The sequence below is a fragment of the Chenopodium quinoa genome, unplaced genomic scaffold (assembly GCF_001683475.1).
Source record: "Chenopodium quinoa cultivar QQ74 unplaced genomic scaffold, ASM168347v1, whole genome shotgun sequence".
NCBI lineage: Eukaryota > Viridiplantae > Streptophyta > Magnoliopsida > Caryophyllales > Amaranthaceae > Chenopodium > Chenopodium quinoa.
In genome coordinates, this window is record NW_018743623.1 from 210,561 (window position 1) to 281,338 (window position 70,778).

Genomic DNA, 70,778 nt, shown 5'->3' on the forward strand with positions numbered 1-70,778 from the left:
TTTTATCCACCAATCACCGTCTGACAAGTGGACCAACCAGGTTCCGCCACGTGTCCTTCACGAAGGCCAATAGGAGCCTACCACGTGTCAACCACAGATACGTCCTCTACGGACCAATCGAGGCACGCCACGTGTCCACCCATGCCAAATGGGAAAACCGGCCATCAAGGCCCAATCCTGTCTAGAGGCCCGGTCAGCTCTAGGTTTACCCTAAACCTAGAGAGTGGCACGCTTCTCAAGGCTATAAATACTTAATTAATCCTCATTAATTAAGCAATCAAGAAATCAAGAGAAGAACAGAAACATTACGGAACTCTAATAACCGGCTAATCTCGCTAACGACGCAGATTACCAACATTAAACACTCTCACCTAGAGAGATCTTATTACTTTACTTTCCGTATTAATTACTCCTTAATCAGGTACTAACTTGACCGTTGGAGGCGGAGCTCTCAGGAGTCTCCGTTATTTTGCAGGTACAGGCGTCCGGTTCCAGTCTCGGAATTGTAACTCTCCCGCAGGACATCAGAAAACCCCGAAACAAATTTGATTAATTAATTTCTCAAAAAAAAATCGTTTTGATTAAAGAAAAAAAAGAAAAAAAAATAAAATTGGACATCCACCTAAAAATTCTGGATCCTCCATGGTGGATCCGCCTAGAATTTCTGGATCCACCATGGAAGATCCGGGAATTCTAGGCGAATGTGTGGCATTTGCTTTCCGGATCTTCCATGGTGGATCTGGAAAATTTAGGCGGATGTACGCTTTTCAAAAAATAAAAAAAACTTCGAGGACTTACAGAATCCTCCAACGATGCCTCCGGTGTACGATCGTTGTCGTCATCCATCGTCCTAAACCCGTCGCTAAAGCTTAATAAATTTTTTTTTAAAAAAAAATGGGATTTTTGGTGGTGGGCTCGGGAATTTTTTTAACCAAGTGGTGGATCGAATGTGCTCGGGAATAATATTAAAATGCTCAGGAATCTTTTTAACCAAGTGGTGGAGCCTTATATAGTCCAAGTTATGGAAAGAGCAATATAGTCCTTTCATGTCAAAATGGGAGCGACGCCTGGTAAATTGGGAGCGACGTTTAGCAGTTCACAACTGTAGTCCGTTACTGTAATTATTTGTCAGTAGACAATAGTGTGAATGTGTGATTCACAGCCAACGGGAGGAAAAATCATTGGTTTCACACTGCTTTTATATAAAAACTGATAATAATGTAAAGTCCTTGTAATTCATCCTTCATCATTATTTACAAGAATTGTCTACCAGAATTGCAAGGCATAGAGAAAAGGGAGTGAACCACCAACAAGATTTTTTTTTTTAAAAAAAAAATAAGAAAATGGCAGAGGGAGTTCTTTTTGAGTTGGCTGGAACATTGTTGGAAGGCTTCGGCAAAGCAGCCATAAAAGAGGCTGCATCCTGGTGGGGTGCACGAGACAATTTGAAGAAGCTTGAGAAAACCATCAGGATGATCCAAGCTCGAGTTCGCGATGCTGAGAGGCACCAGGAAGAGGATGGCAGTGATGCCGTCAAAGAGTGGCTTCGCAGGCTGAGGATGGTTCTTTACCAAGTTGACGACCTGTTTGATCTTGTCCTTACTGTTGACCGCCAGAAACAGCAGATTGAAGTTAACAAGCAGGTTTGTGTTTCTTTCTCGAGGTCTGGCACTCTTTGTTTTAACTGGAAAATATCTCGAGAAATCAAGTCTATTCGACAACAACTTTATGAAATCAATTCAGATATTGCTGGCTTGAACTTGCCTGCCTATGGTCATAGAAATGAACCACAACCACCAAGGGCTCGTTTCATGAGGAATAGGGAAACATGCTCTTTTGTGAAAGCAGTTGATATCATTGGTAGAGAAAATGATAAAAACATGATAATTGAGAGGTTGTTAGATCCCAAATATGATGATGAAAAGGTTACTGTAATCCCAATTGTTGGGTTTGGGGGTATCGGAAAAACCACTCTTGCTCAATTGGTGTTCAATGATGCGAGAGTTCAGAAACAGTTTGATCTTGTTACATGGGTTTGTGTACCTGAGGTAGACAATCAAAAGGCGGTTATGGGGAAACTTTATAGGTGCTTCACTGATGAGGATTCTGTGACCGTTCACTGAATCAAATTAAATTGCAGATTCATGATTTTATAAAATGCAAGAAGTATCTTCTTGTCTTAGATGACATGTGGGATGATAGCCGAGATAGGTGGTTGGAGCTCATGAGCTTGTTGGAATGTGGTCGCATTGGGAGTAAGGTAATAGTAACTACGCGCTCTGATAATGTTGCAAAGGTTGTAGGCACAGTTACTAAATCTTATAAATTAGGATTTCTAACAGATGATGAGTCTTGGGAGCTTTTCAGAAGATTAGAATTCAAACAAAACCAAGAGGAGAGTAATCCTAATTTAACTCAGATCGGTAAAGAGATTGTTGGTAGTTGTGGAAACGTTCCCCTCGCTATCAGAGTTGTTGGAAGCCTCCTCTACTCTAAAGATAGTGAGAAAGAGTGGCAACTCTTTAAAGATGATCAACTATCAAAGGCAAAGCTGATGGAGGACGGCAACTTAATGCCTGTGTTAAAGTTAAGTTATGATTACTTAACTCCGGCATTAAAACAGTGCTTTGCCTACTGCTCATTGTTCCCAAAAGACTACGAGTTTAGCAAGGCTGGTTTGGTCCATTTATGGATGGCACAAGGATATTTTGAGCCATCAAACAGAGACATCGGAGATCAGTATTTTATGGAATTGTTACGGATGAATTTTTTTCAAGATCCGAAAGAAGATGGTAAAGGGAATGTAAAAACGTGCAAAATTCATGACTTAGTGCATGATTTAGCACAACACATAGCTGGTGCTGAGAACATGCTGTTGGGTGAGTCTTCAATGCAGGTCACTGACGAGCTTATACATGTATCTCTTAATGGATGGGAAGCTCCATCAGCATTGTTAGCTGCCAAGAACATACGATCATTGCTAGGATTATCTATTGAAAGGCCTGCTAGTCTTGAAGGGTTGATTTCAAGATTCCAGTCCTTACGCGTCTTGAGCTTGAACAATATTGATACGGTCCCAAGTTCTATAGGGAGATTGCGCCATTTAAGATACCTTAATCTTGCACGAAATTGTATTGAATGTCTTCCTAATGCCATAACGAGGTTAGAGAATCTCCAAACATTAAACCTTGATAGTTGTCCTTTCCTTAAGGAGCTACCAAGAGATTTTGCCAAATTGTCTAATCTCAGGCATTTGGTGATCAATTGGGATAATTTGACAGATTTGCCGTCAGGTTTTGGGAAAATGACAACTCTTCATGAGTTACATGGATTTATAGTTGGAAAAGGGAAAAATACTGGCATAGACTCACTGCCAGCCTTAAATCTTAGGGGAGAACTGAGAATTCAATTTTTCAAGTTGCGCAAAAATGCAGTGATTGAAGCTCAAAGGGCAACTTTGAAGGAAAATCAACAGCTGACTTCTCTTATATTGAGCTTTCGGGGAGAAGAAACTGCGCTTGATTCTGATGAATTAAAGAGGATGATATCTTGCTTGCAACTTCCTCAAAAGCTTAAATATCTGAAGGTTCTTGGATACAAAGGAGATGAGATGCCCATTTGGTGGTTTGATGGGTTGCGTAAGCTTGTTTCCATTAGCCTTGTGTCTTGCAATAATTGTAGAGTTCTCCCTTACTTGAGACAACTGCCTCATCTTAAATCTCTTTATCTTCAATCGTTAAATGCCTTGGAGTATGTAGAAGATGAGGGCACTAATTGGGTTGGTGGAAACTCTGATTCCACAGCTCACAATGACTACTTCCCTTTCTTAGAGGTCTTGGAGTTGGAGGATTTGCCGCGATTAAAGGGGTGGACTAGATCATCAAATGGTGAGGGTGAGCAAAGGAAGGAGTTGTTTCCTCGTCTTTTGCAATTGAAAATAAATGGTTGCAATAAGTTGATGTCAATGCCTTTTGCACCAAAGTTGGAGTCGTTAGAGGTACATAACATCAATGGGAGGTTGTTTAGATCCAATCTGATGTCACAACAGAATGATCAGGAAGCACCATCTTCATCTTCAAATTCATCTTCATCAATTCTTTTCACATCATTAAAGCGGTTGAAAATATGTGAAACTAATGATGGGCTAGTCTTTTTGTCTATTAGTAGTAGGTTGTGCAACCTAGAGACATTAGAAATAAGGCATTGCCACAAACTCTGGAGTTTGATATTTGATTCTCCAAATTCCATTCGACATCTTCTTATTTATAACTGCAGAAGCTTGAGAAATATATCAAAGGGAATACATCTACCCGTCCTTGAGACACTGACTATCCGAAACTACCAAGAGTTGGAAGAGGAGGAAGAAGATGAAGATGAAGATGAAGATGAAGATGAAGATGAGATGACCACCAGACCGGATTGGCAAGGCTTGAGGAGCCTCCACTCTTTGGAATTATCCTGCATCCCGAAATTGGAGAAAATCCCTCGAGGCATTACTTGCCTAACCATGCTTCAGCATCTGACAATAACGTTTCTCCTGAATCTGACAGCTCTCCCTGATGAGATCAGCAACCTCTCCTTGCTATGTGAGCTTCGGATCATAAAGTGTCCAAAATTGGCTTCACTTCCATCATCGTTACAAGGCCTTACATCTTTACAGAAGCTTTACATTAGAGGATGTCCGGATTTGGGAATAAGATACAAGAAGCCGAATGGCAAAGATTGCCACATTATTCAATATATTCCCCATACTGATATGTAAGTTTCTGAAAAAACCCTTAGCCCTTGTATGTCTACATCATATCAGTTAATCAGTAGAATGGTGAGTAGAAATTTTGAAAGCACTCCTAACTGTTTTTTTTTTTTTTCCTTTTCATCAGATCTACAGGATGCGAATTAAGTTTCCACGACGACTTAGACTTTATTGAATTGGGGAGGACTGATCGGGGAGTGCAAAGAATGCTAAGTCTGGTCTAGCGATTAAAATGCACGTGTGTTTAGGCTTCTCTTGGTGAGAGTAATTAATTCTGAATGTGTTAAATGGAGGCTTAATTACTGTATTTATAGCCTCGAAGTGTGTGCCCAATACTAGGTTTTAGGTAAACCTAGGACTGATTGGGCCTTGCCTCGGAAATCGGGCTTTGGTGGCCGTTTTCCAGGTTGGCATGTCATGGGCCACGTGGCGTGGCATGATTGTTCCATGCTGGACTGATTACTGCCTGACACGTGGCAGGCCCTGACTGGTCCATGTGGCGGAGACATGGCAGGACCTGATTGGTCCACGTGGCAGACTGTGATTGGGCGGGGAAAATCCCCTAATCAGGTTTTGTACATTGTGAGACAGTATTTTATTTTTACTGTCAAATTTTTTGTAACAAAGAGATTGTTTATTTTCGTCTAGTCGTAAGTCTTAGCAGATTAATTGGATTGGACTGAGCATATGATTGGTGGAGCTTTTCAACCCTTGCTAGAAGGTGGGGAAAGCTTACATAGTGATGCTAATCACAGGCTAGTGTTGGAATTGTCGTGGTGTGTTGGTCGTACATCTGGTCTGCTTATTGGGGCCACATGGAGCTTCGATTCAGATGGTGTGATCGTTGATGTGCTCCAGCTTGTCAGGAAACACAGATGGAGAGGAGGATCTTTGTTTTCTGGTGAAATCTGTCACCTTTGTCCTCTTATTGTTGATCTCTTATGTATGTAGTTGCTAGTAATCTATTATGTTAACCTTTGTGAAACTTGTTAGAATATTGCTACCCTTAGTTATAATAATAAGAGAAGATTGACTGGACTCCTTCAAGTCCCGTGGTTTTACTCTGCACACCAAAGAGGTTTTAAGTCTCTCATGTTATATGTTTGATTCTGTTTCTCAATTAATTTCCTGTCGATTGTGAATATTCTAGTGGTGATAGGAGTTCGGTGTAATTAGTTGAAACTTTCAACTTGAAAGTATAGATTTTTTTATCAAGTACAGTTGGTTCTTATCAAATTAAATTGCTGCTGTCAATTCAAATTATTTCAGATGCTGTGAAAACAGCAGCAGTTTAAGAGACAAGGTCATGGTGAACACAAATGAAGAAATTTATAGCAGATTGCAATGATTGATAAGAAATAAGATACCATTTTAAGATACCATGTTCTATATTGAAATCAGTTTTGTCTTAACCTAGAGCTCAATGGAACAAAAATACATTAGTGAAAATAATGTGGTATGATGTGCTCTTACTGCAATTTAGAACTAGAGTTTTAACTAGTCACAAGTTCAAAACCATCATATTTGCATGATTGTAGTCAACTTATGTAGGCCTTACTTTGTACTGTATTAAACAATCATTAAGGATATTCTTTGACTAAGTTTGAGCATATATATGAATTATGAAAAGCCTTGTAACACTTGTAATTATTTTGCATTAATTTATAATTAAGCATATGTTTTGGCTTTACAAAGAAACTAGGAACTAAGTGCTTGCAGGAGCATAGGTTAACTACTAGTCCTAAAGCATGTACCCTGCTTCTCAGCTCCTATAACCGGTGCTTCTGTACTTTCTAATTACCCTTGCCTGCTTCGTCTTTATTATCTTAATTTCTGAATGCCATCTTAATTTCTGAATGCTTGCAAGGATATACGACGATGCTTCATACCGTAGGCTATTGAACAGAAAGGATATAATCAGGCAGACTGAACTAATGTAACTGTAATAAAACCTGCAAAATTCCTTCAAAGTGCATACACCAAAATGGAGAATGATGACTATTATGCACATCAAAGATGCAATCGGATATGCATCCAAGCACAAAAAAAAAAAAAAAAGCAAAAAGAAATCGCAAAGTGGTATTTAACCGGTTAGTGTAGTTGTTTGACAAACAAATTACAAATGGGATTGGAAGGATTTGAGCATGTGACCTATCGTACACAAACCCTCAATCTTAACCATAAGGCTAAAACCTCATCGGTGCTAGCTGCTCTCATGTGCTTGGACATATTGTTAATACAGTTTAATTATAATTTGCATTACTTTTTAGCTGTACACACTCAATCCACATGGTCCTCTTGATTTAATTAGCATACATATGGGTAATTAATTAATTATTGCCACTCACAAATTTATATGCAAGCTACTAGCTAGGATAGACCATGTGGGGCAGGAAAAGATGCAAGTTTAATGGTCATTTTCTTTAGATGAATATAAACTTACAAAGAGCAGCATCTATGTAAACCAAATTTGTTAAGCTGTCCTAATCATTGGACCAACTATCATTAATATCGCACCTCTGCCCACAAACATAAAATAAATATATTAGAATATTACTACAAGAATTTTAGCAATGTAATTATTGTCAATCAGTTGGTTGTAAATTTGTATTCGTTACATCCCATGTAATTTTTGTCATGGCCAACATTGACAGATCTTCTAGAGTCTATTACCACTATTTCCTTATGGTCAATATGAAGCTCTATGTGTATCTAGATAAAATTATAAGTGATGTTACATTTTAAAATGATGTTAGATTAGATCGTCGTTTTATAAGACACATCTTAGATCACATATTTTACATCCAAATCTAAGATATATGAATGTAAGTGATGTTATGTTATATGGCAATCATCTGATTAAGTACGACAACACTATATAAAAACTAAAAAGACTTTACACAATTAGACGGCACTATTTCTTTGATGGTTTCAATTAATTTTTTTTTTTATGGTTTCGTATGGACTCAATTGAGAAAATTGAGAAAATCATAGGAAGTACGGAGTATTCTGTAATATATAAAGGTGTATACCGTATATATTTTGCATAAAGAAAGATAAAATTGGAAAAAGACACAAATAAAATAAAGAAAAATAATAATACAAGAAGACCATAACATGTAGTGGTATTGTCTGTATGCCACAAATGATGGATCCCATTTGGTGATCTTGTTCAAGTCAGTATGAGATAATTCTAATTGCCAGACAACTTTGTTTAGTTGAAGTCGGCCAGCATGTTTCACAGTTTCACACTACTGCCAGTTGACACTTCCTACAACTACAGTCCAACTTCAAACTCTTTAACTTTTATTTTTATTTTTATTTTTTTATTTTTTTTTATTTTATCTAATAATCATTTCTATTTTTTTTAGTTTGACGGGTTTATGTTTATTTACTCAATTAATAAACTCTAATTTTATCAATTAAAAAAATCTACATGTTACATGAAGATTATGGAAATAATTCTATCTCGTCAATATATAGTCTATAAATTCATACTTCATTGAATATAACACAAATTTGTTAATCAAAATATAAATTGAGAGAATTGAAACATAATATAATTTTACACGAAGAATTTAGTATTTTGTCCTACCAAATATCGTCACCAGCCATATAGGATATTGAAGGGTATACAATACAAAATCGGCACATAAATAATGTCTAGATTAAGTTGCAAAGTAAATCAATTTAGAAATGGATAACAATTATAACATGTGGCATAACATGACTTGGCATAAGAGTAATGTTGTGCTCAAAACTACCAAATCAGTGATACATCAAGACTCTAGGTCTCCCTATCGTGTCTAGTTTACTCACTAACTTAAAAGTACACCTTAAAAGCACAATTTAACATTTGCTTACATCGAAACACTTTTTATTCTCGACTTAAATTGAAACCTTCCACAATCATAAAACACAATCACTATATTAATAAGTGTCTTTTATCCATTCAGAAGTATATCTATGCTTTAAATCATGGAATATTGGAGTTCAATAAACATGAAACATCCATTCAATTTATTTGCTTCTAATCCATAATATTAACATTACTCCATACAAACATATTTTATTTACTCATTTACAAACACATCTTATTCATTTTTTTTCCTCATAAATACATAATACTCCATACTTTTTAAGAGATCTAATAGTATAATTTATAATAAACAATCAAAAATTCAAAACTTACCTTTTAAATACAAACATTTTATGTTTGATTTTTATAAAATTAGACAACAAATTACTTCATTTCAAATTTAAAAATCAAATTTTCTCTCTTAAACTCTTAATTTTTTCTAAATTAAGAAAGACAAAAATTAAGAAAGATAAAAAGTAAAAAAAAAAAAGAAATCTTGCATTCAATATTCCCCAAATTTTCCTCACTTTTTCACTCCCTCCCCTTCTTCTTCCTCTTCTTCTTCCTTCCTCCAACTTTCTCTCTCCTCACTCAGGTAATTCTCTCTCTCTCAACAATGTCGCTCCTCTTCCGAGACAGGAGCTCACTCGGCGATTCCAAACGCGAAACCACTCCACCACCACCACAACAACCACCGTCTCAACCACCGTCATCTTCTCTCTCCTCTCCCTTCGCCGCCGACCTCACTTCCTCCCTCTCTCTCCTCGACCTCCGCTCCACCGCCTACGAAATCTTCGTCGCCGCTTGCCGCACTTCCTCCGGCAAAACCCTCGCTTCTTCCTCCTCCTCCTCCCCTACCTCCGCCGCACCTGCCTCCAATGGAGGCGGAGGCTCCGGCGGAGGTGGAAACTCCGGCGGATTGCAGCGGTCGTTGACGTCGACGGCGGCGAGTAGAATGAAGAAGGCGTTAGGGTTGAGATCTTCCGGGTCGTCGAGTTTAGGGTTGAGGAGGAGTAGTAATGGCGGTAGTCCGGTTGGTGAGAGTAGCCCTAAGAGTAAGCCTTTGACTGTTGGTGAGCTTATGAGAGTTCAGATGAGAGTTTCTGAGACTGTTGATTCTAGAATTCGGAGAGCTTTTCTTAGGATCGCTGCTTCTCAGGTCAGATCTCGCTATTTTTCGCGGCATTTGGTTGAATTTTTTGTTTTATTTCGAGTTTTCGGAGTTTTTATATCGTAATGTAGGTGAATTATGGTTATATTTTTGTGAATTTTCGCCATTGTTGAAGAATTTGAGCTCAATTTGTTAGATAGTTGTACTACAGTTTTACTATTTGCTGGAAATTAAGTTTGATCTTATTTTCAATTTTATAAATCTTTCAGTATTTTTTAGATTAGTGAATTTGATAAATAATTGTTTAATTGGTGATCCGATGTATTGGTCAGCTTAGGATGATGAAATTGGTAAGTATGAGAAACTTAATCAAATTGAGCTTTTAATTGGCATGTTTGTCGGTGGATTCTATCTTACTTCACGCTAAAGATTTAAAAGGAAAAAGGAGCTTTTTTGGTAATATATTAGGTTGTTAATTGCTGTATTATTATGCGTGATAATCAATTAGGTTGGTTGGTGAGAGGTATTGGAACTTGGAAGGCGCGTAACTGCGTAAGCATTCTTCATCTTTCATTCCCCCCTTTCCCCTGCAAGGAGAGGGAGTAGGTTCATTTGCTCAAATCATGTGTATTTGACAATTTTTTTTATTTGAGTTTAGAGAGAGACAAGCTAGTTGACATCAAGTGTTTCATTGAATGCGGAGTATATAGTTGTATATAGCTATTGGCTTGTAGTTAACACTGTGCTATTAGCACGTCCGCTATGTTATGGCCTTCTATAATACACTGAATGTATATGGTGCTACTATTCTAGCGCTGATAGCACCAAAGTAAAAACTTTTCTGGCACTGAACTGGGTTAATGAATCTCGAGTTCTTAAATGCTTTCTAGTTGAATTGAACTTCAAAGTTTCAGCATTCTCCGGTCTGCAAGGAATAGTGGGATTTTTTTTTTCCATGAAAGGAAAGGATGTGTGTTATATAACATTTATTGGCTTTTAAGAAAGTGTTAAAAGATCTCCAAGATTTACTTAAAGCGTAAATCTCAAAACCAAAGTACCCAAAATGAACTAGTCAAGAAATTTATTGAAGTGCCTCTAGACATCTTAAGGGGGAAAATGCCTCCCAAGTGCAAATCCTTCTCAACCATGTTGTTGTTCATTCGGTCATCCCTCTTAGACTGCATGTTTGGATTTTTCAAAATTTTTGTAGGGAAAAAAAAAAATTGTAGCAAGTTAGCAACTATTGTAGCTGTTAACTTCCTCTGAACTGCTAAATTGGACACTACAAACACGAGGAATTGTTAATGTTTTTGTACTAATCATTGAATTCTTAATATCTGTAACCATTAGTCCATCACACCAGATCTTATTGAAAATAAAATTTAGGATTGTGTATCCCAAGGATCAGTCCTCTTTCTTTTGCTACTTCCAATATCTTAAATAAAAATTTGTTTGTAGTTTGATGTGTTTGATAGATACACTATGCTTCAAGAAACTGAATCAGCTACTGCTTTTATGTCCTTGTCACAGCTTGGAAAACGTATTGATAACCTGGTTCTTCCACTTGAGCTGTTACAACAGCTGAAGTCATCAGACTTTACTGATCAACAAGAATATGATGCATGGCAAAAACGAAATTTGAGGGTTCTTGAAGCTGGACTTATCTTACATCCTTATCAGCCAATTGGGAAAGCTGATGCTGCTGCCCAACGACTGCAAAAGATTATTCGAGGAGCTTTGGAGAGGCCTATAGAGACTGGAAAAAATAATGAATCAATGCAAGTTCTTCGTAGTGCTGTAGTGGCTTTGGCTTGCAGAGCTGCTGATGGATTGTCGGATTCTTGTCACTGGGCTGATGGGTTCCCTATCAATCTCTGTCTCTATGAGATGTTGCTGGAAGCATGCTTTGATATTAATGATGAATCAACAGTTATTGAAGAGGTTGATGAACTTATGGAACTTATCAAGAAAACCTGGCCTATTCTTGGCATCAACCAAATGTTGCATAACCTCTGTTTTACATGGGTTCTATTTAATCGTTTTGTTGCTACTGGTCAAGTGGAAAATGAACTCCTATCTGCAGTTGATGGACAGCTAGATGAAGTAGCAAAGGATGCAAAGACGACAAAGGATTCGGTATACTCAAAGTTTCTGAGTGCGACATTAACTTCTATCTTGAGTTGTGTTGAAAGAAGACTGCTTGCATATCATGACACGTTTGATAGTGTAAATATTAATACCATGCCTCATATAGTTTCAATTGGGATATCAGCTGCAAAAATATTAGTTGAAGATATATCTCATGAATATCGTAGAAAGAGGAAAGGCGAAGTTGATGTGGCTCGTAGTAGAATTGATACATACATCCGGTCATCACTTCGTACTGCATTCGCTCAGGCAAGTTTATCTGTTGTCGTTTATTGTTTGTATAGGTTTGTTTAGATTATTTTTACTCTTTCCAAGTACAAGTCATATCTCTTAATTCCTTTTATGTTTTGGGATACATACATGTTCTAGGGGAATTGTCATGAAGCCTATAATGATAGGATAAGTTTCTCTTATTTTTGTGTGAGACGCATGGAGGAACATCTGGGTGTGTGTTCTCATACTGTGTATAATGACTATGATCTCCTGTGTGAATTTGCTAGATGGGCATATACTTTTCTTGAAGAAATTTGTTGCTATTTAGATTTGCTGGGTTGGTTTGGTAGATGTGGATTTTATCCAGTTATTTGAACAATCTACATTTTGGTTGTAGGAAAAATGTAAGAGTTGTGGTGTTACTTGATCATTGATTTTTTATGTCCAGAGCAGGTTGTAGATGCAAAATTATCTTTTCATGCAATTGGCCTAGAGAATCCTATTCATTGATTTTTAAGCACTATTAATTCATAATTTTAATATATATTCTTGTAATAACCACTGACGATGAAAATACATTTCGTTTATAAAACTGCAGAGGATGGAGAAGGCAGATTCAAGCCGGAGAGCATCAAAGAATCAGCCGAACCCTCTTCCTGTTCTTGTAATCTTGGCTAAGGATGTTGGTGAACTTGCTTCTCATGAGAAGAAAGTATTCAGTCCAATATTGAAGAGATGGCATCCTTTGGCTGCTGGTGTGGCAGTTGCTACCTTACATGCTTGCTATGGAAATGAATTGAAGCAGTTCATTTCGAGTATATCAGAGTTGACACCTGATGCTGTGCAAATATTGAGAGCAGCTGACAAGTTGGAGCAAGATCTTGTGCAGACAGCAGTTGAGGATTCAGTGGATAGTGATGATGGTGGCAAAGGTATTATCCGTGAGATGCCACCATATGAGGCTCAAACTGCCATAGCCAATTTGGTCAAAGTTTGGATGAAGATGAGACTAGATAAAATGAAGGAAAGAATTGACAGAAACATACAACAAGAGGTATAACCTATCTAAGTTTCCTTTGGTAGAAATTGGTTATATTTTACTTTTTTTACGATTCATAGTGTCATACACTTTCATGATGATTATAGACATTAACTCTCTTCAAAAATATCGATATTTCCTTTGTACTTTGAGCTATAGCATCAAGTTTCTCCAAGGTAGCCTATTAGTTTGTAGTTTAGTACTGTGGCAGAAAGGATAGTGCAGTTTTAGAAGCCGGAGTGGTTTCATCTTTCATGTAATCCACTGTACAATGACTCTTTTTAGCCGAGCAAAATGGCTATCATGCTGAACTTTTATATCAGCCCAACATTGACATTCCAACACGTATCTGTAATCCTAACTCCTGCAATATATATGATTTACGTGCTTATTTGTGGGATGAGAAGTGCTGTAAACTGCACAAACTGCTTTGCACTCATCTAAGGGACGCTGTGTCTTGGCAAACAATTACCATTGCACTGTTGTCTTGATTCACCTATGGTGGATTGATGATACCAAGTGTGTTTATTTACCCCCTGCAATTGCATGGAGAATGTTAGAGCCCTTTATTGTCAGAGATCTGGCCAGCATTCACTGATGGGCTACATCACAAATAAATCAAGTAAAGAGTTATCTCTTTGTAGCAAACAAAGTGGATATTTGGCCAACTCATCTGACTTTCCTAATTTTGTTGTGAAATAAAGATCTTTTATTGTGAGACCCTGAGACATCAGGATTTTTTATGCTAATCACTTGTTGATTTAATCAATCCTTGTGAAGGTTTTATAAACATTTTCCAAGATATTTGAGAGTTTCAGTCCTACAAAGATTGTCAGTCTTGACTACTGTGGCATACCAGTTTGTGTCCAAGTTCAGTAGATGTGACATCTTTGTTGGATGGAGAACGTTTGTTAGCTCTTTATAGACAGTTTCACAGAAATTTACTCATGTAGCCTGTAATAGACTAAATTTATGACAAGAGATGTTTTATGCCCTAGCTATGCCATGGCATGTCTGACTCAGGTGCAGGACTATATTAAAAAATATGCATTGTTGTTATTGTGTAGTTTATAGATGTATATTGGTACATGTATTTTCCTGTGTAAAATAAATTCTGTGGTTGAGTTGTTATTTTTGGAATTACTCATCTGTTGCAGCAAGTTTTTTTTGTAATACTACCTGAAATCCTGGTTTGGTATAAGCTAACAATGTTTTCAAAAAAATTGTTAGGCTTGGAATCCCCGCGCTAGTCAAGAGGGACTTGCACCATCTGCCATTGAGGTACTGCGGGTCATTGATGAAATTTTGGATGCATTCTTTCAGCTGCCTATTCCAATGCATCCAGCACTGCTTCCTGACTTAGTAGCTGGCCTTGATCGATGCTTACAGTACTTTGTAAGCAAAGCAAAATCTGGCTGTGGTACGTGCCTACCAATCTCTGTTCTATTTCTACTTCTTACTTTTGACTTAATAATCTCAATATTTTCCCTCGGTCACAGGAACACGTAGTACATTTCTGCCAACTATGCCGGCTTTAACCAGGTGTCCAATAGGGTCTAAATTAGGTGTATTTAAGAAAAAAGATAAACCAGTAAATTCTCAGAGAAAGAGCTCTCAAGTTGCCGTGAATGGGGATACTGCTTCTGGGGTGCCACAACTTTGTGTGCGTATAAATACCTTACACAAAATTCGGGCAGAGTTGGAAGCTGTAGAGAAAAGAATTATCACACATTTGAGGAATTGTGAGTCTGCTCGTGAAGAAGATTTTTCCAATGGTACAGGGAAGAAGTTTGAGTTGACACCAGCAGCATGCCTCGAAGCAATCCATCAACTTTCTGAGGCTGTAGGTTATAAACTAGTCTTCCATGATCTAAGTCATGTTCTATGGGATAATTTATATGTTGGAGATGCATCATCTTCAAGAATTGAACCTTTTCTACAGGAGTTGGAGCAGAATTTATTGGTCATATCAGACACTGTGAATGAAAGAATACGCACTCGGATTATTACTGACATCATGAAAGCATCATGTGATGGATTCTTGCTGGTTCTGCTTGCTGGAGGGCCCTATCGTGCCTTTTCCCAGAAGGATTCACAGATCATAGAAGATGATTTCAAAGCCCTTAAAGACCTTTTCTGGGCTAATGGTGATGGGTTGTCTACTGATTTGATTAACAAATATACATCTACACCAAGAGAAGTCCTTCCTCTCTTTCGAACAGATACAGAATCTCTCATTGAGCGTTTTAGACAAGTGACTATTGAAACTTATGGTTCGTCTGCCAAATCTAGATTTGGGTTCCCGTTACCTCCTACATCAGGTCAATGGAACCCTACTGAACCCAACACATTATTGCGTGTCCTCTGTCACAGGAATGATGATGCTGCTTCAAAATTCCTCAAAAGAACCTATAATCTGCCCAAGAAACTGTAGTTAATTACACGGCTACCACTATTGTCAAATTTTGCTTTAGCAAAATGGCCCCATGGTTCTGGGTTTGGTTAGCAAGCTTCAATTGCTTGGTAAAGTTTTGTACATTCTTTTAAGCAGTTAAACACAAATGTGAACCTGGCTGGTCAGAAAGCTTCACGTATTTGGAGGAGGACAAATGACTTCCGAAGCTCCTACAGGCTGGCGTTATGGCAATGGCAGATGATTGTCAGTATATGTAGACTATTATTGCCTTTTCTATGGTAATCCATCATATTACTGTTGTATTTTTGCTCAGTTTGCAGGCATTTGATAGCTCTGCGCATTGTGGTGATGTTTTCCACGGTCCAGATGCTTGGCTGCTTCTGGCATGTAGCACAAGCACAGAAGGTTTGATACGATCTACCAGTGTTCATACTGTCATTTGTTATATGTATGTATTATAGTCATCTTTTATTCTTATAGTGTAACTGAATTTATAATTCTTTTATCAAAAATATTCATTATTATAATCCCTGCCAAAATACAATACTCTTGTTCTCTGAGAGCACTTGCCGTTATTATAAGCGTAATAAGGAATTTGAAGCAGTTGATCTGACATTGGTACGCGTAATAAGGAATTTGAAGCAGTTGATCTGACATTGGTACGATGGTACCCAATAGTGTTAAAAATTCTAAGAAAGTAAGAATATGTTGTCAAAATACTTTTTGGAAAATAAATTTGTATCCCAATGGTTATGCATAAGAAGCTAAAGTGTACCAGATATTTCTTCATCTGTTACTAAAGGATTGTGCTTACAATAGCTTCAAGGAAATAAGACTTGCACCATCGTCTTCAAGAGACATTCGCCCTACATTAAAGCCATTAGTAACTACAAAGCACAACGCTATGTCAAACCTAAAATCATTCATCAATCTATATAGCACTATGATTTAAAGACAACTCTACATTCCCTTCAATGCCCAGGCTGTATTCCCATTTGCTGTCAAAACAATTCACTCGCTTCAGTAGCATCTACATAAAATCTTTACTATGACCACTAATTTACTTGTACAAATTACGAACCTCTAATGTTACATTCCTTACCTAGCTCCAACCCTGTCACCCCTCACCACAGAATGTGTTAAATCTCTTACCAACTGCACGGGGCTCAATGGGTATAAATTACAGCAGATGAACCATTACACAATTAATTTAGTATGATCTATTGATGGCTTCATGCCAAGAATTTTCAGACCGATTGGAAGTGGTGATGCATGACTGGATTCATTCAAAATTACACAAAATGTCACTGCTCTTCAAGAATAGCACGCCCAAGATTTGTAGCAAGAGCCAACCGGACAGAACTCAATGCTTGGGTTGGCAGGTCAGCTTCGACATAATCAGGGCGCATCCTCGCAATAGACAACTCTTGCAACTTATTCAGCAATAGGTTGGTCTGTGCAACATCAAGAAGAGGACCCTCTCGCCACGTGAGCAGTTTCAACTGCCAATAACAGCAATTATGAATTGATGGTGTTGAACAAAGTCGTTAAAGCTTACATACATAAAAGAGCACGTCATTATTAGAGAAGCAGCTTACGAGCTACATAATTAAAATTCTTCTACAGAACAAAGTTGGAGAAATATGAAAACTTTGCTCATACAGTAGCCTCACAATCCTAGACATGACATAAAAGAAGCTATCTTACCGAGTCATAAAGAAGAGGTAACCAGAATCGTTGAGGCGTGGATGAATTCTTCATGAGCTGCAAAATAGCAACAAAAACATTTGTAAATGCCAACAGAAGAGAGTTCAGGAGGAGAGGTTGAACAGTTGAAGACTATCATTTCTTCATTATAGATTGAGATCTGCTAAACATGACAAGGTCCCTCTGTAAAACTTAGACAGTTATGCAAGCACATATAGTGACAAGATCTCCTTAAATGATGGCAATAATGGGGACATGTACAACTATTTCTTCCTTTTTAAGGATGAATGTCAATCCACTACTTATAGCGGGTCAGAACTTTTAAAAAAGGGCCTTAAATCTAGCAAGAATACTAAAGAGACAGGTATGATGTACATCAAGTAGCGACCATTAATATGGATGTAAAAGTAAAAAGCCATGTAGCAAAAAAATGGGCCATGTATAAAGAACTAGTTTCCAGATGTAAGGTAATTGGGAAATTATAAACAATTTATACCATAATGAGGGATTCCACTGCTTGCCTTGCAGCATCAGAAGCCTTTCCATCAACAGCTTGCTGCAGGGATCTTTTGAAATCTCTGTACCTGAATAAAATTAAGGGCATAAATGAAATTAGAAAAAAGACTTAGCAAATCAAGGACAAATTACAAGAATAAAATGTCTCTATATGTCTCCTCCATGTATGAACTGTATATATGGACTAGGTAAGCAACGTACTTGTGCAGAAACTCTAGACCCCCGGCAGTTCTTGTGTCAGAACCTAATAATTCAATCAATCCTTCCCATTGCTGCAAAAGTTAAAACATAAGTCCTTTGAATAAATTGAAATTCAAGTTTAAGGCCACATGAGTACATGAGCATCAGAATACTGATGGCATGGAATATTTATAATTATTAGGCCAAAATAAAATATTACTTCGTATCACCTTGAAGCTCTCTTCAGATATTGATTTCCCAACAAAATCAAACAACTGCTGAGCTATTTTATTGAGACGAATTTCATCCTGAGCTTGTTGGAGCCAGAAGATACCAGACCCCTTTCGACCATGCTTCCAGTGATGTATGCCAGCAATCTGACATGGGGCAGATTTACTATGTCATTCTAGAATAATGCAAGGATTATCTCTCCTGGATTTACTTATGTACTGTAATAGAATCAATGAAGAATAGCATGCCTTTCAGGGACTCAAACAATACACAGAATCAAAGCATAACTAAATCAAGGCATACCTTCATGATATTTGAGCTGACATCATCAAGTTCATATAAACGGCAGATCTCTAGGCTCTGTTCAAATAAAATTTATCAGAAGTCAGCAAAAAATCAAGGAGGCCATAGGTTAATTATCCAACATGATACTCACTTTGAGCAATCCTTGCTTGAAGTGTACAGGTTGCCTATACAGCAAAATCTCTAACATGCCTATTCCTGGCTTGCACGATGTCAAATATACTGGAGCAATCTGGGAACAAGTCAGATGAGATTAGAATGGCAAATATGCTCCAACAAAAGATACAAGAATGCACTCAACACAAGGTCACAAGCCTCTAGGGGGCTAGGGGTATACTGGATGGACTGGATTGAACTTTACCCAGTCCAAATCCAGTCCAGAGCATTTTGGACTCTAATATACTTTGTATGAGTCAAAATCCAGTCTGAACAAGGCCAGTCCAACCAATTTTTCACAAGTTCAACTCCATTCTAATCCAGAAACTTACACTTTTTTTCCCTTTTCTCCCGGCCCTATATTTATTCGTTTTTTTTTTTTTTTCAAAATCGAATATATAACTGCTTAAGCAACCTAACTAAAGCTAATATGTTTGTGCAGAAAATGTTAAAGCAAATAATCTCTGACAGTCCAATCTTATGGTTATCCCACCAAATTTATATTTCACAAGTTTAAGACATGGAGCATATTAAAATTATGTAGATACTTAGGATTCAAAATTGGACTTTGGACTCCAATAGGCTGAGTTCAAATCTAGTCCAAAAATCCAAAACTTATGAAATTAGAGTCCAAATCAGCAAACAAAACTACAACTATATGGTATTAATAGCCGTAAATTAATCATCATTGACTAAAATAGTTAATCCAAATTAGAGACACTAAGGCTTCTTAAATTTCATTTCCTCATCCAAAGATGCCTTAAATTATTTAAAGCACTGGGCCCTTATTTGAACTAAAGTTTCCTGATAATTTCCAAGGTGGAAAGAACAAGGCCTAAACCTTTTGCTGTTCAATACCCCAATAACACACAATTGATCACAACGTTATGAGGGGAAAGGCAGAAGATAGTTGCCAAATGCAAACATCACATTAGATTATATTAGTTCTTAGTTGTTCATCAGCAAGGCATATACTCACCTGCCAAGTTAATTGATGAGAAGCGAGAACTTGAGCATATACAAGCCGATGGAGCTCCTCGATACTAACCCCTCCCAAGTTCTGGCGCACTTCATGCAAAAGAATTTCTGACTGATCATTTCCAGCAGTCAACAACTCTATGGCATGAGTCACCATCCTACAAGTAAGCAAATTAGTCCATCACTGATAAAAATTTGGAAGAAAGAATCATGCTTTAGAATGGGGTCACTGCCTCTTGATTACCATCAAAATCAACAAGGGAAAAGAAAAGGATGCAACTCAAGAAGAAATTACTACACTGAAATTTAATTGCAATCATCTTTTCATGGATCATAGTTTGATGTTTGCATTGAAGAAAGAATCAAACAATTCCAGTGAAGCCTACAAAATGAAGTCAAACAAATAATAATATGCTCATAGCTACTCACCAAGGGCCAAAAGCTCTAGAGCATTCCGCTAAGACAACCTGAAGTAAGCAGAAGGAGAAGACAAAATTCATAATTAGAAGCAGTAGATATGAGGTCTTTCAGTACAAGTTATACCTATAAGTTCACACTTGAGAGAATATTAACTGCTGAATTACTAACTGCCTCAAATCCAAAATAACAGTCATTATAACCAATTTTTACATTACAAAAACAAGAGACTCATATTATATTTTGACTATTTTATATAATCAACGGAATACTAATGCCATTTCACAATACCAAGATGATTTGACCAAATCTAAATATGTATAAGAGGGCTTTAAAAAGTACATCATAAAGAAAACAAAGAATTCAGAAAATGATAGCATCATATGCCCCACCTCAGTATTTTCTCCGAGAATCCCAACCATAAGTCCCATCAAACTATGAGGATGAGAAACAGGCTTCAACTGTATGCATTTCTGGGCCAGGCCGTACAAACTTTCTAACCCCTGATTCAAAAGAAATTCTTTACTACATTTTACCACAATAGATCACCAAACTTTTTAATGAATATGCATATCATTAACACTAACCACTGTGAATGGCCTGATGTATAGAAAGTGAGATATGTAAAGTTCAACCCAATTGTATGTTGTAGCAGAAAGATGTTCAGTGTTTCCCAGCATAATCTGTAGAATTTTTCTCAGACCCTCTCTCGTTTTCTGGTGGCCACAATCAACCCAGAAAGAACTGCACTCCAGCTTAGTAACTCGTGCACGCCACGTCTCCCAACCCTAGGTATTTATACAACATCAGCATAAAACAGAGCCCATCAGCCATGTGTCGTAGTGGGCCTAGAAGCAGCTACGAATAAACTATGAAAGGATCATTGGTATACCTTGACGAAGTCAGACTTATTTCTATAGCATTCCCCCAATCTTCCAGCTTGCAGTTCAGGACGTAGACGTGGCATTTTTGAAACAAGAACAACTACTGCTTCAACCAGACCATTTTCTGTCTATTTCGAATACAGGCACAAACACAAAAATTCTAATTGTAAGCCATTATTTGATCAGAAACAAATAAGAGTGATTTATACATAAAACGTATGAGCATAAAAGGATCTTCTATTTCATATATCCACTTAAAAATAATATTTGCACTTGCTAATTGAAGGTTTAGCATTCAGAGAGGGATGCCAAGAAAAAGTTAACAAATGAATTTACTACGTAAGAAAAAGCAGTGACTACCATGTTACATCAAACAGCATGAAGACATTAATTCTAGGACACAGATTGTTAACAAGAGATATTTAGTGCTTTCAGAATAAACCATCAGTAGCTTCTTTATCCCCAATAACTTATGGAATGGAAACAGCATGTCAAGAAATGTGAAAGGACAAACATATGATGTTTGATGTATCATATATATGATGGTCATGCAGAATAAAGATAATTTCCAGCAGATTCCAATACAAGCCCAGATTAATTACAGTATACATTCATTGGTAAGATCCAATAGCAAAACCACACAAGCATGAAAAAGCAGCAATAATTGAGCTCGATACAGATGCGTAGTATGCGTTGATCACCAAAATTGCCACCACAGAGAGTTTGCAGAATGATCCTTTTATACATAGGACATGGGAAGATGTTCACATCGAAGAAATGGGGTCCCAGCAACAAAAATTACAGTCTCAAGACTAGAAGATTTGTAGGCAAAGCATCATCTGGTGAAGCACAAACCCATGAAGATTGTCTCAACCACTTAATTCCAAGGTCCTTTAATCAAGCAGAGTAATCCTCATCCATCATGACAAATTGACAAGTACTGCTTTTGATAAGGCAGGTTCACACAGAGGAAGCAGATAGAGTGATCATTTCTTGCCGATCATACTTCCTAAAGTGAGAATTGCATAAAAATTTCTGTAAGGGCGTATAGTTTAAGTGATTAAGACGTACAGGTCGTAACACCTGAGATGAATCTCCCCATTGACCCGAGGGACAGGACTAGAAAGTTTTTTAAAAAAAAAAAGTATGTCCAGTATCAAAATCAATATGGTAGCAGACTCAAAGTCCCACAAAATATCATCTCCAGCCATCTCATATAATAAGCTGTTGATCAGCTGAATAAAAAATGTTCACATATTTTTGATTGTTAGTGGAAGAATATGCACGACATTAGTGTGTTTCGAGACACCTAAGTATGTCTCAAAATCGTAATCTAAGCTTCTGCTCAGCAGTTATCGGTGCAGTGGATAGAATGCTAACTTTCAGTCCCTCAGCAGTCAGCACGCGACTAAAGCAACAATGACAACTTTTGCCATACCAAGAAAACATTTTCTCAAGCAATACAACACTTTGTGTCATACATAGTTGCATACATAGTAAGACTTCATTCTACGAAAATTATAAGGAATGCAGCAGGAAACAGTTTGATACCAGAAAGACAACAAGCTAAAAGTGAAGGAAACACTGAAGTAGTACTGGAGAACTTTAATAAGAGCAACAGACACAAAATAGGAAAGACAACTGATTTCCTTACCTCACGTTTTCCAATCTGATCAAGTTCATATGACCCGTGCAGACGTAGTAGTTTAACCTGCAAGCAACAATTAAGGGATCAAACATCAAGTTCTATCGAAGGCTTCATGTCACACTGCTTCCGCATCCACATACCACAATATCCAACCAGCCAAGAGATAGCGCTGATGACAAACAATCCCAGTACTTTGGATCGTCCTCAATCACCTGCATATAGATAAGTTCAGGATGTAAAAACATTTTCAAACCCCAAGATATATTTGCTATCTAGCCTTGATCCAACAAAAATAGCAAAACTCGTTCTAAATTAACTTTTTTGGAGAACATTCATGCTAGATTGAAGAGCCTGCACAATGCCAATTTGCACATTGGTCATCTACATTATTTGATTCTATTTTATTTAAAAAAGCAGCTAGGAGGAACATTTTAGCATAAGGAAACTACCTGCAAATGCAAAATATGATGTTGCAAATCCAAAAGTTTTGAGTACACCGTATGTTGAGTTTCTGAAAAGAGGTTATCATAGTCCTGGTAGAACAAAACAGATAATAATATTAATAATTAACCAGAATTTGAACAGGACACTAAGCAAAGGTGCTAGTATTTGAAACGCTGTAACATAATAAAGCTAAAGATTTTTACAGCTAGCCAATCAACAAGACGTTCAGGTAGCCAAGTTTGAGACTGTTTGTCAGCATAAAAGATTTCCAGTAGCTCCCATGCAGCCTTTAAACTTGTTGGTTCCTCATCTACCTAAATAATCAAGGGCATAAGAGTGAACAAATTCAATTGAAATAGAAAAGTGTCAACAACAGAGACTAATGGCTACGATTGGACATTCATTTTCATGTCACTTCTTTAATCACTTCCACTAATGTGGCCACACAAAAAATTCAAACAGAAAAATAATTTCACATAATTACCGTCAGAATTCTTCTAGGGTCTTCAACAATACTAGCCATTGACTTTGTTGTACCAAGAAGTGAGTTAATCTCCTTGCTATACTCCATGACATACTCCCACCTGGTCATCTCTAACATTGTGAATGACCAATCACAAAGATATAATGCATGCAACTAACTAAGCGTTAAATGAGAAAAATATGTAAAAACTTAATGAAGTTAACACTAATCAATGAGTCAAAAAAACAGTTGCACAGACAAAACAGCAAATTTCAACCTAGCATACAGAAAGAATGCAAGAGCTCTTAGAAACAAAAGAAACACGATAAAATTACAGTTGATGCACCAAATTACAGTTGTGTTCAATAACTTGATGTCAGGACCCATCGTTTAATATTTTAATACAATGGATTTCCATGCTTAGATGAAGATGCGAACGTGAAAGAACTTCGATGTAACATTTTTCTACTATTATTCATGACTTTGTTGAGTCTGTTCCCCATTCTGAAAGTAAATCAAGTCAAAAAGGACTTGGAGCCCAATTGTCCTGCATTAATAAGAAAAAATTCATAGAGTTACTAGTGATTTGCAATGAAGCTTTGATTTTGAAACCTTTCACCTCCTATAATTCCAAATTTCCAATTACCACCCATAGACTCACATTTGAAAGTATTAAACCAATCAAAAACAGAAGTTTCCATTTGCTACATCACTTCTAAGTCATCCTTTAAAATTCACCTATCCTAAGTCCAAGTAAGGAGGTCCTTGATAAGCATTGCCAAATGGCCCAAATCCTATTATAATATCACTGTGCCACTCAATTTCAAGTAACTTTTTTCAACTCGTAAACCGTTATTGATCAATTAAACCCATACTAGAAACCAATATAAGCTTGAAAAGCAAATTTCCCAAGACAACGAACACAAAATGCTCAAACAAAAGATCTGAGCTTGACTCAACTTTTTTTCCATTATGTGCCAAAAAACTCTTAACATCGTTCAGTAATCGTGACCGATTGTATAGCAACCTAGATTTACCTTATAATAATCTCTCCATCATATGCAATAATGAACACTCATGACATACATTTCCAGTAACATGCCAAAATCCATAAAGTTACTAGTGAGTTGCAATCAAGCTTCGATTTTGAAACCTTCCACCTCGTACAATTTCCAATCACCACCCATAGACTTACATTTGAAAGTATTAAGCCAATCAAAAACCGAAATTTCCATTCGATACATCACTACGTCACTTCTAAGTCATCCTTTAAATTCACCTATCATAAGCTTAAGTAAGGAGGTCCTTAATAAGCATTGCCAAATGGCTGAAATCCTATAACAATATCACTGTGGCACTCAATTCATGTAACATTTTTCAACTCTTAAACCGTTCTAGAGTAATTAAACCCATACTAGAAACCAATATAAGCTTTGAAAGCAAATTTCCCAAGACAACGAACACAAAAAGCTCAAACAAAAGATCTGAGGTTGACTCAACTTTTTTCAATTATGTGCCAAAGCAACCTAGCTTTACCTTATACTAATCTCTCCATCATATGCAATAATGCACACTCGTGACAAACATTTCCAGTAACATGCCAAAATCATAGATTCTAACACACATAAACAAGCAAACCAAACCATATAATCAAAGCTTTAACTTTCAATAATTTAGTAATGTATACGATTCATGAAGATATATGACACAAAATTAGACAACGACTATTACAATTCAAACATAAGAATAATAATAACAATTCAATCATACAGAATAAAATGCAAATCATCAAAACTCAAAATTACCAATCAACATTGGGCAAAGAAAGCTTAGACAAAGCGAAAACCGAATTCTTTCGATTCTGAAACATCGCAAACGGAGCAACAGAACCATAAACAATCCTCCTCCATTGAGAATCATCATCAATTCCACTATTTCCAGCAGAAAGCTTCACCTCCACCACACTACCACCACCGGAAGAATCATCGCCGCCATTAACATGATTTCCGTCATTAGAGGAAGGTTGAGGGAGGAGAGAGAGTCGGAGAGAGTTGCCGCGAGACCAGGAAATGGCGATGCGAGAAATTGGGGAGGAGAGAGAATGGCGGAGAGGGTAAACTATGGGTTGTTGTGGAGGAGATGGTGGAAGTGGGAGGAGAGAGAGTTGATCGTCGGAATTTGACGGCGCCGGCATGTTTGACGGTGGAGGTTTTGAGTTAGGGTTTTTTGGAATTTGGGGGTTTTGCAGAGGGTTTTGTTCAAGGGAGGGAAATTGGGACTGGGAGTGTGGAGACTGTGGACTGTGGATTTTTGTGTTTGACACTTTGACTTGCACCAGTGGGATGTAGACTCCTCACTTATACTTTGAATTAGGGCATTTAGGGGTGTATAAAAATTGGACCGGACCTGAACCGACCTGAACCGGACCGGACCTGACCCGGACCCGTTGATTCAGGTCCGGTCCCGGTCCTTGAAAATCCAGGTTTCCGGTCCCGGTCCAGACCCGGTCTAAACCCGGGGTTTTCAGGTCCGGACCTGAAACCCGGGAAAATTGTATTTTTTTTTTTTAAAAAAAAAAACTTCAAAAATCAACGCTGACTCTTCACTTTTCTCTTTCATTTCTAAGTTCTAACCCTAAGTGCTAACTCCCTGTCTCCCACTCTCCCTCACTCTCAACTTCTCAGAATCTCAAGTCTCACTGAGTCACTGTCTCTCCGCCCACCGCCAAAATCGATCAATCCAAAAACCCAAAAAATAAAAATAAAATTCAGTAGTACTAGAAGTAGTAATTGTACCAATAATGAGGCTGTGATGATAATTAATCGTTTAATAGCAATCAATTTTCAATTTGGTTTTTGTGGGCATTTCTTGTTTTGGTTAATTTGCCATTTGGCTTGGCAGCAATTTGATGGGTGTTTGCATGTTGCTGGGTTGAGATTTTCTCTCTCTTCAAATGCGCATCTTTTCAGGTTTGGTTTGCCGCCATTGTTGATTTTTCCCTTGCTAGATTTGCCACACCAAATTGTTTGTTTGATGCTATGCCGATCTGAGCCTCCTGTCAAAATAATTTCTTTTTTTGGTTTGTATTTAATATTAATCATGATAAAAATTGTTTAGATGAATTGAAGATGGACAAATTTGAGGTTAAGGTTGTTGGGTTTTTTAGTCGTTGAAAGTTAGATATTAAAGTTTGGTTCTTTATGCTTAAATTTGATGAAACAGAACTAGAGTGGACATCCAGAGATAAATTGGCAATCTTATGAGGTTAGAATCATCTTAAAGTTATAGTAATTCTGGATCACAGCCTTTGAAACAGGTTATTTATTAAAAAAAAAAAACGAAAAAATCACAAAACAGGTCCATTCAGGTCTAAACCCAGACCGGACCTGATTTTTCAGGTCTGGCCCGGAACCGGACCTGTTAAATCAGGTCCGGTCCCCGGTCCTCAAAATTACCTAATTCAGGTCCCCGGTCCAAACAGGTCCGGTCCAGGTCCGGTCCGGTTTTGGACCGGTGTACACCCCTACTTTGAATACTTGATAGTTGATAGTTGATACTTGGTATACTACGGACTTGCGGAGTACTCTCTCTGTTTCAAAATAGTTTAGATTTACTACATATTATATCGATTAATAATTTGATAGTGTATATTGAAAAACAAAAAATCAACAATATTTTACTTATTAATATAGTGATTATAAATGTAGTCAAAATTTATTTAAAATGTCATGTATTGAGAAGATTGATTGAAACATTTGACAACGGTTGAAAATTATTTATGTATGATTTTTTTTATTGATACCCTATATGTGAAATGGCGTCAATTTGAGGGGCCGTTTGGTTGGGGGTATTCAACAAAGGGAATGAGAATCGACGGGAATCATTCTCTTTGTTGTTGTTTGTTAGGCCACTTTTCCAATCCCCTTAACCCCATTCATTCCCCCAAATCCCTCTAAGTTCATTCCCCACCCCCCCAAGCCTTTTGCATTCCCATTCCTCTTCATTACCCATGCCCCTTTCTCTCTCCTCTCAAGCCTCTCAAGTGAACCGTAGCCAGCTCGAAGAAGTTGCCGCCGCCGGTGAGTGGTTCCGTCCGACTACAAAACCGTGATCGTCGACCACCACAATCACCGCCACTCGGCTCCGTTTTATCGACATCAATCCGCATTGTCTTCTTTCCCGGCAAATTCCCCTTCGAAACCCCGACAACAAACTCAGCCTCCGTACCATCCTCCGCCTCCTTGTGACAATTCCTCCCATCTCCACCTCCCTTCTTTGGCCCGATATCCTCGTCATTGACAACCACATCAAAATAATCATCATCAGTATCACTGTCACTGTCATTTTCCACTCCAAAATCACTAACCCCATTAATAGCCATTTCATAATTCTTCTCACTCATCTCACCTCCTCCATTTCCAGAATCAATCTCTCTCTTTTCATCCACTCCCACCTCATTGATATGCTCCTGCTGTTGCTGGTTTTTCTGCAATTGATAAAAATCTGGTACTCCATTGATTGTTGAACTCGTAAGAACTTCAATGTCGGCGTATAACTCGCCGAAATCATCGCCGATATCTTCCATGATTATGGAAGGATTAGTTCTTGGAAATAGGACTCATCCAATATATTGCATTTCTTTGTTGATTATACTATATTTGTTGCAATTTTGTTTGATTTAAAGACATTCTTACATTAGGGATTATATGTTTTTTGCTTATTTCTTATGTTTTCATATTACAGGAACATACGAAACAAGTTTTCACTTTTTTCATTTCACAAGAAAATATGGAAATATTTTTTTTTTTTTATTTTTGCTTATTATATAGTAACAGGTTATTATATGAAAAAATAAAAAGAAATTTAAAAATTCATGGTTTGATTCCTTGGTTTGAACCAAACAATTACAAAGGTAATCAATGAGCAGTTCATTCCGTTTTCTGGATATAACCAAACAACCAGGCCAAATTAAAGGAATTCCTTTCCTTTCTCCTTCATTCCCTTTCTGCATTCCATTTCGATTCCCCTGTGCGAACCAAACGGCCCCTGAAAAATAACTTACTTTGTATAGCGTTACTGCATCATTCTTTATGGTGTTTTGATAAACGTTAAAGCTATCATTATCATTGAAATTTTTTTTTTTTAAAAAAAATGCTAGTAAAAAAGAAAAATCCTTGCATCACCAACTCTATGAAAAAGACAATGGAAAATTATTTGACCTATCTACAACATTGCCATTGATGCGGAGGTGTCTCATACTCGAGAATATACTTTTAATCACCGCAAGTACCAAAATTTTAAAACTCTTTTAGCAAATTTTACTTCTTAGATAGTAAGTCAGAATCCTAAAGAAGAAAAAATTTACATATAATAGTTGAGAATGTCCGTTACACATAACATAGATTTATAGTGTACACCATGGGATAAACCTGTTCACAGATCGGATATCAGAAATTGATATCTAAATTCGATTTGAAAATTTCGGTTTTCGGATATTCAAAATTTTGGATCGGATGCTTTGGATATCCATTATCCAATATTAAGTAAAATATGTTATGATTACTTTTTAAATTTCACTAATTTTACCGCTAAGTTGTACAACATATTTTAACAAATTAGTAGTCATTTTGCAATAAATATTATCATCAAATATATTAAGAATATTATAATAAGTTAATAATATAGGGTTAGTTTTATATGAACAATTTAAAATTTTTATATATATTTCACTATTTTACGCTTTATATTTCGGATATCGGATATCTGAAATTTTGAGAATCAATATCCAAATCCGCATCCGATATCTGCTTTTTCGGATCGGATATCCGATCCGAAATGAAAACTCAGATCGAATTTCCAAAAATTCAGATCGGTTGTGGATCGGATTTTCGGATTCTTGGATAGTTGTGTATAGGCCTACCATGGGAAGAGAAAAAAACCCTTACATAAGATCATAATGATCAATGATGTAATAACTAGTTGTTGGCCCGAGCGTTACCCGGGGCATTACATGATGTTTGATGTAATAAAAAATGAGTTAAGCAAATTATTAAATTGTGGAGTTCTACATGTATAGGAATAGATGATATAGTATTTGTATTAGATCCATTAAATTTACTAATTTTCTGATTTAAAACACTAATATTCATCATTAATCCTCCCTAAAGTCTTAATATATAATTCGATGTACATAGTATAGCTAATACTATTTTTTTTTTTCAACTCCACTAACTTAATTTGTAAATAATGCTCACTTCTTCTTCTTCCACATAATCCCCTCTCTTCATTCCAAAGAGGTTAATAACTTCATCCTACAACAATTTATAACAAACTATACTAGCTCATCATCACGTACTCATTTTTTTTTTATTTATTTATTTATTTATTTTTTTTTTTTGTATGTGTGTTTGGACATGAATCATGTACATGTTGAAGTGACATTGTAGGTATTTGATTTATGCTGTACATACACAAGATAACAACAACCGATTAAAGAAATCAGTTAAGATTTGGATATTAATATGGATGATAATTATTGTTTACTTTTCACTTTTGCATGGTTGTTTAGTCCATCTTTTTATTGATGTATATCCAATCTTCCTCTCCATAACAACACCCACACAAAAACTCAAAGTTGTACAACAATAACCAAACTTTTACTACAATTTCACAATAATTGGTTGACAACTAAGACAAATATATAATTCTTAGAAGAAAACAATTTGGACTCGGTAACAAATATTTGTTAAGCTACATAAGAAGAATATACACTTCTTACAAATTCAAACAGTTTTTGTGATTCAATAAAATCACTAACAAAAACACCATGGTAATATCCATATAACTAAAATAACTACTAACATCAATCCCTCGATCTTTAAGAAACCCGAACACCTCCGCTTGCCTATCAAATAGTCCATCCCCATCACAACCTACAATCGCAACCCGCCAACCCAAATCCTTAATTTTGTTCAAACTACTCGATCCGCCACCAAACATCGGGTTAAAATAAGGATTATTACTACTGGTCCCAAGTGGTAAAGATAACTTACATAGCAACTCAATCACCTCTAACGGAAAAAAACCACCTTGTTTAAGAGGAGTTTGATTAGTTACCCCAAAAAACGGTTGAATTAAAACCAAACCTCGTATAACTAACGGTTTTAGTTCATTAACTAACTCAGAAGCACGTAATCCAACGTTGTAAGCAATGTTTCCCCCTGCACTCTCCCCCATAATGATACACCTAGAAACATCCCCATATTTAGTCACCCACTCATCCTTCTTATCCTTCACCCAATACAATGCCTCCAAGACGTCGTCGTAGGCGGCAGGGAGGCGATGCTCGGGGGCAAGGCGGTACTCAACCGAGACCACTAGCACACGGAGGCTGCTCGCGGTGTTGGAGAGAAACAAGTCGAATTGTGGGGTGGCCGTGCTAAGGAGAATGAACTCCCCACCGTGGGCAAACACCACGATGGGGAGGTTTGTAACGGGCTCGGGCCCGGGCCTGTTGGGTAAGTAGACCCAAACCCATGTATTTTTAACCCGGTTGAGTGGGACATCTCTAGAAAATGCAAGGGAAGTAGAAGTATTGGGTGGGACAGTCGGGTAGAATTGCTTGATTTGGGTTATTGACCCGTCCGAGTTCGGAATAATATGGAGAAATGCTTAAGGATCAATTTTGTTGGGATTAAGGGATGATTTAGAGAAATTATAATTAATTGGATAATAAGCTCGGATTTGGACTACTAATAGTAAAATTACTATTAATAGAAAGAGGAAGAGTGGTAGTTTGTTTGGGTAAAATTTAATGGATTTCATTTTTGCCTTAGTTTATTTATGATATGATTGAATAATGTAATAGAGAATGCAGAGAAAAATTCCAAATTTATGAGATAAAAAAGCAGTGAATTAAAAGTTGGTCACATTCCCATTATTGTTCTCAACTGCGAAAAGGTGTACTAGTTTGTAGTCTTGTGACTTGTGATGATAAGATCCAGGGAAAGAGATTTGATTATCAGGTCACGGATGATTAGATGACCCCGTGAAGGTGTGAACAACTGAATAATTGATTTTGACTGGTTCAGATCGATCCATATCGGATCTGTAACCGATCAAATTGAAAATGAAAACTAAACATTAATAACACCAAACGAAAATTCACATAATAAAGTTACTAACACTAACCCATCTCAATTTGGATTTGCCCCAAGATAGACCGGTTCAGAACACGATCCTACATTCCTACTCAAATGTAGTGTACTTGAACAAGATTCAAACTCGAACGAACTTTATCAAAATTACCCCGTTTGCTAGCTTAGACATATCAAATAAGGGCGTGTTCTCTTTGCCGTTTAAGTAAAAAGATTCATGGGTCATTTTTTATCAAGTGCAAATATACTGTGAAATCAGGGCTGATCAAATCCAATCAGGTTTAGTAAGTACAGTTTTAATAAGTTCATGCGAACAAAAAACATTCTAAGTTGAGTGCTAACAAATTCTAATAGATGAAAAATAGGATGGAACATACCATAAGCATCTATAGACAGCTTTATGCAATATATAATTTAATTATAGATATATGATAATATTGAATAAGATAAACCTCATCCTTGATGAGCTTTGTCGAGTTATATCCTCTTTGTTGCGGCTTGTCTTGCCTGTACTAACAGAATTCGAACTTGCCACCTCAAGGTTAAATACTATGTCTATGAAATTATACCAGCTAAAAGAATACATAATAACTGACATTGTACGAATGAATGAGTAGTACTATAGAATTTAACTCCAAAACCAGATTGATCACCCGATTTAAGTCATAGAACACCAATTACTTCGTATATAATATACCACCATAACTTAATGTAAAATTTTAACAAACTTCTTTATTTAAAAAAAAAAAAAAACTTGGTAGTATTCTGTATACATTCTGACATACTGTACTGATTTCACAAATTACAGAAATTTTTGTTGACATACCTGCAAAATCCTCTATAATTACACGTAAAGCTTGCCAACTTATTGATCATACTACGTATATATTAACAGAGTAATCCCTGCATTTGTGAGTATAATTATCCCACAGCAAATCAATATTGAGTAGTACTGGAAGACTGAAGGTGCTCCCTCACAATCTCTTGAATTTTCCTCTTCATTATCTTATCCTTGACCCCGTCTAGCATATTTCCGTAGAACATTTCTAAACGTCTTAGCTCTTTACCGTCTGCTGCCTCCAACATACCTTGCCATGCTTTTCCAACGTCAAAAGAATCAGACTCGATCAATGAGGCTGGAATATCACTCTCTTCAAAAGGCTTTGCAAAGAGTGAGCCATGAAGAATGCTTACATAACGTTCCATCACCGAAAGTTTTGATTGCAAGAGTTTCATCTCTTCCATAGCTGAATCCAACTTTTCATCAACTTCTGTCTTTTCACCTCCTTCTTTAGGTTTCTTTGACTCTATGTTCAACCCGTCGCTGAAATCTTCTGATAGTGGGGGCCACAAAACCATTGTCGGAGAGTAAGAATCACTAACCTTACCATCACCGAGAACTCCACTCCTTCCTCGTCCCCAAGACCAAAGCTTGTAACCATCATCTGCAACAAGGACAGTGTGAGCTGCCCCACATGCAACTTCTACAGGGTCGGGAAAATTGCTCCCATTGCATGAGAACTGCAGCGGCAAGATTGCATCTCCATGATCCACGCCCGAAAAACTCACATCAGGGCAAAGCCCTAGACCCTTTTCCATCCCCCATGACCACACTTCCCCAGCAGATGAAACTACACTTGTATGAAGCAATCCACAGTCTACAGAAACAAAATAAGCATTTTCTGGCAATGCTCTAGCAGGTTCAGGAAGTGAGGTACTCTGGGTTGTACCTAGTACAAATAAACAAATATAGAACAGATTTTCATAAATTTAACATGCATAAGAGCAATAAATAAAGACACAAAACTAAAAATGATTTTAAGACTAATAATCCCTACAAATCAACAATACCATGTCCGAGCTGACCGTTTTCTCCAAGGCCAAATGTCCAACAGACACTAGCTAATGTATCACTCGGTTGCTTCTTGAGAGTAAGTACAACAGTGTGAAAAGATCCACAAGCCACATCATAAGCCCTCCAAGCAGATCCCTCGCTGAACTGTGCAACAGCCTGGGGATGTGATCTGCTCTCTGTATCTCCCAAACCTAGTTGACCATGATTATTGTTACCCCAAGTGTAACACACAAGATCATCACCAATGTGTTTTTCACCAGCACTCACTAGTGCAACAACATGCTCATTTCCACATGCCACCTTAACAACTGTGTGACCGTAAAAATCGAACATTGGAACTGGGTCTGGTACACTAATAAGTGTGAATGTATCATCATCAGGACTTCTTTGCTGTGGGATGTTGCCCCACATCCAGAGTGCCCCAAGGTTATCAATTGCTAATGACATCATTCCACCAGCTTCAATTGCACAAACCTGTAATCATAAACAAGGGAAAAAGTGTATATCATAACTCCATTGTTCATCACCTCGTCAAAATGAATTAGAGTTTCACTCTTACCTTCAGTGGATTTTTACTCTTTCCTTCTGAGTCATCACCCAGAGATCGGGGAGAATTTAACTGAACTAACATATCTAATTGACGGGGAACTGACACATTTTCTCCTTCAAATCCAAGTTGGTTATCTAGCAATCATAAATAATTTGAAGCCCCCCCAAAAAGGAATTTCAGTTAAATAGCAGCTTATAGAAAGAGTTTTAAAAAAAAGTGATTGATGAGAGAATTATACAGGTATTGTAGCCCCAGCACCAAATTGATCCATCATCTGCAATCAATAAAGAGTGAGAATTAAAAATAGAGTATCTTCTTGAAAGACAACTCAAAACAGCATCATAAATTGGCGTTCGAAACCAAAGTATAACTTGGAATTAAAATCCAAATCCAAATCCAATCAACTATGCAAAAATTATATTATCCGGAAAAATATACAACCAACAAAAGAGCAGCGGTGATAGGTTCTTCTTATCCGGAAAAAATAAGAAGAATAGTAGCATGATAGGTTCCAGGCTTCCAGCTTACTCGATCACATAAGGTTTACTTTACTTCGTGCTAATAACCAATTTAGAAAATGAAAAGAAGGAAAGATATGGCCTTGCAGACCTGCAGGACACCCAGGTACTTACATTTAAAATATTCAAAGCAAAAACTGATCCCTCTTCTACTTTATTAGCAATTTAGCAACAATGCTTCCATTCCTTTAAACAAGCAACTATCAAAAGAGCAAATCAGCTTGGCCATAGAATTAGATCCCATAGTATAGCCATAATCATGTACATATTCTTCTTATTACATTCATTTTTAGTCTTGTTTTTTTTTTTTTAAGTCTAGTCTAACAAGTCAATTTCTTTTCCTTTTCTATGTTCCACCACTAATAATAGATCATGTAACAACTTAAACTCCCTCTCCTAACACAACAAACAACAATTTCTACAATTCAATATTACTATATTTAGAAGGACTGATAGAGCCACTACAGTAACCAATATAGGTGTTGGTTGGTAAAATTTTACAAAATTCTCTCAATGACAGAAATCCCTATACCAACCAATCCCATGTAGTACAATAAATAAATTTACCAATCATATACCAACTTCAAAGTTCAAAAGTCACATTAACAAATATTCTTTTCATTTCTTTTTTAGGATAGGGTACATAGTGGTTTGCATAAAAATTAAAAACCCACTAAGGCCACTACAAGTCTACAACCAAATTTTGAAACCAAAACATAAAACCGCAATTAAAGACTTTACCAACTAAGTTAGCTGAACTTGAGTTCACAATCAACATAGATATACACCCAACACATAGAAAAGCTCTGAACTAAGAATTTCACTTATTGAGTAACCAACAAATTAAAACACTTAAAAGGGGTGTTTTCATAGTAGAGTATTACCAGCAAGAGCAAGACTATGATAAGCACCAGCAGCAACCCCAACAAATTTGGGACACTTCTCATTTCCCAAATCACCATCATTATCCCATTTAATTGGCACTGGAAACTTCTCATCCGATTGAGAACCATTCCCAAGTCGCCCAAACGTGCCTCTTCCCCATGAATATACCTTCCCATCTCCTGCCCCAATTCATTTGGGTCACCATTTTCACAGCATATATTATACACATTAGTTTCAATCATATTATAAAGTAAAATTGTATTGAAAAGAATATGGCAACTGGGGTTACCGGAAAGAGCGAGAGTATGAGCTTCGCCGGCGGCGACGGCGACGATCTTGTGTGCTGGGTTGCGGGGTGATAATTCTGGAGTTTCTGTGACATCTGCCATTTTCTCTTTCTTATTCTTGAGTTTGATTTCTAAGGTGAATGTACAGTGATGCACAACACAGCCTAAGAAGAGATGAAATTACTTAGTTTGGCTTATTGGCTTATTGACTATTGAGGTGGAGTAGTAGATCAATTTTATAAGAGGGGTGATAATGTGATATAGTATGTTCTCTAGCTATGTCAATGTCACCGACCACCGTAGTATACTGCTCCGTATAGAGTAGGCTGTATGGAAACGAATACAAACACGAAATTAATATATTTCGTAGTATACAGAGGCGGAAAGAGGACCTCTAAGTCTCTAAACACTAGAGTGCTAGACCAACCTTGATTCTTAGCCTCTTGTGTCCCGAGTAAATATGAAAATGAAATGACGACATACCTCCTCCATTCTAAATTATTACACATCTCTATTATGTTTTTCAAAGCATAACTCCCCAAATTAACGATAATTATGAAGTAAAAATTAGAAAAGTTGATATTTTGCAAATACAAATTGAGAGGAATCAAACAACATTTACAATAAGTAGTTACTTGTTTTTTTTCTCATTTATTAATTACATAAAAGAGTCAAAGTAAAGTTTGTAAATAATGTTAAAAGTCAAAATCTATTAATTATTACTCCCTCCGTCCCATGATATAATTCTTGTTTGTGTTTATTCACGGTATTTAAGAAATAGGAGGAAAAAGTGGATGAAGTACATTAATAAAAGTGAAAAGTACAATTATATACAAAAGTTAGAGGGAGAAAGTGGAAAAAGTACAAGGCATGAACAAAATTCAAGGGTAATTTTTTATATACATCAATGAATAAAGTTAAAAAAGTGAGGATATAATGGTATTTATATACTATCCAAAAATAGAAACAGGAACAACATTTTGGATCTCCAAAATAGGAAAACAGGAATTATATTATGGGACGGAGGGAGTACTAAAACAAAATATTGTTGACATCATCTCTCCTCAAACTGTATATGTGTCGCTTTCTTATGCAATTTTTTCCCGCCTAAAACCATTTATGATGTCATTATTTTGTGATACTTTTTTTTTTAAAGGATTTTTTTTTTCCTTTTGTGTGATACTTTGTAAACAAGCTAAGTAAATTCTTTCAACAACTTTAAAATCGAAGTGTAGTAAATTGATGAATATCAACTGTATTCCTTTCTTTTGATTTAAAGATCTATCATTCTCTCTCCTCAACTCCTTAACACTAATATTCCAACGTCTAGAAATTTCCTGAAATATCCAAACTGTATTTCTTTTAGGAAATCTCCTTCCAATGAATTTATGACAAAATTGAAATGATTCATTATATATACGAGTTCTATACTATAATTTTTTTTTTTATTATTATAACCGTTCATCGCACGGGGATAATCTAGTATATCAACTAATTTGGAATGAAGAATTGGATTGCATACAGATGTGGAAAAACACATTATGATATTTACATGTTTTTTTTTTAGAATATATTTACATGTATTTAGAAACACAGTTCTGTGAATTTTTAATGAGTATTAATTATATACTTGTACTAATTCAAGTAGGTCAAGTAAACTCCTTACAAAAAAGTACTCGTATTTAATATTTCAACACTGAAGTTGTTATATCAAACCCTATTCGAAGCAATTTTGGGTGGAAAAAAAAATAACAATAGCTATTTGTATACAAATTAAGACAATTTCAGAGAGGGAGTGTGAAATCAAATTACATGCCATTACTATCGGATTAACTTTTAGAAGAAAAAAAAAAATTATATTTGCCTCATACTTTGTTTAAAACTTTGTACTTCGTATAGCCTACGAGTGAAAGAAGGAAAAAACAAACAAGGGAAAGTTCATGAAATAATAATGGTATGTTATCATAACTAATCATTATTTAATTGACATTAGTACTATATATCAAATCTGTACAAACAATCTGGCTAGGTGTGCAGTTGCTAATGGCTTACAATGGTAACGTGATTGAATTGCAATGCTGCTAGATAACAAATTATTCCAAATTTAAGGTCCTGGTAAAAGGAATATTATTATAGCTAAAGTGATTCATGAAAATGACTTAAAAGTTTAATAATGGTTGTTAATGGATCATATATCTTAATACCTGGATTGTAATCAATATAAAAAATTTTCTGTAACGTAAACCATATTGACTGAATAGACATAACTACATAAGACATTTTTACAAATGTCATTATCTTTTTTTTTTTTTTTTTTTTTTTTTTTTTTTTTTTTTGGTAGCTACAAATGTCATTATCAATATATAAATTCTGTTAATCACAGTGTGCAAACTTTGTTGGTCAAAGAACGTAACATTATTATTTTAAATTCTAATCTTTTAATTTTAATTTTTTTTTGGTGAAAATCTTTTAATTTTAATGGATTAACAAGATTTCTTTGAAATATACAACTACCACCTTTAATAGTTTTTCTGTACTGTTGATAATCACCATTTAAATAAAACGAACTTTTAAATACAAATGGAGTATAATACTAGTAAAGTAGTAATTAACTTTCCAAGAGCATAGAGATTGTGAAATTTTTAAAATAAATTAGCATAATTTGGCCAATTTGCTTGGCAAAGTAGTTGATGAACACAATCAAATGAAAAAAGGTTAAGAAAATAAGTTATTTTTGACAAGTAGTTTTAGCTATACAACCTGCAACCTACAAATGATGAGAATTTGAAGGGGGTGGTATAATAAGATTGAGAAATGATATAATAATACATTTGAACAAAAACTAGTTATTGGGGCGATGTCCCGAATCGTTGTAAATTTATAATTGTGTGATATTATATAACTTGTAATGAAATTTCAATTGAATGCAGAATATTATAAAATGATCAAGTTGTTTACATATAATAGAAAGTTGTTTAAATAAGAAGATTAAACATATAAAGAGTTTTTCTTGTAAAATAAATTTTATTAATGCATATAGTTAATAATTGCTAAATAGTAAGATATTAATTATTAGAGTGATTGAATAGACTCAATAATAATATAATTTAGGTGAAAGGTTTTATGGATTTGCCATGTCATTATTTATGTGGCGCCAAATCATGATGAGAGAAGGGGAATGAGATTTAAAGTCCCAAAAAATAATACGAGGGGGAGCCAGGTTTTAAATGAAAATTTTAAGGTACAAACGTCTGTACCATGCTTGGTATAGACAAATAATGCTGAAAGAATATGTAACTGTTTTGTAAAGAACATACAGCTGTTTTGTACAGAATATATAGCTTTATGTTTTTTTTTTTGGTATATCTAACATACATTTGTAATATTAATAAAGAACATAATAATATTATGTAATGAACAGTATTTATATATACTCACCATAATTTAAAGACAAAATTAAAAAACATTTCACAATAATTAATGAACATTATGTCACAAATAAAATTACATTCAATGACAATCAAAGAACATGGACATGTATTCTTTTCGCTCTTTTTTGGTGCAAATATATTCTTTTCACTCTAGGTATATATTTATTTCATTTATATAGTATGTTTTTTCACTATAGCTATATATACATTACTGTTCTATATTATATTCTTTTATTATTATTTTTTTTTTAACAAAACGGCTGTATGATACACTATACAGATGCCTGCAAGGACCACTGGGTTTTAAAAGTAAGGCCTTGTGAATCAAATGCCCCTGAACCTAGGGAAAAAAGTCATAAAACTGCAAACATCGAGCCCCAAAAATTTAAAATTTTCAGTAGCAAGTCCAACAAAATTGGGGCACAAAGCCTAGACAATCTCAATATCTATCAGCTATATTACCTATATAGAGCAGAGATGCTACAGTTAATCCGAAATACGAGTATGCAGCTAAAAAACCCACGAAAAACCAAAGAGAATGAGATCATTATCTCCAAAAAAAGCCAAAGTAACAAAGTGAAGATACAGCTCCAAGATAAGAAATCTTATAAATTTCATGGATTTTGAGGTTGTATTTGTTGAATTTGCCCTTGATTATATATGGGTCGTGTTTGATATTGCATGCACGCAAAGTGTTCGACGAAATGCCCCACTGAAGTTATATTGACTATGGCAAGCTAACAGCATACGGCGGATACCCTCTTGTCTTTGTACATATTTTGACAAGCACAGCATTTGTTGCTGCGTCAATTATGTCATGTTTTTGTTCGCTCTCATTCGACCCGAAGCCGAGCGAGTTCGGGCAAGTTGAGCTTGGTGTACAAGGAAATCTGATACACTGGAATGATGGCAAGTTTAGGGTAAGTTCCTAAAACCTCTCCTATGTTTTAAATTATGACTTGCTGGTTATCATTTTTTACTATCATCAGTTCATCACCAAGTGTACAAGAAAATATGTAAAGCCCCTCGTGTGAGTTGAAACTAGTTACCTCACCATCTCATATACACGGAGCTTACGAATGACTAACATATAAGACTAGTAATACAAAGTAGGATGAGACCCTATTGCGCTTTTATATGGACATGAATTCACACTGGAGTTTTATCTAAGGCCTCGTTTGGTTTGATGTAAAACATTTTCAATTGCAAATTAGTTTCCCATTGTTTGGCTCCTTTTAAGAAAAGTTAAAGAGAAATGAAAAATAGGAGTGGAGATGTGAGGATGGATAAGAGAAAAGTAAAAAGGAGGTAAGGAGGAGGGTAGAAAACATGGCTTCCCTTGTCTTGTTTTGTAAAGAAAAAGTGTTTTCCAACAATATGGATGCAATTTTCCACCATTGGAAAAATTGTTTTCCACCCCTTCACAAACCAAACAAAGGAAAATGGGAATAAATGGAAAATTTATTTTCCATGAAAACATTTTTCATCTTTATTTTCCATGACATTTTCATCAAAGCAAAAAGGGCATAAGATGATGCGTGCATACTGCATATCACATGAAAGTTGATACAAGTTGAGTAATGCTACTTGCTTGTATCTGCTATCTCCATGGTCGTCATGCCATAAGGGATTTCATAGCTCTGTTCCCTTGCTAGTTTGGATCTAAACAATTAATAACTTATCCACACAAACAAAATTTTCAGTTACATGTAAATGATATACGAAGTAATGCATATCGTTGATTATATTTATATTCCTCGTTGAACCTTTGACCTCAATTATAATCAACAATTGAGTTAATTTATACTTATCACATATTATGACTTTGGGTAATGTTTGAACCAATAAGTTTAGTATGTTAAAGTATAAGGGGTGTTACCATGAAACAAAAAAATATAAGGGATGGGAGTCAGAGTCATGCAACTGCCTACCGGCCTTGCAATCTCATACAATAGAATTTATGGAATGTTATCTTAATTTCATATTCCTAAAATTGAGAACTGGCAATTTTTGGAATCTAACCAATTATCTCTAGTAGCTTATACATCTAGTACCTTATATAACTATAATTACCTACATATATCATAAGAAGTGGATATTATTGAGACATAAATAACTAAAGTCAAGTATTAGAAAACCTTTTGTTGTACAATGCCTTATATTGTGTTAACATGGTTTGGTGTTACTTTTGTGAAGAGAACAACTTTATACGGAGCTGTTAATCAGGTTTGTTAGATTTGTTTTTGATAAAATGAATTTTGAATATAAATACTATGACAATATAGTTATAATTTTAATAAAATATATATCTCTTATCTAAGAATTTCTTCGTAAGTTAGTAGAAAAATTGTCAACTCAACATTGGCCAAAATATAAAATTCTGTATACCTGTTTTTTAATCCCAATTGCTTTGATAGTTGTAAATGCTGATCTGAAGCTGGAAGACCATAAGTACCCATGTCCTGTCATCCTTATATTTTTTTTACTACTACTGTATTTTTTTAAACTTGGTTTGTTCCCCCCCAAAAAAGACTTTGGTTTTGGTCAAAAATAAATAAATTAATACGGAGTAAAACACGTGGCTTTGGTAGCTGTCCAGCTGAGTAGCTTTGCTGGAAAAAAAAATGTACTCCGTATCTTGTAAATCTCTGAATAAATTTATTTTCTATATAAAATTTTCCCTGTTATTTTATTTTTTATCATCATCTTTGACTCAATAAGTATTCAATTTTGGATATCATGGCTTGATTCATCATTGAATTAGGACAAGAATTTATCCATCACCCAAGTAGCCAGGCAAATTTTCCATGAGAGTTAGATAAACACCTATACATTTTACAAAAGTAATACTTTATCTGAAGGAGGAGGAGCTGCTTATGTTGACATGGAGGCAATGGTCTTACTCAAAGCAGCTGGTCAACAGCTTGGAAAATGGATGGTGGAAGAAGCCAAACACCTGTATGCTGTGAAAGATAAGGTTGAGGGACTCCAAAGTGAGCTTGAATGGATCCAATGTTTCCTACGAAACGCAGACGAGAAACATGGAGATGATGAATTGGTTCAGAAATGGATATCTGAAGTCAATGACTTCTCATATGAAGCTGAGGACATTCTTGAGAAGTACCTCCTCAAAGTTTCCAACCCTAGAAAAAAGGATGAGATCTGGAGTCTGATTAAATGGGCTACTTGTGCTCTTGGTGATGCTATATCAACACATGAAGTTGGGTGCGAGATTGATGTCCTAAGTAGTAAGATCTCAAAGTTAGCTAAAAGAATGAAAACCTATGGAGTAACGCCTGCCTCGTCGTCATCTTTATCACTGGATGAGATGAGGTGTATTCATCCCCACCTTCCAGTGGATGACATAATTGGGTTGGAAGATGACACAAATGTTTTAATAAATCACCTGATGAACAGAGAAACCAAAGTGATTGCCATAAGTGGGATGCCAGGGTCTGGTAAAACCACCCTTGCTCGGAAAGTGTATCTCACAGTGAAAGGGCACCAATTTAAGATGTGTGCTTGGGTTTATGTCTCTCTGGAATTCCAACCAAGGAATGTTATTATAGGGATTTTGCTGAGTCTTTATGCAGATGATAAGACAGAGAGGAATCTCATCCAAAACATGGGACCGGACGACCTAGAAAAAAAACTATACGATGTCTTGAAAGAGAAGAAGTGCCTGGTGGTTCTTGATGATTTATGGGAAGCCAGTGATTGGAATCGTTTGAAAAATGCATTCTCAATCGAAGCCTCAAGCAGCAAATTGATGATCACCACGCGCAATACAGCATTGCTTTCAAGTGTTGATCCTCGAGGAGTCACTCATGAACCCAAGGGTCTATCTCCTGAGGATAGCTGGAAGCTATTCAGAAGGAAAGCATTTCTGGACATGAAAGACATCTGTACAAGAGGTATAGTCCCTACCTTTATGACTTCTTTCTACATGACCTCTAATTACAATAGTTGGGCGCTTAGTTTTGTTCCCCCCTACACAAAAACATTGTTTGTCGTCATACAAGCTTTCCACACTAATGTCAACAGTTTTTGCTATGTGGTATTATGATCTAGATTGTGATTTGAAGAGCAGCTTCAATTTTTTCGTGGTTCTATTGAAATAAAAGAAAAGATGGTTGGAATAACAAGAATTAGGTGGAGAGAGTATGTAGTGGTGGTGGGAAGGGAGATATAACATGGAAAGGGTTGTTTGCATTGGTTGTGGACCCTTGTGGTGCTTGGGTGTGGGAGGGAATGTGCTTAGGTGGGGAACAAAGGGTCTTAATTGGAATGTTATGACGAACGTAAGAAAGATTAATAAAGAAAAGACAACACACATATTTACATGGTTCATTAGTTATGTCCACGGGCAGGTGAGTGAAAGTTTTATTAATCTTGAGGAAGAATACAGATTACAGATTATATTGGGTTAAACCTAGGATGTTAGTACTCCCAAAACAGAAACAGAATCGGCCTCGGAAATAAGCTTAAACACAAAACTGTGATCCAATGTAGGGGGCAACCGCATTCAAGGCATGTTCTGAGATGGAAAATGGCGATGCTTAAAATGAGGGAGAAAGATGTAAGTGCTGAAAAAAAAGCATAATCTACTAAGTCACACATTCACACATAATTCATTTGAAGATACCTAATGAACCGGACCATTCTCAATAAATCTATAGTTAATATTGTTTTTAACAGATGGTGAATAATAGGAGTTTAGGACCATCAGTATTAGTTGTTTTTTTTTCCTTTTTTTTTAAGAATCAATTCGAGCACATATTAGATCATAAACACGAGTGCACCTGAAAACAGTGGTAAGTACTTGGAGGATGCATGTAGTGGAGAATGGAAGCTCTCTATTATCTCAATGTTACATGTTTTGGGGAACCGAAGGTTCTCCGGCCACTTAATGCATCATCAAACCATTTCTTTTTGTTTACTGTTGTGTGTTTTAACCAGTCCATATATAACGGGTATTATTTGGATTTAAAATCATTTTATTTACCTAGTTGCAAAGCTGATTTTGTTTAAACTAATAAAGGGTATTAACTATTGTGTAACTCTGTAATAGTGTAATCTGTTCATCAGATGTACTTGTAACTGATGCTGGTGTAGCTTCAAGCTAGAGTGCAAGTTCCTTTGTACTCTTCTATTATACTTTCTCTGTTATTTCTGTTTTTTACCTGCAACACTTATCATTTTACGCTTGTCATTGCATTATTTTAATCATTAATATCTTTAATTACCAATATGTAAAAATTACAATAATTTGATATTACAAAAGTGTAAATCGAGGCGAATCTAAGATGATCCTTAGATCCCACATGACTATATTTTTCCTTAACTAGATTTCATCAAAGCTAGTCATAGTGTAGCATGTGAATAGTGAAGTTAAAGTGTTGTAAAAAAAAAAAAAAAAAAAAAAGAAAAAAGAAAAAAACACCAGAGGAAGTTTGATATAGTTGTCTTAGTCTCGAAGTCATTTACTTTCATTCAAAAGGACGAGTCACACATAGTACGTTTCACCGGATGTCTATTGTTGTGAAGTTGTAAATGAATCTCAGTTAGAGTTTTTATTGAATTTGTTCTTACTTAATCCACCTGTGCAGATCCAGGAATGAAGGATTTGGGAAGTAAAATGATTAAGCGTTGTAATGGCTTGCCTTTGGCAATAGCTGTGTTGGGAGGACTTCTTGCTCCTAAAAAAACACTAAAGGAATGGGAAAGGGTCAACAAAACTTTTTTGCGTGATAACAACGATGTTGTAACAAAAGTATTGGAGTTGAGCTACACCAGTTTACCCTATCACTTAAAACCTTGCTTCCTGCATCTGGGAAATTTTCCAGAAGATTCTGAAATTCCAACCAAAAAGTTGTACCGTATGTGGATTGCTGAAGGTATTGTTGCTCCGAGAAATGACAAGCCAACTGAAACTTTGGAGGACACTGCCAATAGTTACTTGCAGGAGTTGGTGCATAGATGCATTGTCCAAGTTGGAAAACTAGGGCCAGCCGGAAGGATAAGAACTTGTCGCTTGCATGATTTAATGAGGCACATGTGTGTTAAAAAAGCTAAAGAGAAAAATTTTCTCTCCATAGCTTCTCATGAGGGTGTAGATGTGGGCTGCAGTTCTTCTGTAATTCGAGATGGAAATCTTCATCGTGTAGCCGTACATTTTGATCAGATTAGCTTACCTTCTCAGAGTGACAAGACTTCACATCTTAGATCCCTAATGTTCTTTGGAAGTGGTCCAATTTACAAAGGTGATCATCAAGGTTGGTTAAAAGAAATGATAAGCGACTTCAAGCTGCTTCGTATTTTGGATCTTGAAAATACTGGTATTGAAGAAGTTCCCAGAGTGATTGGTAACTTAATTCACTTGAGGTATTTGAGCATTATGGGAACTCAAGTAACAACATTGCCATCAACTCTACGCAACCTAAGGTGCCTTCAAACTCTTGATCTACGCGTGTCTCTTCAACAAAATTGTGTCCTGACAATACCAAATGTCTTGTGGAGGATGAAAGAGCTTAATTATTTGTATCTCCCTTCACATGCCTACAAAGTCAAGAGGTTTCAAAAACTGAGGGTTAAAGGTTTAAGCAGCTTGAAGATACTCAAGAACTTTGACACCACAAGATCTCAAGTCAACAACCTGCACAAACTGGAAAACTTGAGGAAACTCTGCATTAAGAATGAGGTGTCTAAGATCGAAACTCTTAAGATTATTTTAGAATGTCAGAGCATCAGAAACCATAATCTTTTGCACCTGTCCCTTAAGATTCATGGTTCTATACTAAATGTAGATGCAGCGATTTTGTCAAGCTGCAACTGCCTCCATACTCTGGAATTGTATGGGACGAACCCAACAATTACAGAGCTGATGCTAGAAAGCTTTAAATTTCCTGAAAGTCTGACGAGTTTAGCTATAATTAACTGCAGCCTAATATGTACTGATCCTATGCAAAACTTCAAGAACCTCCATAACCTTAGAAGTCTTTCCCTGGACAATGTCTCATTCTCAGGAGATTGTATGGATTGCACACATGGTAGTTTCTCAAAGCTTGTTGATTTGAAGCTCAGTAATATGGACACCTTAAAGGAGTGGAAGGTAGGAGTAGGAACCATGCCTAATCTTTACCGTTTGAGGATATACGACTGCGACAATCTACAGAGGATTCCTGATGGATTGCCTACATCAGTTCGAGTTGTGTGTAAGCCTTGTAAGAGTGGAATTAACAAGTATTTAACCTGCCCTCATTTCCCAGTAGAGCTTGTGGATGACGACGATGCTGACTTGGCTACCCGATTACTAGGCAAGTCCAGTCCTTTGGAGGTGCGACCTGCTTAGGGTCCAACAAAAAATAGGGCCCTAAATGGCCTACATGCTTTGCTAGTCCTTTTTTTTCTTGGTTATTACTCCATCCGTCTCTTAAAGATTGTCATATTTTCTTATCCTGACACATTACCTCGACAAAATAACAAAGAAAACCTCTACTGTTTTTCTTCAACCCAAAACTTACCTTCTTAGTACAAATGTAATTATTTTTTTCAATTCTATTTCAATGTAAACGCAGCCCCTAATCATTGATTATGATGTATTAATTTTTCTAATATAGTGTGAATGGATGAAATCTCAAGCTTAATCAATGGGATATTTCTTTGACTGATAGTGATAGTGTGGTTGGTCCAACTGACGTGTAAATGAAAAAAAAAAAAAAAAGAGTCGACTACTGATCGTGGTAGGTTGTTGCCTAACTCTGAACTCTCCTTATAAATAATTAGATTTGATAGATCTCAAAATAAATGCACGGTTAACAATTTTACTAAGTCCCTCTTCACTTCATCTTATTTTTGCTGAACTGAAATTATTTTTACTGAAATTAAATTATTTTTATTGAATTGAAATAAATTTTACTGAACTGAAATTATTTTTACCGATTTTCTATTATATAACTGAAATTATTTTTACTGAATATTATTATTATTTTTTAGGTAAATTGAACAGAGTCTAGGGCAAATAAACCTATTGAGAAATGGGAGAATCTTTTTAAGACAAGTAAAATATGCTTTGTAATAGACTTTGGTAGCTCCTTAATATTTCGTTTGTAATGTATTGCGCATTTTTTTTTTTGATAGAGATATAGAGTAGTTTGGGAAAATGGTTTAAATCTTTAAATAGATAATTCCCGATACATGCTCGTTTTTTGAAATTAATGGTAATTAAAATATAAGTCTTTGAATAAATGTAACTCAATATGTAAAGGAAAACATCTATCATTAGACCATTTCCATTGGTGAGAGTCAACTTTGACTATTGAAATACAAAATGAGTTGTTTTTTACCTCCAATGGTGATACCCAACCACTTCTCAATTTAGCAACCCATATGAAGTCTACTTTCCCAATAGTGAGACTCTCTAAAGTATACTAATATCACTTTCAAATTATGGCCCACCAAATCCATATTGTAAATTTTTCCAAAAAAAAAAAAAAAAAAAAAACTTAAATAAATTACAAAATATATTATAATATTGATAAAGAGCCCATACTTTTTGTCAAATGAGACTCAAAGCTGAGTATCTAAAATTAGCAACTTTCTTTAGATACCAACTTATTGGTATCCTTTGCAAAAAATATTCTCTCTCTCCTAAAAAAACTCACTCAAGTCTCACCATTGGAGATGGTCTTACGTGTAAATGAACCAAAATTCAGATTACCCCTCCAACTTTTTTATGCATTACTTGAATTTATATACTATTTATATATTAGTATGCAATTTGTTGTTGAATTCACTATAATGTCTACTTTTATAATTAATTTTTTTTATTAATAGTTAGTACAAAATATCGATTGTTAAAGTTGTATCTCGACAAATGTACTAATCAAAATAATTGCAATTAAAAAAACACAATAAAAGTAATAATAAAAGACTTATCCCATTAAATAAAGGCATGAACTTCCAATTATTTTAGTGAAGGTCAAATATATTGATGAATGGATGAGATTTTACGCTCAAAATCAATGGCGGATAATACTTTGACTATATTGGTAGCTCCACATGACATTAATGATCTCCTTTATAAAAATTGAAATTGACAGTAATTGAGTAATATATAGTATACCATGATCCTCGTGGATGGAAGTTGTATAATTCTGAACTCTCCCTTAATTAATTATTAGAGATAAGAGGTCGCGAAATAAATGAGTTATCAACAATTTGAATTACTAAGTAGCTAATAAAAAGCCAAAAGTACTCCATTTTGAACTCTTCTGTATTGTTTTTTTCTTCAAAGTGTCTGTAATTTAGTTTGTTTGTTTAAGCTCACGTCAAAAAAAAAAAAAAAAAAATTCTAAAAATCCTCTATCAAACGATAAACACAGGCACCAGCAACAGGCTGATGGAAGCGTCGTTTGCAAGTGAATTAAGCTGGGCTGTATCGAGCATGTCGTCTGCTCGCATACTGCAGCAACTACGGCAAGTGGGGGCTTCAGACAATCAGCTCCAAACCATCAGAGAGAAATTTGTACGCATTCAGAATTGTGTAGAAGTACACAGCAGATCAACAGAGGGGGTCATGCAGCCCTCAGGACTGAATCGTTGGCTTAAAGATGTCAATGATTTGATCTTCTACGTCGAAGATACTATCAATGAGCATATGTCTGAAGACAATCGCAGGAAAACTCGATCATTCAAGAGAACTTCCCTCTTTTCGCTCCCCACTCGAATGTCTTACAGGGTCAGGAAAATCCTGTCATTGTTGGATAAGCTCGATAAGGAGTCATCTACATTGGGGTTGACAAGATTGGAAGTATCTCAAGTTGATCGTATCGATAGTAATACATCAGATCAAGTCCTTGATTCCTTAGTTCCTGAGTCCGTTTTTGAAAGTAGGAATATCAAGGAGATTATAGATACTTTGGCCGAATCCAAGGCAAGTGACAATGGAATTTTTACTATTGCAATCGTCGGAATGGCAGGTACAACTTTTCTAGCTACTACCTCTATTTTTTTTTTTTTTTACTCGGTTGCAATTTTACTCGATTAACAACGCATATAATTGACTAATTATATCTTTAATTGCATAATATTGAGATACGGAGTAAATATCATAAATAGTTCATAATGTAAAATTAACATTGAAATGAATATTTTTACAATGTGTGCTATCGCCTATAAGAGTAGTACATGGTTTTTTTTTTTTTTTTTTTTTTTTTTTTTTTTTTTTTTTGTACAATAACCATATGCCCCCAAAAAACAGAGGTAGCACTTGCATAAACATTTACTAAACATTTTAGGCTATGTTTTGTTTCTAGAATCCATCCCAAAGATTCATACTCCGTATAGTGAAAGCAAATGATACAAGTTTATCCCTTCTACTTTGTTAATATTTTAAGACTTGGCCCTTAAGCATTATTTTAAAGTACAGTTGAGCATACAACAAATTGCATCCCTTCAAAAATGTATTTGCAATTAAGAATGGATCTAAATCTAAATTAAATATAGGACAATTTCCTGACATGAGGAATACTAGTAGACTTGTAATGTAGTACTTCATGTTAGTAGAAAATTTTGGTGATGACTGCAAGTGACTTTGTGGAGTTATTCCTGGCAGGTATTGGAAAATCAACCCTTGCTAAGAGGGTTTATACAGATACAAAGATCAAACAGCATTACGGGAACAAGATGTTCTGGGTGAAAGTTGGTGAAAATTTTGATGCAACAAAAATTCTGAAGGATATGTTCCGGTCACTACCCGCAGACAATCCGCAATCAATGCCCGAACAAACACCGCAATCAATGCCTGAAGAGCCGCTGAGTTCGAGTGAATACAAGGCGGCCATTAAGACCAAGCTTCACGATTTCATGAAGGGAGAAAACTCACTCCTTGTACTGGATGATGTATTGTGTGTAAACGAAGAGCAGTTACAAAAACTGTATGCATTGCATAGTGGTGGTGGTAAAATCAGTATTTTGGTAACCATCAGGAGAATAGAAGCTGCAAGGAGCCTTGTTGATCCGAAAATTCATCATGTGAAAAGATTAACAGTTGAAGAGAGTTGGGACTTGTTCAAGTCTCTTGCCTTAAAGCAAATGCCAATCGAGGAGGGGAGCGAGTTAGAGTCAATTGGCATGAAGATTGCAGGGAAGTGCTACGGTATTCCTCGAGTAATCAGTAAAATGGCAGACTCATTAGGCCGATTAGGGAACGTAGACGATGTAAGGGAGTGGGAGAAGGAGAAGGCAGAAACAGAATTATGGGAGTTAATCTTGTCAACATTGTCATTGAAGTTTAATTCCCTGCCTAAAGCTCTTAGGCAATGTCTTGCCTATTGCTCTATCTTTCCTAAGAACGCTACTATCGGAAAACTCGATTTGATTAGTCTCTGGATCGCTCAAGGGTTCGTTACAGAGGAAGCCACTGCTGAGAAGTACTTTAACATATTGTTGAATAAGTCACTTCTACAAGTATGTACACAGGATGAGGATGGCAATGTCCTGGACTGTACTATGCAGGAATTGGCCTATGATCTAGCAGTGAATTTTTCGAGGCATGATCGTATGTTAATTATTGCTGATGGGAACCATGACATTCAACCAGGCAGTCTTTCTGATGTACGGCATTTAGTGATGTCACCACCAAATGGTGAAGCAGAGAGAGTGAGAGTTCCTCCTTCCAGACGACGATGTAGACTAAGAACAATATATTTAATGGTTCAAGAAGTGCCAATGAATTTGCTGAGTCAAGCAAGATCATTGTATGTATTAAAATTAGATGGGATTGGCCTGAAAGAGGTTCCAAGGGATCTGGCCAAGCTGAAGTATTTGCGATATCTTGATCTGTCAAATAATCAAATAACAAGTTTGCCAGAATCAATCACACAGCTCTACCTTTTGCAAACATTACGACTCATAAATTGTATAAATCTCTCACCACTGTCTGAGGGGCTAAGTAATTTTATCAACAACTTACCAAACGCAGAAATTCCGCCTAAATTATGCAGCAAATCGGGTACTTCTACTGCTCAGAGGAAACTGGATCCTGTTTATCTGAATGCAGAGGGAGCATCCAAACAACTTTCCAATTTGGGCAGGCACGCTGATACTGCTGGTGTTCTGTGTATTAGTGGGCTTGAATATGTGAAATTCAAAGAAGCTGCTCAGGAAGCAAGGATTGGTAGTAAAAGCAAGCTTTCGTCTTTGGAACTGAGTTGGAGATCATCAGAACAGTTATCAGAGACAATTGACAGTGCAAATGATGAAAAGGTTCTAGATGGTCTTCAGCCTCATCCGAATATTCGAAGGCTAAAGCTTACTAACTATGACAGCCAGAAGTTTCCGGAATGGGTGATGCGGCCGATGAAGGGTGACGACAATGAGAGACTCAACAGTCTGGTGAGGATAGAACTAGTAAATTGCAAAAGGTGCCAGAGTCTTCCATCAATGGGGGAGTTACCATGTCTTCAGGAACTGATTATTGATGGCATGAGCAACGTTGATTATATAGGTCAAGAGTTATATTATCATGCTGATGACACTGAAGAAAAGGATGTCCTGAAAGTATTCTTTCCTGCACTGACGAGGCTAGAATTGAGAGATTTAGATATATTGAGAGAATGGCAACCAAGTCATATGATACAAGCATTCACGAGGCTAAATACATTGCAAGTTGTTAACTGTCCCAATTTGACTAGCATCCCAACTGATTTCCCACGTATAAAAAACTTGCTGATTCAAGGGGTACAGGTTAATGTCAGAGAGCATAATTGGTTGGACGCAATCATAACAAAGAGCAGCAGCAGGCACACTCTTATCTCTCTTGTCTTGAGTAAGGTATCAGGATCAGCTCGTCTTCCCAAGGAATTGTTCCAATGTACGTCTCTCAAACAACTCAGATTACAAAAATGTGAGAAGCTCAAGTCATGGCCAGGTAATCCCTGGAATCCCATATCCCTAGAGGAATTGTGCATAGATCGCTGCTCTTCTCTCACTTATTCTCCAAATGCTAGAAGTCTCAATGCCCTAAAAACATTAGTCATTCGAGGATGTAGGAGCCTAAAAGTGGCTCCAAAATTTCTTGAAAGGTGCACATCTCTCACTAAATTAGCAATCTCTAACTGCGTTATACTGAAAAAAGTTGAAAATTTACAGTATCTAATTAGCCTTGAAGAGCTAGATATAATAGACTGTAAGAATATAGAATCCCTGCCTCCAGGGATTAATTCTCTTACCAGTCTTCGCACCATGAGAATTGGTGGGGAATCTGGGGATATAAGCAACTGGTATAGGCAATTTCCAGAATGCACATCCCTTCGAAGCCTTGAAAAAGTATGGTTGAAGGGCATGAAATTCATGGATTCTCTTCCTCAGCAACTAAGACAGCTATCTCAACTAAAAGTATTGAGACTTAAGAGTTTTACTTCCCTCAAAAAACTGCCAGATTGGTTATGCAACGACCTCATCAACCTGGAGCTCTTGATATTTGAAGAATGTAATTATTTAAGCGAACTTCCTTCACAAGAAAAGTTAATGCAGCTAAGGAAATTACACTGCTTGCGTATTGAGAAATGTAACATTTTGAAGAGATCCTATAACAAGGAAGGAGGCATAAAGTGGAAAGACATATCCCATATTCCACATATAAAATTTGATAACGTCTGGCATCAAGGAGATAGAAGCTCAATATTGCAGGTATGCGTGCTTCACATATTATGCATTTTTGTTTTTAAGTTCATACCATAAAAATTGAACCTAAGCTACAAACTTGTTGATGTTCATAAAACTCCCTCCCCTCAAATTACTTGCTCCACAACAAATTGACACATTAATTTTATAGAAAGGGTTGAGGAAAATTTGCCATAAATCAAGATAAGTAAGTTGACACACTCCTAAGATAAGAAAAATATGGCTATCAAATGTCTTTGAATTAAATTGAGATAGTGAACCTAAAGAAATATTCACAGTAGCTACATAATGTGACAACCCATTTGTTTGGTATGCATTCAAGTCTTTAATTTTAAGCTATTCGTACTTCAAGTCTCCGGATGATTAACAATGGCTACTCAATAATTGTAGGAAAATCCCATCAACACACGAGTTGTTGAACAAAGGACGGGTCAACCAGCAATTGATCACCAGGAGCACGAACATCACATTGATGAAGAATATATACAGGACGCACCATGCAATGACAATGATGCAGGAATTTTAAATAACTACTTTCTAGGTTTCTTTCTACTACATTACTTGATAGTTAGCTTACTAGTATATTGGGCTACCTACAAACAATGCTAGATGGATTTTCATTTTTGTGTGTAACCTTACATAGGCCAAGGCTGCACAAAGTATTGCTGTATATAATATATCAGTAGACCACTCCGTATGTATGTATATTTAGTGGTGTAGGAAATCAAACATACTATTAGTAGGAGCGACGCAGGTTGAGGAACGATGGGCCTTCTCCTTCTGGCCATCAAAGACGATCTTGACAAAGCATATGGTAATAGATTGGAATGGAAATTCATTAAAGATATTCGTACCATAACATAATTAAGTGAGACAAACTTACACGTGTTTGGTTCGATGAGGCTCATAGTCCAAAACTTGAAACTCTTTGCCTAGAATCATAAACACAAATATCCAATACTTGAGTATTGCCTCTACTAGTTTTGGTGATGACAAATTATCTTTGTTTGGTCAAGGTGTGTTAAGTGTAAAGTTACTAAGTTGGGACAAGGGAGGTCATCCATTGCATAAAGACACTCTGCACACTATTTTAGTGAAGCAAAATATCAAGTCCCAGTTTAGTACAGTATTTCTTTAGGAACCCATACACTTCCTGCAAGGCTTTAGAGTTAAATCTTAAGAGCCGTCTTCAAAAGTTCAAAGTAGAAGCTAGAGTGAGCACTGTAATTAGAGGGAATCACAGACACAGTGGGGTGTACTTAGGTTCTTATAGTAATTTAAGTTGCGTTGAGTTCCACTAGGTTGTAACGGAGGAGTTGCCCTATTTGGTGGAGTTCGAGTTTAATTGGGCCGTGGTTTTTCTTCTTATTGGTTGCAAAAAGTTTTCTACAATAAAATTCCATACTGCACACTATGAACTAAGATTTCAATTTCCGTAAAATTTGGAACAACTCTTCCTATAAACTCACCTATCTTTTAGTGTTCCATCTCAATCAAAATTGAGACTCTTTGCCCAATATACAAGACTCATTGTTTAGTACTTCCTTTTTACCCTAAATTGATATATTACTATAATTTCCATTTGCATCAATTATCCAGCTCAAACAAAAGTATAATTAGACTTATATTTTTCCGGTAAATTCATAAAAACAAATGGTAAATTGCAGAATCAATTCGTATCAATTTTAAATAACTGCAATAATAAATGCATGTAAAAATAAGGATGAATTAGGACCTGTACCTCTGAGAGGAAGATGTTAGATGTGAATAGGAGATAGTAGAAGTAGTTACGCACTCGCCGAGTGAACTCAACCTCTTAACTGAGTCAGCCATTGAAGAAGCTTCAGGATCAGTGAATTTAGAATCCCTGTGTTATTGGAGAAAGATGAGTGTTAATATAATGAACTGAGATAGACAGAGAGCAAAAAAAAATAAGCATACCTTTAGAAAGTTTTGATCAACCAAAAACAAGTCAACTTTTATGAGGTATCTTTCCAAAAACATCCTCCAAAAAAAAAAAAAAAAAAAAAAAAAAACATACACATATGTAAGTACGTAACTATCCTGTAGAATTTATCAACTGCAAAATATAAAAGATTAATTTCCACATTTGCATAGTTAATCCAAAATAGCATATTATAACTCATTAAAGATTAGTACATAAGACAGAACATAGCACCAACTAATAAAAATACAGAATTAGCATAACCGATTAGCCGCATAGGAGCCACTAGCTTTGCAAAACACTAATTCATACAAAATGAACTTTGGTTGTCAACAAAAGTAGTAATAACATCACATTTTCATCAACCCAGGCCACGTCTCAGAACCCTAGCCAGCTTTGTTTGCGACCTTGACAAGGTCCCTTGAGGCCTTAACACCCTCCTATGTTTCGATTACCATCAAACTAACTTAAGGGATAGAAATTGTGGGGAGACAAGACTCTCCACATAATCCATAACCTGGTAAACCTTTATAGTGGGACATCGAACAACGACATGTGAAGGTGGATTATAATCTGGGTCAATGAGCACGAGTCCATTTGCTTCAATGCATAGATAACCATTGTATGTGAACCCTACAAATTGGATGCAACGTCTGACAATATCCTCCTGCAGGTCAATTCGATACAGCTTTTTCAAGAATCCCAATAATCATACTTCTCCAGGGTCCACAGCTCGAACATCCATTCCACAGAGCGATGTAAAAACATAGCACACAGACAGTCATATACTCCAATGACACCAAGCGATAGCTGATCATATATAGGTACTTGATCAGGTTTAATTGAGAAGGGAACCTTCTTAAAGGTCTCTGCTGCCAAATCAAATATAACTATCGATTTGCAACGTACAAGAAAATGCAATGCTTCATTTAAGAAAACTGAATCAGCTCCCGAGATTAAACCCAAATCTTCATCATCAGAGACATGTATTCTCTAGCAGACCTTAACGAGTATAGATACATGCTCTTTTCATAAGGCCTATACTCCGAATACACTAAGAAGATTTTGTAGTCATCAGAAGAGGGAACACGACCAAACCAACTCGAGTCTATATGAACATAAAATGAATCCCTCATAACAGGCAATGAGATCTCCACTTTTGCAGTGGTGCAAGGATTCCAAAGATGCATTGAATCTTGACCACGCCTACTCTCCTTCATTTGCTTCACATAAACACAAACAAGGCCATCATTTGACCCGGCAATGAAACAATAATAATAATTGGATACAAAGCCATCGAGGAATTGATGATTGTCCAATAAGTCTAAGGTTATTACACCCTCAGTAGTATTGGTTGGATCAGAAAACTTCAGTGTGGAAAGAATATCGTATTTTTGATAAAGGAGGGTAAAGGGTTGATTATTACTGTTCGGATAATTGAGATGTGATCTCGCAAATTCAGGGTCTGAGATGAGGGTAAGCCATGATTTGCATACTAGTTTGCATTGTCCTAATGATTTTATAGGCAGTCGATACAGAATATCAAGTATTAATTCTTCGAGTAACCCCAAAAAAGGGTCATCTTCATATTTGAAATTGAAGCAGCTCATAATAGATTAGGGTTTGGATTTCAGTTTTCACTGCAAAACAAATCCAAAGTTACTACACTATAAACACAATTTCAACTAATATAATCATTAACATCTACTTGTAACTATTAAGAACAAACTCAACCATCTTATAATGTACTACCAATATCCCATTGTTAGGAAGAACGATTCTTTAACAAGCTCATAACTTCTTACTAAAATTTCCCACAACATAATCAAACATCAAAACCAAAGTAAGGGTGTGTTCTTTTCAACTTATTAAACAATCGAGTACTTTATTAGACTTGATTGGAAGTTATTGGCCTTCATTAGGAAATTTTGTTGCTAATGTGAAAGAGATTCAATGTCATATCTTGGGTACCTTAACCAACTAATCTAGTTGATATCCATCTTCTTAAAACTTATTAAATCTAGTTGAACTTATTAGACCAATACTGATTGAACTTTCCTCAAAAAAAAAATTTAAAAAAAAAAAAAAAAAACACTCACGCACAAACACACATCCTATAAAATTAAAAAAAAAAAAAAAAAAAAAAAAACACACACACACACTCACGCACAAACACACATCCTATAAAAATTAGTTCAAAATAAGTAAATAACACAATGTGATGCAATTATGAACAGAGTAAAGTTTTAAAAAAACTAATAAATTGAAAGAATTTACAGCTATACATGGAGGAAATCAACAGAAACAATACAAAAAGGTAAATTAAGAAGTGAATTAGAATAAAACAAAAGGGGAATTGGGAAGATTATACCTTTTTAGAGGAGATGTGCAAGTGTGATGGAGTTTGGAAAGGAAAGGAAAGACAAAAGGTTGAAGAAAGAACATTGATGGTGATTTGACGAAGGTTTTGCTTATCATGGAAGATAACAAAACGTTTTTACGGAGGACTAGGAGTGGTTTTGTTAATCTGTGAATATTAATTGAACTATTGAGGTCTTGTATTTATAGTCGTGGATTAATACACTTTTATAATCCCAACTTTGGCCGATTTATTTTGAATAATCTCACCTTTTTATTATTCTGAAAGGGTCAATTTTTTTTAAAACAAATTATATGACACGTGTTGCACTCTAATTGATTCAAAAATATAAAAAAAAATTAATTTAAATTAAAAAACAAAAAATAAGGAAAAAAAAAAAAGAAAAAAACCAAAGACCACCGGCCACCTAACGCTGGTGGCCGCACTTCCTCAACCGCCAAGACCCACACCCGTTACCCTCTATGATCCCCCAACCCTACTTTTCCGACCTGCCGAAAACCCTCCTTGCGCCGGAAACCCTCCCATCACTCCCGTTGATTGCGTTATTAGGCAATTAGAGGAGAGAGAAAGGGAGTGGGCTGGGTTTTTTAGGTGGTTTCGGGGGTGGGGGAAGTGATTTCGAGGGTTTACAGGTGGTTTCGGGGGTGGGGGGAGGGGATGGGGACGGTTTCAGGGACGTGGGCTTTGGTTATGGGTGGTTTCGGGTTTTATGGGTGGCGTGCGTTTTCGGCGCAAGGGTTTGGCTATGGTTGGTTTAGGGGGTGAGGGGAGGCAGAGAGGGCCGGTTTCGCGGGTTTAAGGCGGTTTCTGGGGAGGTTTTGGGGGTTGGGGCTAGGGAGGCAGTGGTTCGGGGTTGGCTGTGGAGGAAGGGGCCACCGCCAGTGGTTGTGGGCTGGTGGTGGCTGGTTTTGTTTTTTTTTTTTTTTTTTTGTTAATTGATTATTTCTTTAATTTCTTTTATTTTTTGGACCACTTACAGCTTGACACGTGTCAAGTGACCTAGAAAATTAGATCATTGACTTTTGTTGATCGATTTGAGTATGAAGAAAGATAGGTCACCTTAAAGTTGGGATTAATGAGGAATAATACAAAGTTAGGATTAATGAAAGTAAATTGGTGAAAGTTAGGATTAAAAAATTGTATTAATCCTATAGTCATGGACTTGTGGGTTACATAATAATTATTTTTTTTTTTATCGTTTCAAATAATACGAAACAGATGTAGTATAATTTTTTTTTTTTTTTTTTGAGGGAACAGATGTAGTATAATTTTAGATAATTTAATTGACTTATATGGAGTATAAAATCTAATACTTTGTATATATTTTTAAAATAAGGGGGAAGGTTTGGTTTCCGGTGTGGTTTAAACCCCAAACTAAAACCAAACCATATTTATTTGGTTTGAGACTTTTCAAACCGCACCACACCATATTATTATTCGGACCAAATCAAATCACACCGTTTTTAATTCGGTTAAAATAAACCAAACCAAATTGCAATTTTTTGGGCTTAGTGTTTTGGGCTTTGATTTGTAATTTTTTTTTTTTTTTTTTTTTGCCTGACTCAACATAACCTGTTTTTAGCTTTATATAGTAGGGCTAAAAATCAGATTTGGCTATAATTTAGATATGTTCCTATATTTCGGTTTTTCAAATCCTAAAACCGCAAGCTGCAATTTTTTTATTTCTCAAACTACACCGAACCATATTTTAAAAAAAAAAAACGAATCACATTATTAATTCGATTTGGTTTGCCTTTCAATTCGGTTTTAAACCATATTAGTTTCACCCCTATTTAAAAATACACAAATGTATTTGAGAAGTATAAACACTTAAAAATACACGGCCGCATTTAAAAAGTATAACACTTTAAAAAACACAAAGAGAGTAGGAAAGTTGCATACTCCATACTAATTAATTGCACCATTTTTATAATGGATATACTATCATACACTTTTAGGCCATGTTGGGTCGTGCCTCGTGCCAGACCCACGTGGAGGCACGACCCACGTGTTTTGGGGTTAGTTAAGCCCGGCCCATGACTTGGCCCACGAGTTTCGTGCCGTGTCGGGCCAAAGTTTTCAAAAGGTTGGTCCGTGCATGGCCCAGCCCCACATGCCATTGTGTCGGGCTTGCGTGCCTAAGCAAAATTTGCATTGATTTTAGCATACTTTGTCGTGTTAGGCTCGGTCGTGCCGTGCCTTATCGTGCTTCTCCCAAATAAAGGCGGCCCACAGGCACAGTACCGTGACATGTTGTGCCGTGCTTTTTTCGTGCTAGGTCATGCCGGGCTTCTGGGTCGTGTTAGGCTCGGTCGTGCCGTGCCTTATCGTGCTTCTCCCAAATAAAGGCGGCCCATAGACACAGTACCGTGACATGTTGTGCCGTGCTTTTTTCGTGCTAGGTCATGCCGGGCTTCTGGGCGGTCTGGCCCAGTGCCATCTTTAGTAGAGAATAGCAAATTTCAGCACGCAAGAGTAGTAGTTATTATTGTTGTTGTTATAGTTACTAGTGCTATAATTGTTTATTGTATTAATTATCGTTATGTTTATCAGCTTAAGAAATTTTTTCGTATTTTTATTATTTTTATTATTATTGTTTTCTAGCGTTATAATTATATACTTTTATTTTTCTTTTTATTAATTATTAATTTTATTTATTACTAATATTATTTATTAAATATTATTTGTTAAGTATTAATTTTATTAATTATTATTTAATACCATGCTAAAGCAAAGTAGCTTTCAGCAAAGTAGAGCATAGAAGGGCTCAGCAAAGCAAAGCAAAGGAGCTCAAAAGAACAAGGCCTTAATGTGTTCATACACCAAATAGGTATTCTACCATTACTCACATTCGATATTAACTTTGTTATCTCATTTTAATTACTCTCTTTCCTTTGTAGTCACATGACGTTCTTGTTACTAGTATTTTATTCCTTTCTTAAACTTTGTACCGAACCAAAATGGTGCAATTTAAAAAAAAAAGAAGAAGTAAATATACTCTCTCCGTACGTCTCTATGAAATTGCTACCAAATCAATAACATAATACTAAAACAGACACCAGGAATGACACATGTCACTTCTTGGTGCTACTTTTTCCCTCCAAAATACACCTTTTTTTTTTTTTTTTTTTTTTTTTTTTTTTTTGTTGTTGTTGTTGTTCATCAAATCTTCTTCAAATATATTTACTATATTATTATAATATATAACCTTCTTATTTGACCACCATATGTTTTTGAAACACTAAAAAAGATTCACGCCATTTATATTATAGCAAATATCTAAAATTGTCATCAAAATAATATATATATATATATATATATATCGCTAATGTATATTTCCAAATTAAATCTTCAAATACATTCAAATCAATAATCAATCAATAACATAATACTAAAATAGACACCGAAAATGACACATGTCACTTCATGGTTCTGTTTTTTCCCTCCAAAATTCCCTCTCCTTTTTTAGCAAAAAAACTTTTATTTTGGAATATTTGTATAATGCAACTATTATAATTATATATTATTCCTAACCTTATATATTATCTTTATAATATTGTATTTCTTTTTATTTCGTGTTCTGTTTACTTAAAATAGCTACACAAGATTTTTGAGATATTTTAATTAAGGCAGAATAAGCTATAATTTATAAGGTTGAAGTATGGACAGAGCCAAAATAAAATACAATATTAACATTTAAATATTAACATTTAAATTACCATTATATAGTTGTACAATAATGGGGTTCAATGGAAAAAAATAATAATTTCTATTCATAGTGTTGATTTTGAAATCTTATGAAATATTAAAAATTGATGAGTTAGTTTTTTGTTAAATATTTCTGTAATGATTGTACCAACTTATAACTTTATTTTTCCCTTCAAAAAACTATTAACAATTACTAAAACAGGTCATGCTTACATCGATCATTTTAGACATATGTCAAGCTATCATTAAAAAAACTCCCGCTAATACAATATATGATATCAGCTTTAAGTTTTTTTTTAAAAAATAAATAAATTATTCTACTTAGCTTATTTTTTGGAAGTACATTGCATTTGTTTATTATATGACTTGCCTCATTTTTATATAATATGACAAATTAATTATGCGAAAAAAGATTATTACTACCGTGCAATTGCACGGGCACTAATCTAGTAAATAATTATAGAGTAGTCCATTTGTTTTGTGTCAGTTACTACATACTTTGATTGATTTTAGGCACTATTCATATTATTACTTAGACTCTCTTCAATTTCTTAAACATTAAGAAAACTATAATCATACACAATCTTATTTTATTCATCACAATTGTATTTTCCAAAAATATATTACTCCCTCTGAGGTTTTTTTTTTTATTTTTTTTTTATTTTTTATATTTTTTTATTTATGTATTACTTAGACTTTTGCACTATTCACATACCATATCCGACTCAATATTACTTTGACTTTTGCACTATTCATAATCAATATAAAATTAAAAGAACTGCAATAATAAATGCATGTAAAAATTATGGATGAATTAAGACCTGTATTTCTGAGAGGGGAAGATGTTAGGTGTGAATAGGAGATAATTAGAAGCATTAAGCACTCGCTAAGTGAACTCAACCTCTTAATCGAGTCTGCCATTGAAGAAGCTTCAGCGATCAATTGAATTGAAAATCCCTGTGTTATCGGAGAAAGATGAGTGTTAAAATGGTGAATTGAGATTTTCAAAAAAATAAATAAAAAAAAAATATTTAGAGTTGATCATAGCTAGGCTGGGGTTTGGAGGAAATAGTGACCCATTTCATGCCGAAAATCATATCCAAACCAGCTATATTATGCGAAAAAAACAAGCTTATCGGGTTTAAAATCGGGTCGAGCCTAATTTTTAATTAAATACGAGTATGATCTTTGGTTGCAGTCAAAAAAAATTTAAGAAAATTTTGGTTTGAGCCCGGAATTTAGGCTTGAAAAAACTTCCCAAACTCTACAACTTTTCTGTCTGGGTCAACTTTAATTAGGTCTACTATTTTTATTTGAAAAAATTGTCAAAAATAAGCAAATCTTTGCACAATTAGCTTAAAATAAGCATACCTTTTGAAAGTTTTGGTTAACTAAAAACAAGTCCACTCTTATGAGCTATCTTTTCAATATTATTATCAAAACAACCTTAAAACAAAACAAAACACATATGTAACTACTAACTACCCCAGTAGAATTTATCAACTACAAAATATACAAGTTAGATTCCACATTTGCATAATAAAAATGCATAGTACAACTCATTCATTGATAATTAGTAAATAAGACAGAGCATAGCACCAACAGAATTACATGCATAGCCGCATAGGAGCCACTAGCTTTGCAAAACACAAATTCATACAATATGAACTTTGGTTGTCAAAAAAAAGGATCACTATTAGTAATAACATCACATTTTCATCAACCCACATCTCAGAACCCTAGCCAGCTCTCTGTTTGCGACCTTGACACCTTTCTACCGTTCTACGTTTCGAATACCACCAAATTAACTTACGGGATAGAATTTGGGGAGACAAGACTCTCCACATAATCCATAACCTTGTAAACCTGTACACTGGGACATTGAGTAACGACATGTGAAGGTGGATCATCATCTGGGTCAATGAGCACGACTACATTTGCTTCAATGCATAGATAACCATTGTATGTGAGCCCTACAAATTGGATGCAATTTCTGAGTATATACTTCCGCAGGTCAATTCGATACAGCTTTTTCCAAGAATCCCAATTATCATACTCCTCCAGGGTCCACAGCTCGAACATCCGTTCCCCAAAGCGATTTAAAAACATAGCACATAGGCAGTGATATTTTCCAATGACACCAAGCAAAAGCTTGGTACTTGATCAGGTTTAATTGAGAAGGGCACCTTCTTAAAGGTCTCTGCTGCCAAATCAAATACTACAACTATTCATTTTTGACGTACAATGTAATGCAATGCTTCATTAAAATAAACAGAATTGGCTTCTGAGACTAAGCGCAAATCTTCATCTGAGACCTGTATTCTTCTCCATCTACCATTCCTTAACGAGTATAGATACATGCCCTTTTCATAGAGATAGGGCCTATACTCCGAATACACTAAGAAGATTCTGTATTCATCACAGGAGGGAACATGACCAAACCAACTCGAGTCTATATGAACAAAAAATGAATCCCTTTTAACAGGCAATGAGATCTCCCTTTTCGCAGTGGTGCAAGGATTCCAAAGATGCAATGAATCTTGACCGCGTCTACCCCTCTCCATTTGTTTCATGTAAACACATATAAGGCCATCATTCGACCCGACAATGAAACAATAATAATAACTGGATACAAAGCTATTAAGGAATCGATTGTTCAACATGTCTGAGGTTACACCCTCAGTAATATTGGTTGGATCAGAAAACTTCAGGGTGGAAAGGGTATTGAATTTTTGAACAATGAGGGTCAAGGGTTGATTATTATTGATTGAATAAACGAGATGTGATCTCGCAAATTCAGGGTCTGAGATGAGGGTAAGCCATGATTTGCATACTAGTTTGCATTGTCCTAATGATTTTGCAGACAGTCGATACAGAATATCACGTATTAATTCTTCGTTTAACCCCAAAAAAGGTTCATCTTCATATTTGAATCGGCTCATATTAGATTAGGCTTTCAAGTTTTCACTGCAAAACAAATCTGATGTTACTACATTATAGACACAATTTCAAATTCCAACTAATATAACCATTAACATCTACTTGTAACTACTAAGAACATAATCAACATACTTATAACTTATAATGTACTGTAAACATCCCACTGTTTGGAAGAACAATTCTATAACAAGCTCATAACCTCTTACTAAAATTTCCCACAACATATTCAAAAAACAAAACAAAAATAAGGATGTGTTCTCTTAACTTATTAAACCATACGAGTACGTTGTTAGACCCGATTGGAAGTTATGTACCCTGATTAGGAGTTTTTGGTGCTGATGTGAACAAGACTTTATAAGATTCGATGTCATATATTGGGTACTTAAACCAACTAATCTAGTCGACATTAACTTTTACTTAAAACTACTAAATCAGTAAATCTGGTTGAACTTATTAGACCAATACTAATTGAACTTTCCTAAAAAAACACACACACAAACAAACACACATCCTATAAAAGTGCGCATCATCTAAAATTGAAAATATTAGTTCAAAATAAGTAAATAACACAATGTGATGAAATTATGAACAGAGTAAAGTTTAAAAAAAAAAAAAAGAAATTGAAGGGAATGACAACTATACATGGAGGAAATCAACATAAACAAAACAAAAAGGGAAATTGGAAAGATTATACCTTTAGAGGAGATGTGCAAGTGTGATGGAGATTGGAAAGGAAAGGAAAGACAAAAGGTTGAAGAAAGAAAATTGAGGGTGAATTGACAAAGGTTTTGCTTATATTGCAAGATAACAAAACGTTTTTGCGGAGTAGGAGTAGTTTTTTACTGTGTGAATTGATTGATTGAACTATTGAAGTCCTGTTTTTATAGTTGTGGGTTACAGTAATACTCCGTAATTCCTCTTCTTTTTTTTCAACTTTATAGACCTTTTATATTAAACCATGTGGGTAAGTTGTTAATTTCGGTCTTTTGACTTGGGGTACGGCACAAAGACGGCCATTAACGTGGTTAAGCCAAAAGTACGTAACTGTCAGAAAGTGAAGTATTCTTATTAGTATATTCTTCTTAAACGTGAGTTGTAAATGAATTTTCTCTCTTCTTCTCTATCTGCTTTCAACATATAAACTCTGTTTATAAATATTAAACGGTGTTAATTTCCAAATCTGATGTCGTCAGTTACTGCTCATTGCTAACTTTACTGGTGGGCTGCAGAGCACAATAGAAATCATTTTTTTGTTAAAGTAACACGATTTTCAAGTCCATTAATACAAAAATGCTACTTGATAAACCAATACTCCGTACTGTTTATTTAGATGATTAATAGGGGCTTCCTCTTTTAACTATCTCGTGTTTATAAAATTTTAGGTAATTTAATTGAATTACATATATCGAATATATCTTTAATTAAGAAATAAGATATCTTAAGTTAAGAAATTAGACATCTCTTGTGTCTACTTTTCCCAAAAGGCAAATGTGACAAGTTGTTAATTCTTTCTCGGGTAAGTCTTTTTTAGTACTTCTATCAATTGTACTTTGATCAAGTATAAAATTAGGGTGTTGTTTAAAACAAACAATTTAATAAACTAATGGCTTCACAAACCACCAAATATTGGAGAAGCTTCTGCAACATATATTGGCTTTGAACTTCTCTAATGTACTAATTGCTCCGTATTAAAGATCCCAAACAAGCAATACTTCATCCATAATGAACACAACCACTCTTTGAAGATTAGTACATTAGTAATAGAACATACTAGAAACTACATAATCAAATGCATAATAGTAGGAATAATTATCCAAGCCACTGCAAAATACATTACCACAATCCAACCAAAAACTAACCTCATGTCAAAAAAAAAAAAAAAAAAAAAAAAAAAAAAAAAAATCCAACCAAAATGAACTTCTGATTGTCAACCAAAGGATTATTACTAGTAGTAATAACATCACAGTTTCAATTCTTCATCATCAACCCACATCTCAAAACCTTATACACCTAGCCGGCTAGAATTGTCCGCGTCCTTGACATGGTCCCTTGTAATGCTCTTATGGATCGACTGCCACCAAAATTAACTTACGGAATAGAATCGGGAGACACAAGGCTCTCAACATAATCCATCACCTTGTAGACCTTTTCAAAAGAGGGATTTCGAGCTATGACATGTGAAGGAGGATCATAATCCGTGTCAACCAGCACAAGTCCATTTGCTTGTTGAATGCAAAGATTACCACTGTATGTGAACCCTAAAGATTGGATGCAGTTTATGACAATATTTTCCTTCAAGTCAATTCGATAAATCTTTTCCCAAGAATTCCAATTATCATACTCCTCCAAGGTCCACAGCTCAACCATCCATTCCTCAGAGCGATGTACAAACATAGCACATAGACAATCATACTCTCCAATCACACCAAGCGATAGCTGATGATAGTTTGGTAATTGATCAGCCTCAATTGAGAAGGGCACCTTCTTAAAGGTTTCTGAAACCAAATCAAATATAACAATCCATTTGCGACGTACAAGGTAATGCAACGCCTCATCCAAGTATACAGAGTCAACTTCAGAAATGTACTCGTAATCTTCATCAGAAACATGAACTCTTTTCCATCTATCAAACCTTAACGAGTACAGATACATACACGTTCCATGAGATTGCTTATGCATCGTATACACCAAGAAGATTTTATAGTCATCATCACAGGAGAAAACACATCCGAACCAACTAGATTCTATATGAACATAAAACGAACCCCTTTCAACAGGCAATGAGATTTCCAACTCCTCAGTGGTGCAAGGATTCCAAAGAGACATCGAATCCGCACGACGTCTCTTCTTACTCATCTCCTTAACATAGACACATATAAGACCATCACTAGATCCGACTATAAAACAGTACCTAGGGTCAAACACATCATCCTCGAGGAACCGGTGCCTCAATGGGGCTAAGGTTACACCCTTACTAATATCCGTCGAATCACGAAACTGTAGTTGAGACAAGATGTTATTCTTTTGCAAAATGAGTGTCAAAGGCTGATTATTACTCTTCGAAAATTCAAGATGTGACTTGGCAAATTCAGGGTCTGAGATTAAGGTATGCCATGATTTGCTGACTAATTTGCATTTTCCTAACGATTTTACGGGCAATCGACACAGAATTTCAATGATCAATTTCTCAGATAACCCCAAAAAAGGGCACTCTTCATGTTTAGAGTGTTTCATATTAGATAGATTAAAGAATCTGCAGAACAAAATTGAAATTACTACATCAAAAACAACACTAAACAACTCATAAAACAAAAACCACTTAATACAAGTTCCTAATACAATTTACCACAACAAATTCGAAAAGGGTATATAATTTGACATTGAAAATATGTAGGAAGAACACAAAGTGAAGCAATTATATGAAAAGACTGAAGATTAAAAGAAAACCCTAATCAAGAGAATACAGTTATACATTAAGAAAATAAACAAAGAGGCAAAGTAAGAAGTCCAATAGAGTAAAACACAAAAAGGTAATTAGAAAGATTATACCTTAAACTACGAATGTGTGATGGAAATTGGAAAGAAAAGACGAAAAGTTGAAGAAAGAAAGTGATCTGATGTAGAAGACACCAAAAAGCTTCTCATGGAAGGCAACGATATTATTTTTGTTGATTTTGAATTGTTTTGAACCTTTTGATGCATTTGTTTTTTTTTTTAAAAAACCTCTCGTAATTTTCCTAAAAAAAAACCTCTCGTAATTCTTATTGCCTTGTTGGGTTGGAACGTTGGGCTGAAGAAATATCAACTTGATAAGGCTAAACTTTTGGCTTGAATGTTAAGTTATATAATCCCTTTTGATAATGCAGTATATTTAGTCATATGATATTATATAATAGTGTATTTTTTGTAGTTTTGTTTGTAAATAAATATTTATGTTAATATTGACTTGAAATTATTTTTATTGAGCTTAAATTATTTTACTGAACTGAAAGTAATTTTACCAAACTAAAATTATTTTTCCTAATTATAACTTATATTTACGAATTCTCTATTAATTTTTTAAATAAATTAAATATATTATAAATGGATCTTATTTTAAAAAACTTTTTAAAACGAATTTGATTATGGAAATAGACAAAGTTATACGGTATTTTATTAAAAGTTATGATTAATTTTGTATATATGAAATATTTGACTTCTATCGATAATGGAACTCTATTCAACAATTTATCTTAAAAAATCTATCCAAAATTCGCTTACTTAGCATCATTATGTGTCACAATAAAACTATTTGTCGCTTATGTGGCGCAACACTTGGCGAAAAACTGGAATGTCAAGTGTCGCTGTCTCGTGGCCCGACTGCGAGACCGGCTTTATTTAATAGTGACTAGTTTTATGCCCGGACGATACCCAAATTGTTGATAAAATTTTAGTATAAGATGAAGCAATATTATTGGGAAGGAGCAAGAAAGAAATGAATATGGAGGGGAATGACAATGGTCAATGGAGCAGAGCTGCATTATTTGTTGAAGAAGAATACCAAACCCAAAAAAATAGTACATTAAAAATTATAAAATATTCATAAAGTTTTTTATATTTACCTATTTGTCATTTTGAGATACTGGGGCTCCTCAAATAAAAATCCTCCCTACTTTGTGGCTTTAGTGCAAGGATGTGGTTAGCTTTACCGTGAGCTAGCAAAGTCGAAGCAGGCAATAATAGTGAAGAGGTAAAGGATGAAAGGAAAAAAAAAAAATTGCTACCCACCTATTGTAGGAGGGTAAGGATGAAAGGACCCTTGTTACATATGTGGAGGTGTGGAGCTAACAATTTCATAACAACAATGTCATACCTTTGTGCATTTGCCTTTCCAAACTACTCCCAATATTTTATTTTTTTTAAATAATGCATCAGTTTGACCGGCATATTTGTCAAGACTTAATTTTGACCATTAATATCTTTAATTGTTTATTAGTTAAAATTGTAACAATATTATATTATGAAGGTAGACATTGTGACTAATCTAATGATATATTATATAATAACATTTATTAACTTTATGATAGAGAAAAAAAAGTAAGTTAAATATGACATGTGAATAGTGCAAAAGTCAAGCTGATACATTTAAAAAAAACGAAGGGAGTATATACATGCATGTTTACGGCTTTAAGTTGATTAATTATACCTCATATTTGGCAGTTTATATTTTCCTTTAAAAAATAGATCAAATTCAACTAGGAAATAATACACATTAGCACACAACTCATGATTACAAGTATATAATTTCGTCAAATACAAAATCTTAGCTTAAAACACATTAATAGTACCTTATTAGATGAAGTCCGTGCGATGCACAGTTTGTTTGTATTTTTTAAAACCAATATTTTTTGTATTTATATGATGAAATTTGTTATTTTATAGTATATCATTTAATATTTTTATTTTAAATAAATTGTGAATTTCTTCTCATTCGTTATATATTTAGATAAAAGTCTTACTCTCAAAAGATAATACTTTATATTTAATTAATTTAAATTTTAAAATCCCATTCTCCAATTTTGCTTATGTGGCATTTAAATTATTTAATTATAAAAGAATTTACAAATCTCTTATTTAATTGGCTATTACTAAAATTTATAATTCTACATGGCGCGTTAAGAAAATTTTATCCTACGTGGCTCTCTAAACACTTGAGAAAAAACTCCCCTTTATACATATATATATATATATATACTAGTTTTATGCCCGGGCGATGCTCGGATTGTCCTAAACTTTTTAGCTTGAATGTTAAATACGATCATATAATTCCTTTTGATAATGTAAAATATTTTGAAGTACGATATCGCTTATTTATATAATAGTGTACTTTTTGTACTTTTATTTGTAAATAGATATCTATGTTATTATTAAAATATTTTTTTATCGCACTTAAATTAATTCTAATGAACTGAAAATATTTTTACCAAACTAAAATTATTCTTACTGATTAAAACTTATTTTTTACCGATTCTCTATTTTTTTTAAAATAAATTAAATATTTTATAAATGGATCTTATTTTGATCTTATTTTAAAGAACTTTTTAAAACGAATTTTATGATGGAAATAGAATCGAGTTATAGGATATTATTTAAAAGTTATGATTAATTTTGAATAAATGAAATATTAGAAGTATATTGATAATAAAACTCTATACAATATTTTTATCTTATAAAATCTATCCAATCTAATTTGACGAGGGATCATCTAATCTAATCACCATAATTATATCTATTTGCATTGTCGTCTACGTGATGCGACACTTGGCGAAAAACTGGAATGCCAAGTGTCGCTGTCTCGTGGCCTGAATGCGAGACCGGGTTTATATATTAGTGATATATGATATGATATATATTGATTAGCAAACTCTAATCAAAAGAAGTCAAACAATATTTTTAAAAAAAAAAAAAAACGTAGAACATACATACTACGAGTAATAGTTAAAGAAATTTATATATAGTTGAGGTCTAACATGGTAAGATGATCTTACCGGAGACTTATTGAAAGTTTCAATAAAACAAAAAAAAAAAAAAAAAAAAAATCAATTACCCAAACACAAACATACTTCGTAGTAAATAGATTTTTTCACAAATACTCTAAGTTATGAAGTGAATAAGGCGATAAAAGCGTTTGAACGTAACTCATAGTGTAAATGGCAGTATGTTTCGTTTTAACTTCTTGCATATTATCACTAGCAACCCGATTTGGATCAACAATTACGAGCTTTTCTCCTCCAACAAATATTTTTCCTTGATATGTAAATCCAATTACCCAAGGGTATGGACGGGGTGTTTCATTGCCCAAAGAAATCCTATACAACTTTTTCCATGAACTCGAATTCGTACGTTCAACCAAGTTCCATATTTCCAAAACCCACTTATCCTTCCTCCAATGTTGAAAGACTCGACCCGAACACAGACTATTTTCTTGTGTG

At 35.3% G+C, this 70,778-nt stretch overlaps 9 protein-coding genes and 1 pseudogene across 12 annotated transcripts; 4 read left to right on the forward strand and 6 right to left on the reverse strand.

The window, feature by feature from the left end:
- The first annotated feature begins 2,176 nt into the window (after positions 1-2,176).
- LOC110683163 (putative disease resistance protein RGA4) lies at positions 2,177-5,841 on the forward strand. Its single transcript, XM_021859511.1, has 2 exons — positions 2,177-4,758; positions 4,881-5,841. Exons 1-2 carry the CDS (start codon positions 2,189-2,191, stop codon positions 4,975-4,977), a joined length of 2,667 nt encoding a protein of 888 aa, XP_021715203.1. The 5' UTR covers positions 2,177-2,188; the 3' UTR covers positions 4,978-5,841.
- Positions 5,842-9,162: 3,321 nt separating this feature from the next.
- On the forward strand, positions 9,163-16,114 carry LOC110683161. Its single transcript, XM_021859506.1, has 5 exons — positions 9,163-9,771; positions 11,254-12,120; positions 12,683-13,138; positions 14,354-14,543; positions 14,623-16,114. The coding sequence occupies exons 1-5, from the start codon at positions 9,229-9,231 to the stop codon at positions 15,555-15,557; spliced, it is 2,991 nt and encodes a 996-aa protein (XP_021715198.1). The 5' UTR covers positions 9,163-9,228; the 3' UTR covers positions 15,558-16,114.
- A 163-nt stretch (positions 16,115-16,277) lies between these two features.
- On the reverse strand, positions 16,278-25,847 carry LOC110683164 (nuclear pore complex protein NUP85-like). Of its 2 annotated transcripts, XM_021859512.1 has the most exons (18): positions 25,272-25,843; positions 23,488-23,587; positions 23,207-23,317; positions 23,009-23,092; positions 22,700-22,771; positions 22,566-22,622; positions 20,920-21,039; positions 20,615-20,815; positions 20,420-20,530; positions 20,040-20,077; positions 19,612-19,768; positions 18,610-18,708; positions 18,477-18,533; positions 18,173-18,319; positions 17,964-18,034; positions 17,743-17,830; positions 17,247-17,303; positions 16,278-17,041 (listed from the first exon to the last, which is right to left on the reverse strand). In XM_021859512.1, exons 1-18 carry the CDS (start codon positions 25,658-25,660, stop codon positions 16,844-16,846), a joined length of 2,157 nt encoding a protein of 718 aa, XP_021715204.1. In that variant the 5' UTR covers positions 25,661-25,843; the 3' UTR covers positions 16,278-16,843. The 2 variants fall into 2 exon arrangements, 1 of the variants encoding a protein (XP_021715204.1); XR_002503566.1 differs by lacking the exons at positions 16,278-17,041; positions 17,247-17,303 and having other exon boundaries at positions 18,163-18,319; positions 25,272-25,847.
- Positions 25,848-29,726: 3,879 nt separating this feature from the next.
- Positions 29,727-31,381, reverse strand: LOC110683166 (annotated as a pseudogene).
- A 1,004-nt stretch (positions 31,382-32,385) lies between these two features.
- LOC110683165 (ultraviolet-B receptor UVR8-like) lies at positions 32,386-36,148 on the reverse strand. Its single transcript, XM_021859513.1, has 6 exons — positions 35,720-36,148; positions 35,430-35,609; positions 34,266-34,301; positions 34,037-34,161; positions 33,474-33,951; positions 32,386-33,352 (listed from the first exon to the last, which is right to left on the reverse strand). The coding sequence occupies exons 1-6, from the start codon at positions 35,817-35,819 to the stop codon at positions 32,559-32,561; spliced, it is 1,713 nt and encodes a 570-aa protein (XP_021715205.1). The 5' UTR covers positions 35,820-36,148; the 3' UTR covers positions 32,386-32,558.
- A 3,279-nt stretch (positions 36,149-39,427) lies between these two features.
- LOC110683162 (probable disease resistance protein At1g58602) lies at positions 39,428-46,982 on the forward strand. 3 transcript variants are annotated; one of them, XM_021859509.1, is made up of 4 exons: positions 39,428-40,068; positions 42,010-43,062; positions 44,758-45,848; positions 46,091-46,237. In XM_021859509.1, the coding sequence occupies exons 2-4, from the start codon at positions 42,033-42,035 to the stop codon at positions 46,103-46,105; spliced, it is 2,136 nt and encodes a 711-aa protein (XP_021715201.1). In that variant the 5' UTR covers positions 39,428-40,068; positions 42,010-42,032; the 3' UTR covers positions 46,106-46,237. The 3 variants fall into 3 exon arrangements, with proteins under 3 accessions (XP_021715201.1, XP_021715199.1, XP_021715200.1); XM_021859507.1 differs by having other exon boundaries at positions 44,758-46,982; XM_021859508.1 differs by having other exon boundaries at positions 39,428-43,062; positions 44,758-46,982.
- A 1,116-nt stretch (positions 46,983-48,098) lies between these two features.
- Positions 48,099-53,589, forward strand: LOC110683207 (putative disease resistance protein RGA4). Its single transcript, XM_021859553.1, has 3 exons — positions 48,099-49,128; positions 49,764-52,840; positions 53,225-53,589. The coding sequence occupies exons 1-3, from the start codon at positions 48,549-48,551 to the stop codon at positions 53,441-53,443; spliced, it is 3,876 nt and encodes a 1,291-aa protein (XP_021715245.1). The 5' UTR covers positions 48,099-48,548; the 3' UTR covers positions 53,444-53,589.
- A 2,146-nt stretch (positions 53,590-55,735) lies between these two features.
- On the reverse strand, positions 55,736-56,389 carry LOC110683208 (F-box/kelch-repeat protein At3g23880-like). Its single transcript, XM_021859554.1, has one exon. The coding sequence runs from the start codon at positions 56,387-56,389 to the stop codon at positions 55,736-55,738; it is 654 nt and encodes a 217-aa protein (XP_021715246.1).
- Positions 56,390-63,095: 6,706 nt separating this feature from the next.
- On the reverse strand, positions 63,096-63,809 carry LOC110683209 (F-box/kelch-repeat protein At3g06240-like). Its single transcript, XM_021859555.1, has one exon. It carries the CDS (start codon positions 63,807-63,809, stop codon positions 63,096-63,098), a length of 714 nt encoding a protein of 237 aa, XP_021715247.1.
- A 1,448-nt stretch (positions 63,810-65,257) lies between these two features.
- Positions 65,258-67,515, reverse strand: LOC110683150 (F-box/kelch-repeat protein At3g06240-like). Its single transcript, XM_021859496.1, has 2 exons — positions 67,357-67,515; positions 65,258-67,060 (listed from the first exon to the last, which is right to left on the reverse strand). The coding sequence occupies exon 2, from the start codon at positions 67,039-67,041 to the stop codon at positions 65,896-65,898; it is 1,146 nt and encodes a 381-aa protein (XP_021715188.1). The 5' UTR covers positions 67,042-67,060; positions 67,357-67,515; the 3' UTR covers positions 65,258-65,895.
- Between the last annotated feature and the right edge of the window lie 3,263 nt (positions 67,516-70,778).

Bases quoted from the DNA above. Each gene is read 5' to 3' on its own strand.
- LOC110683164 (XM_021859512.1), bottom strand. From the start codon at position 25,660: ATGCCGGCGCCGTCAAATTCCGACGATCAACTCTCTCTCCTCCCACTT. The intron at 23,093-23,206 runs GTAAAAATCTTT...TTGTTCTACCAG, and splicing joins GTCTTGTTGATTGGCTAGCT to GACTATGATAACCTCTTTTC. The intron at 20,816-20,919 runs GTATACCAATGA...ATAAATACCTAG, and splicing joins ATAAGTCTGACTTCGTCAAG to GGTTGGGAGACGTGGCGTGC.
- LOC110683162 (XM_021859508.1), top strand. From the start codon at position 42,033: ATGGAGGCAATGGTCTTACTCAAAGCAGCTGGTCAACAGCTTGGAAAA. The intron at 43,063-44,757 runs GTATAGTCCCTA...CCACCTGTGCAG, and splicing joins GAAAGACATCTGTACAAGAG to ATCCAGGAATGAAGGATTTG.
- LOC110683161 (XM_021859506.1), top strand. From the start codon at position 9,229: ATGTCGCTCCTCTTCCGAGACAGGAGCTCACTCGGCGATTCCAAACGC. The intron at 12,121-12,682 runs GCAAGTTTATCT...ATAAAACTGCAG, and splicing joins TTCGTACTGCATTCGCTCAG to AGGATGGAGAAGGCAGATTC. The intron at 13,139-14,353 runs GTATAACCTATC...AAAAATTGTTAG, and splicing joins ACAGAAACATACAACAAGAG to GCTTGGAATCCCCGCGCTAG.
- LOC110683208 (XM_021859554.1), bottom strand. From the start codon at position 56,389: ATGAGCTGCTTCAATTTCAAATATGAAGATGACCCTTTTTTGGGGTTA.
- LOC110683163 (XM_021859511.1), top strand. From the start codon at position 2,189: ATGTGGGATGATAGCCGAGATAGGTGGTTGGAGCTCATGAGCTTGTTG. The intron at 4,759-4,880 runs GTAAGTTTCTGA...CCTTTTCATCAG, and splicing joins TATATTCCCCATACTGATAT to ATCTACAGGATGCGAATTAA.
- LOC110683150 (XM_021859496.1), bottom strand. From the start codon at position 67,041: ATGAAACACTCTAAACATGAAGAGTGCCCTTTTTTGGGGTTATCTGAG.
- LOC110683209 (XM_021859555.1), bottom strand. From the start codon at position 63,809: ATGAGCCGATTCAAATATGAAGATGAACCTTTTTTGGGGTTAAACGAA.
- LOC110683207 (XM_021859553.1), top strand. From the start codon at position 48,549: ATGGAAGCGTCGTTTGCAAGTGAATTAAGCTGGGCTGTATCGAGCATG. The intron at 49,129-49,763 runs GTACAACTTTTC...TATTCCTGGCAG, and splicing joins TGCAATCGTCGGAATGGCAG to GTATTGGAAAATCAACCCTT. The intron at 52,841-53,224 runs GTATGCGTGCTT...CAATAATTGTAG, and splicing joins ATAGAAGCTCAATATTGCAG to GAAAATCCCATCAACACACG.
- LOC110683165 (XM_021859513.1), bottom strand. From the start codon at position 35,819: ATGGCAGATGTCACAGAAACTCCAGAATTATCACCCCGCAACCCAGCA. The intron at 34,302-35,429 runs GTAATACTCTAC...TATTGATTGCAG, and splicing joins TCATAGTCTTGCTCTTGCTG to ATGATGGATCAATTTGGTGC. The intron at 33,952-34,036 runs GTAAGAGTGAAA...TTATGATTACAG, and splicing joins AGAGTAAAAATCCACTGAAG to GTTTGTGCAATTGAAGCTGG.